This window comes from Bubalus kerabau, chromosome 5 (assembly GCF_029407905.1).
Source record: "Bubalus kerabau isolate K-KA32 ecotype Philippines breed swamp buffalo chromosome 5, PCC_UOA_SB_1v2, whole genome shotgun sequence".
In the NCBI taxonomy this organism is placed as follows: domain Eukaryota; kingdom Metazoa; phylum Chordata; class Mammalia; order Artiodactyla; family Bovidae; genus Bubalus; species Bubalus kerabau.
In genome coordinates this window covers 7,737,139-7,801,905 of record NC_073628.1, presented here as the reverse complement: position 1 = coordinate 7,801,905, position 64,767 = coordinate 7,737,139, and the positions used below count along the sequence as shown (strand labels likewise).

Sequence of the window (64,767 nt, the reverse complement as noted above, 5' to 3'; positions counted from 1 at the left end):
AGTGCCAGAAAACTGGTGCCAGCAGAGACTTGACAGGGAAGACAGAGCTGTTCCAATCAAGTCTGCCTTCTGTGGAGGCGATTACTGAGACAGGGAAGAAAAGTGCAAGAAATTGTCACTGGTGCTACCTGATGGCAGCTTTGACATGGGTTCTTCTTTATTTTTTAAATCTTTGTGATTCTCGGGCTTCCCTTGTGGCTCAGCTGGTAAAGAATCCTCCTGCAATGCGGGAGACCCTGGTTCGATTCCTGGGTTGGGAAGATCTGCTGGAGAAGGGATAGGCTACCCACTCCAGTGTTCTGGCCTGGAGCAGTCCATGGACTGTATAGTCCATGGGGGAGAAAAGAGTGATTCACTTGTGATTCTCACCTACCCTAATCCAATCTTTATAAAAGAGGCAGTCTAGAGGAAAAAAAAAAAATGTATGCATATGCACATAAGATGTTATGGAAAAACCCAAAAGAAGTTTTTGGCCAATCCTATTTAACTGAATTATTTTGCTATACAAGCAGAAATCTGGAGGAGGAAATGGCAACCCACTCAAGTATTCTTGCTTATAAAATCCCATGGACAGAGGAGCCTGGTGGGCTACAGTCCATAGGGTTGCAAACATTCAGACATGACTGAGTGACTGAGCATGCAGGCACAGCAGATATTAACACAACATCAGAAAACAACTATACTTCAATAAAATAAAAATTTAAAAACCTGCCACCTATCAAACGAGACCATGCAATATCTTGGAGATAGAAGTGGTTAAACTGATTTAATCATTTAGCTGATCTATCCTCTTCATTATCATTATGGTATGACTCCCTTCAGGAAAAGAACTCAGCTGTACCCCTGGGTCACTGGTTGGCTAAGGGAAGAGGGTGGAGTCTTGGGAGTGGAGGGCAGGTAAATCAGAGCCCAGCTCAGGTTCAGTTCAGTTCAGTCGCTCAGTCGTGTCCGACTCTTTGCAACCCCATGAATCGCAGCACGCCAGGCCTCCCTGTCCATCACGAACTCCCAGAGTTCACTCAAACTCACGTCCATTGAGTCGGTGATGCCATCCAGCCATCTCATCCTGTCGTCCCCTTCTCCTCCTGCCCCCAATCCCTCCCAGCATCAGAGTCTTTTCCAATGAGTCAACTCTTCACATGAGGTGGCCAAAGTACTGGAGTTTCAGCTTTAGCATCATTCCTTCCAAAGAAATCTCAGGGCTAATCTCCTTCAGAAAGGACTGGTTGGATCTCCTTGCAGTCCAAGGGACTCTCAAGAGTCTTCTCCAACACCACAGTTCAAAAGCATCAATTCTTCAGTGCTCAGCTTTCTTCACAGTCCAACTCTCACATCCATATATGACCACAGGAAAAACCATAGCCTTGACTAGACAGACCTTCATTGGCAAAGTAATGTCTCTGCTTTTCAATATGCTATCTAGGTTGGTCATAAATTTTCTTCCAAGGAGTAAGCGTCTTTTAACTTCATGGCTGCAATCACCATCTGCAGTGATTTTGGAGCCCCCCAAAAATAAAGTCTGACACTGTTTCCACTGTTTCCCCATCTATTTGCCATGAAGTAATGAGACCAGATGCCATGATCTTCGTTTTCTGAATGTTGAGCTTTAAGCCAACTTTTTCACTCTCCACTTTCACTTTCATCAAGAGGCTTTTTAGTTCCTCTTCACTTTCTGCCATAAGGGTGGTGTCATCTGCATATCTGAGGTTATTGATATTTCTCCCAGCAATCTGGATTCCAGCTTGTGCTTCTTCCAGTCCAGCATTTCTCATGATGTACTCTGCATAGAAGTTAAATAAGCAGGGTGACAATATACAGCCTTGACGTACTCCTTTTCCTGTTTGGAACCAGTCTGTCGTTCCATGTCCAGTTCTAACTGTTGCTTATTGACCTGCATATAGGTTTCACTGGTTAAGAATCTGACCAATGCAGGAGACACAAAAGACTCAGATTCAATCCCTGGAGTAGGAAATGGCAACCCACTCCAGTACTCTTGCCTGGAAAATTCCATGGACAGAGAAGTCTGGCAGGCTACAGTCCATGGGGTTGCAGAGTCAGACACAACTGAGCACGCACACACACACACACAGCTCGGTCTAAAGCTGTGACCAAATCAAACCTTCACTGGTCCAGTGAATCATCAGGTTTTGGCCTGGGCAGGATCCCACGGGTCTGGTATAAGTCAAACTGGGTCTGACAAGGGGCCCAACCTGGACTTCCATGCCCCCAGCTAGTGTCCCCTGCAGTGGGTATATGAAGGCAGAGAGATGGTCATGGTTCTTTCCATGCCACACTAGAGGATTCTGCCCAGTAAACAATGCCACCCTTAGGGTTATGGGGCTTTGCCAAAAGCTGTCCTATAGCATGCTGACCAATTTTGTATCTCATTTAGCAATCTAGTTTCAGGATTCCTCCTCTTTTTCTCCCTTGAACATATATGTGTCTTGCTTTCTTGTATCCTCCTTTGAACAGGCTTTGTCATCTTGCTGGCTCTGTCATCTCCTTCGTTAGGGAGTTAAAAAAAAATATCTAAAGCACTTTATTTGTTTAGTGGTATGGGAAAAATTTCTAAGTTTTTGAATACTCTACCTATACATTCTCTGTGCATCTGTCTCTTGTCTTCTGTCTCTCATTACATTAGTAATCAGGGTATGCCTAAGAAGGCTCCCAGGGCTGGGCCAAGTCTGAGGACAATGAAGATGTGGGGTACAAGCCCTGAGGGCCTTTCGGTGGCCGGAGCACAGGGACTACAGCTGGACATTCGGGTCCATGGATGAGGTAGGGGTGGAATCTATGACTCAGGACAGGAAGACCATCATTGGTGAAGGGGAGCAGGTCTCAGGGCGGGGCCCCAGGAGACCCTGGTTGGAGGTGGGAGTGGGAATTCAAATTCCAGCAGCATTTCCAGGCCTGAAGTATGTGGGTTTGGGGCCCCTTTGGGGCTCTCACTCCCCCCTCCCCCATGACTTGACTGACAAAAAAGAAGAGACTCATCCAAGGCCACAGGGTGGAAAGTGGCTCTTCCTGCCCCTCCCTAATCTGCCCTTTGGAGTTAGACCTGGGGCTTCCAGCCTCCCAAGGAGAGGGTGCGGCCCCCTTCCAGTCCCACCCCAGCGCTTATCACAGGATTGCTGACCTTGAGGATGATAACAGCCAGATCTGGAGCCTCCTCTGGGGTGGGGGCAGCTCAGGACCCAGGGAGGTGGAGGATGTTGGAGGATGGCCTACTTGGAGCTGGTGGGCTCCGATTCCCAGGGCCCACATACAGGCAGGGGGAGCCATGGCTCAGATTTGGTAAAGTTTACTTCGGGGAGCTGGAGAGGAACAGCCGGGGGGCTCCCCAAGGAGATGTGCTGTCTCCAGCCTTGGCTCAGCTAGGGCCTAGGGCTGACATGTGTTTCTGCTGTTGAGGGCAGGGTCAGGCTGCAGGATGACCAGTCCTGCCATCTGGGAGCTGGGTTGCTGCAGACAGGGGGGAACCGGTTGAGTGGCGCTAGGCAAACTGGTCGTCTCACCCCACCCAGAGCTGGGTGGAGTTCCTGGTACCTGGAACAGCGCCCCCTCCTGGACGGCCTGGGCTCCTTCCTGGATGGCCTTACCCTCCTCCTGAAAGGCCTTACCCTCCTCCTGGATGGCCTTCTCTCCCTCCAGGATGGCCCTTGCTTCCTCTTTCAGGCTTTTATACAAGGAGTCAGGCTGGAACAAAGGGTTGCAGGGGCCAGAGGTGGGTAGACGACGCCAGGCAGGACAGCCTGCCAGGGGCCTGCCTAGGAGCAGGGCTGAGAGGTGGGGAGGGGGCACCACAAAGGAGGCGGGTCCTGGGTTGAGGTCTCACCAGGTCTCGAAGCTTCTCCCCGAGAGCCAGATTGTCGGCTTGGATAGTGCTGAGCGACTCCCGAAGCCTAGGGTTGAAAGGGAGACCTGCCCCCTCAGCCCCCAGACTTGTCCTAGGCAGCCCCCCATGAGCTCCTGATCTGGAATAGCCACAAGCCCAGGGATTCACCAGGAGCCCGGTCTGGTTCTGGCAAAGCCATAGGCAGGGAGGGAATTCATTTCCCCCTTGTGACTGGCAGCAGGGGACCTAGAGGCAGATGAATCCTGCTTCTCTTCTTTAGCAAGGGGAGATCCAGCTGCTGCCTTGCATGTACTGGCCCGGGAACCCTCTAAAGGAGCCTTGGGCTAGCCGCCCACCCCTCTGGTCTGCAGTGGGGGCTGTGGCAGGGTTCTGTGTGGTTTCTGTGTGGAATTAGCCTGGCCCGAGCTCCTTGGCCAGCTGTAGATGAATACGTGTTGACCACTCAGATCCATGGCTGTGGGAATCTCCTGCAGCCTTGGGGAATGACTGTCACACTCCTCCCACCCCAAGACCTCTGTCTCCAGGTGGAGTTTGGACCCTGGCATCGCCACTGATAGACAAGCGGCCATGGGACTGTGCAGACCTAAGCTCCAGAGCCTGACATCCAGAGAACTGACCACCCCCATCCCCTTTCTCCACAGACCAAAATACCTCTCAAGTTCTTGGACATTTAAAGATGGCGGCCCCTTGCAGGCAACGTCATAGACTGCCCGCTAATCGGGCACATGGGCACATTGATGGGAAAGGGCTGTGGCCCCCACTCCTCTGGGACAGGACATACAAGCCACTGATGCTTGAGAGGGAAGGGACCTACTGGCTAGTAAGGAGGTCACCCAGAGCAGAACAGAGAGCAGGAAAGGGAAGGAGGGAAGGAAGAGGGCCCAGTGAAGGCACCAACTTACATCAAGCCCCAGGCCCTGCACTCCATTCTGGGAAACCCTGTCCCCCTCCCTGTCCCCACCTGGCCCTGTCCGGCTCACCTCAGGCAAACATTTTGCAAATGGCTCATTTCCTTTGAGGTCTGCTGAGGGCCCCAGTCTTCCTTATCCAGGAACTGGGACTCCTGGAGGTCCAAGTCCCTGGGTGGGTGCACAGTGAGGACTGGACCTGAGGCTGGAGGCTGGGGAGGGTGGGGTGAGCAGAGGGGAAACCCAGCCCAAGGCCCAGGCTTCTTCAGTCCTGCCTGGGCCACCCCCACACACACGCCCCAAGGCTGAGTCCTGGCCCAGGTCTGAATGTTGATGGCGGAGAGGCACCCTCAGCCCCCTCCTCTCTCACCCGGCTCACGTGGCCTTACTCTGCAGGGTCGCTGGCGGGCTCGATTGCGGTCAGGAGGGTAAACAGGAATGGGGCGCTGGCTTCCTGCTCCTGGCCCAGCTGCTGCTCTGAAGAATCTGAAAAAGATGGCTTTGGCAGAGAGGGTGCCCTGGTGACTGAGGCGGCATGAGGCTGGCTGGCCGCCTGAGAACTGGGGTCTTCCCACACCCGACAGTCAGAGGATGAGCGCAGTGGCGAGGGGTTCAGGCCTCCCTCCAGGAAGAAGAATTTCTCCAGCCCCCCCACCCCCGCTACCCTCGGCCTTGGGAGGTCCGGTCACCTCTGTGTCCGGCTCTCCGGAGATCTGAGTGTCTTCTGACTTCTGCTCCGCAGCAGGTGGCGGCGCTGGCTTCTCCTCGGGCTCCGAGTGGGCTGTTTGTCCATCCCAGGGACACTGAGGGAGATGGTAACTCACTTGGTGAGCCACCCCCACTGTCCCACTGGTCTCCCCTTTCCAGCCTCCCCTGCTTTTCTTGCGGTGGCCTCAGTAGGTAAAATATAGGACACCCAGTGAAATTTGAATTTCAGAATAAATGGTCATTTTTTCAAGCATATCTCAAACATTGCACAAGCCACACTCATACTTTAAAAAGTGTTTGTTTTTCATCTGAAATTCAAATTTCACTGGGGTGTCTTGTGTTTTATCTGGCAACCCTACCAAAGCTATATGGTAATGGTATCTTGTCAACTGAATTCTTGCAAATGCAAGGTGTTCCTGGTAACTTTGTTTGGAAACTTTGCTTTAGAAACATCTCCAAAAGAAATAAAAATAATTCACACAGAGGTCCACAGTAGCCGACTGACAGCCAGAAGAAAAACTGAAACCTGCCTAAAGGGCCCAAATACAAGGAGAGGGAAGTAAACAATGACTTATGATTGTGATAGAATGCAATCCACTCTGAAGTTAATGGTCTCCAGTAAACACTGGTCCACCAAACTCTGTCCTTGAGCCAAGCATTATGCTGGATACTGAGACCACACAGACAGATGATTGTGACCAAGTTCTGCCCAGAAGCCCCCAGAGATGGGGGCAGGGGTGGCCGAGGCTCTCAGATGCCCACTGTGTAGGGACATGTGCCATCCAGAAGCCTGTAAAGAAAGCCTTGACTGAGAGGGCCACTTGGCTTAGGAAATCCAGAAAGACTCCACCAGCGGGTGCTGCTTGATCTACGAGTGGAGTGTCTTGGCCAAAGAAGGAAGAAGGGCAATCCAAAAGAGGAAGTGGCTTGGGCAGGATGATGCCAACGGACATTACACATTCAGACGTGGGGTGCTCCCACTGAGAGCCAGGGTGAGCAGGCCTGGGCTGTGGCCCCCAGGGGACAAGGAAGAGTTGAAGTAGGAGATAGATGGGCCCCTGGGCCAGAGACCTGGTGTTTGTTAAGTGGAATAAAATTGAAGCTTTGTCCTCAGCCAGGTGAGAACCATGCCCCATTTCCTTCCTCCATTGATATGGAGGGAATGAAGTAATGGTGGGGAATTTGTTGCAGCAAAGATAGAAATGAGACTTTCCTGATAACTAAGAAAAATAAGGAAACAATGAACAGGCTGGGGAAACAGCACAAATAGGCCTGAAATAGTTAGGCAATCTTGGGTATTCTTTACTGTTACAAAAGCTAACAAACAGCTTGTAGCTGGACTTGTCCTTCACAAAGCCAAACAGAGCAAATCACTCTCTGACTCCACATGAATCACACTATGCACCCAGCACTCTTCTCCCCCACACTCTTTCGTAGCATTCTTCATTTCAGAAAGACGGTCACGGGCCGATAACCAGAAAAGACCAACCCCAGTTACCATCTGCCTGATGCCAGCTGTGGCTGATTTGAAATTTTTAAAAAAATATCTATTTCTCTTTTAAAATTTTACGTTTTTATTTTGGCTGTGCTGGGTCTTCATTGCTGCACGCAGGCTTTCTCTAGTTGTGGCTGCCAGGAGCTTGTTTTGCTGCAGTACTTAGGGCTTCTCATTGTGGTGGCTTCTCTTGTTGCAGAGCACAGGCTCTAGGAACACAGGCTTAGTTGCTCCATGGCATGTGGGATCTTCCCGGACCAGGGATCAAACTTGAGTTCACTGCATTGGCGGGTGGATTCTTAACCACTGGACCATCAGGGAAGTCCCTGTTTTGAAATCTTGCAAAAGGGAAAAAAAAAAAAAAAAACCACAAGACTTTCATGAGGATATAAAACCTCTGTCTTTTCTGGGGGCACAGTTCTTGAGGTGCTGGCCTGCAGTTTCCTCTTTGCCTGGCAAAGAATAAAGCTACTCTTCCTTTTTTCCTCCAAACTCTGTCTCTGTATTTCTAGTCAGCATCAGTGAACCGGGAGCCAAGATTTTAGCGTCAGTGTGGGAGATCTTTGGGTGTTTCTGTTGATCGTCTCAGCCGTGGCTGGGCAGATGGACGGGAGGAGGAGACCCTGGGGGCAGAAGCTCAGGGCCTTGAGGGTGAAGGAGAGTGGCATTCACGACTGCTGCCTGTGACAAGTGTCTACTCTGAGTTGTACCGTGGAAGGCGAGCATGAGACGCTGTCAGGCCACAAACGCAGGCCTCACATGGTCTGCATATGCTACGCACCAATGCACCACACAGGGTTGCCCAATAGAATACAGGATGCCTGGTTAAATCTGAGTGCCAGATAAACAATGAGTTTTGTTTTAGTGTGATGATATTCCAAATATTGCAAGGGACATACTTTTCCTGCAAGATTATTATTTATTGAATTTGGGACATGATTACGTTAAGTAGAAAATTCATTGTTTATCTGACATTCAAATTTAACCAGGAATCCTGCATATTTTTGTGGGCAACCCTAACGCCACGCCCACCTATTGGTGCCCATCAGAGGAAACTGGGAGGCACGAACAGCTTTCTGGCTAGAATTAGTAACCAGAAAGTATTGGAGAAGATGATTGGAGATATAGGAGAGTATCTGAACAATAAGAAATATGGAAAGTTGTAACACGATAGGGAGTCCAGGGTCACTAGTTCTTTGACTTCCCTTTGTGTCCACATCAGCCTCAGCTTGGCTGTCTAACAGCTGACTGCATGAAAGCTCTCTCCCCCAGGCCACCGAGCACTTTCCCAGAGAATGCCTGGCATTCCCTTGGTGCCCCATCAGGGTTCCACTGGCCAAGCATTAGAGGTGATTAATTCAGATTTAGACAGAAGACAGCTCCAAGCTGAAAATCCATAGACCCATGTTGGAGTCTCGCTCTGCAATTCAAAGATGGGGCAGCCCCAAGCACTCAGGTTCAGTTTCCTAGCCTATAAAATGGATATCAGTTCAGTCGCTCAGTTGTGTCCGACTCTTTGTGACCCCATGGACTGCAGCACACCAGGCTTCCCTGTCCATCACCAACTCCCGGAACCTACTCAAACTCATGTCCATTGCATCGGTGATACTATCCAACCATCTCATCCTCTGTCGTCCCCTTCTCCTCCTGCCTTCAGTCTTTCCCAGCATCAGGGTCTTTTTCAATAAGTCAGTTCTTTGCATCAAGTGGCCAAAGTATTAAGAGTTTCAGCTTCAGCATCAGTCCTTCCAAAGAATATTCAGGACTGATTTTCTTTAGGATGGACTGGTTGGATCTCCTTGCAGTCCAAGGGACTCTCAAGAGTCTTCTCCAACACCACAATTCAAAAGCATCAATTCTTCAGTGCTCAGCTTTCTTTATGGTCCAACTCTCACATCCATACATGACTACTGGAAAAACCATAGCTCTGACTAGACGGACCTCTGTTGACAAAGTAATGTCTCTGCTTTTTAATATGCTGTCTAGCTTGATCATAGTTTTTCTTCCAAGGAGCAAGTGTCTTTTAATTTCATGGCTACAGTCATCATCTGCAGTGATTTTGGAGCCACCCCCCCAATAAAGTCTCTCACTGTTTCCATTGTTTCCCCATCTATTTGCCATGAAGTGATGGGACCAGATGCCATGATCTTCGTTTTCTGAATGTTGAGTTTTAAGCCAACTTTTTCACTCTCCTCTTTCACTTTCATCAAGGGGCTCTTTATTTCTTCCTCACTTTCTCCCATAAAGGTGGTGTCATCTGCATATCTGAAGTTATTGATATTTCTCCCGGCAATCTTGATTCCAGCTTGTGCTTCAGCCAGCCCAGCATTTCACATGATGTACTCTGCATATAAGTTAAATAAGCAGGGTGACAATATACAGCCTTAATGTACTCCTTTCCCAGTTTGGAACCAGTCTGTTGTTCCACATTCGTTCTAACTGTTGCTTCTTGACCTGCATACAGGTTTCTCAGGAGGCAGGTCAGGTGGTCTGGTATTCCCATCTCTTTCATAATTTCCCACATTTTGCTGTGATCCACACAGTCAAAGGCTTTGGCATTGTCAATAAAGCAAAAGTAGATGTTTTTCTGGAACTCTCTTGCTTTTCCGATGAGCCAACAGATGTTGGCAATTTGATCTCTGGTTCCTCTGCCTTTTCTAAATTCAGCTTGAACATCTGGAAGTTCACGGTTCACAAACTGTTGAAGCCTGGCTTGGAGAATTTTGAGCATTACTTTGCTAGCATGTGAGATGAGTACAATTGTGCGGTAGCTTGAGCATTCTTTGGCATTGCCTTTCTTTGGGAATGGAAATAAAACTGACTTTTTCCAGTCCTGTGGCTACTGCTGAGTTTTCCAAATCTGCTGGCATATTGAGTGCAGCATTTTCACAGCATCATCTTTTAGGATTTGAAATAGCTCAACTAAAATTCCACTCCACCAATATTCAGTGAGCCTTGATTTTGTACCGGGCCCTGCCCTGAATGTGGAGAGGATACAAAAAGGAATTCCCTCCTTTGGGGAGTCTGTTATGGACCTCATATAAGGATGCCAGGGGTCAGTTATTAAATATTCTACCAGGAGCTATGCATGTGACCATCAACCTGGACAACCAGTTGACCAGAGCAACTCAGTCATAGAGGTGGAATCAGCTCCACTTTTCATAAGAGAAAAGCGAGACTCGAAGAGGCTAAGTAACTTGGCTGTGGTCTCAGAAGAGACAAAGGTGGGGTTCAGAGCCAGGGCTTTCCGAGTTCCAGTCTGATGGCTGTCAGTTTGGCAACTTGCCAGTCACATGGTGGGAGCACACGGGCTGGTGGTGGGAGTGGGGAAGGCAGCCTTCTCAGGACCATTCAAGCCTTGGGCCAAGGCCTTCAAGCCTCTTCATTCAAGCCTGAAGAGGTGGCAGGTCACAGGGGCTCAGGACTCAGGATGAAGAGGTGGGGGAGGGGTGGGGGCTGGGTAGGGAGCTGTCCTGTGCGAGTGAAGTCTACACCCAGGGCCATGGGGATCAGTGTGAACCCTGTGGTTGGGTCCAGGATTCGTACTGGGGGCGGAGGGGCGGGGGTGCTGAGGTCTCATGCTTGCCTCAGGCCACCCAGGTGCCACTGCTTTTGACTCACCCGGCCCCTCTCTTTCCTCCAGAGTGCTCGAAGCTCTCCAGGAGGCTGTGAGCTGCCATGGGCCAGGCTGGAGGGAAATCATCACGCCTCTTCATCCTTCATGTGTCTGGACGCTGGGAGGAGAGCTAAATATGACTGATTCCGCCTCCACCCTCAGAGCTCAGACTACCGTGTCAATGTTTATGTCCAACAGACAGACTGCGAGCTTAAAGGTGCTGTGAGGGGTCTGCACACGGTCTGGGGAGTTAGAAAAGCGGGCGTGGTCAGGCCTACCTGTAAATACCTATTGTTCACTGAGTACTTATCATGTACTATGCACTTTACTCATATCATTTCCTCTCATTCTCATCAAAACGACATGAGGTGGGGACAGCTATTCCCCACTTATCCAAAGTTCACTTTATGCCACTTGCTTTTACGAAAAGACCTAACACTAGCATCTGTTCTTGCTAACTGAAAGAAATTTTCAGTTTTAGGAAAGTGGAGAAAATTCTCATTTTTAGGAAAAAAGGCAAGAAGCAAAACAGCATTCAGCATTGGTTTTGCAGGGAGCAGTTTTGGAGGCAGCTTGCACTCCAAGCAGCCAGAATAGCCCTGCCAAGCAACTCCACCAGAAACTGCACCCATCGCAGCACCGTGAGCATCTGTGCTCCACCTCGATTTATGCTATGCTTCTGTTAGCAAGCTGTTGTGTCCTAAGGTAACTGCTTCTTCACTTTACACCATTTCGGTTTACAAAAGGTTTCACAGGAATGCTCTATTTTCAGATATCTGGGAAGCCTATAGTTTTTTTTTTTTTTAATGTTTATTTATTTATATTTGGCTGTTTGGGGTCTTTGTTGCTTCATGGGCTATCCTCTAGTCGCAATGAGTGGGGGCTACTCTCCAGTTGCGGTGCACGAGCTTCTCGTTGTGGTAGCTTCTCTCATCGTGGAGCACAGGCTCTAGGGCCCGTGGGCTCAGTGGTTGTGGCCCAGGGGGTTAGTTGCCCGGGGCACCTGGGATCCTCCTGGATCAGGGATTGAAACCTTGGGATAGGCGGGTAGGAAAGACTGAGCAGATGTGACACTTGAGCCAAAGCCACACCTAATCAAGGCGGAACTCAGCAGGTGAGGACCTTGCAGCAGCTCAGGGCCTGCGCTGGGTCTCTGGACCCTACACTGGAGACCTGGCCAGCAGCCTCACCCTGGAGTCCTCGTGAGCGCCAGCAAGCAGTCTGGACCAGCAGGGCTCTGGGTTGCAAATAAGAGAAAACAGCATTGGGTAATTTGAGCAAACAAGGAAGGATACTGGGGAGTCAGGGAACTCTGAGGAAGAAGACTCAAAGGGCCGGAGGTGTGGGATGCTGGCTGCAGAACCACATGAGGACCCCACCACAGTGCTCTGCCATCTCCACACTGGACCACAGAGGTCCAGGGCTGCCACTGGACCTGTGAGGCCTTCACCTCACTGAATCCTCAACAATCCTTCCCTCTCCTCCTGGTCCTCGGTCCAGGTCCTCATGCACAGTCTGACTGTTGACTCAGGTCAGATGCGCATGTTCTGGTCACTGGGATCAGAGCAAGCGTCTGACCCCTTCATGCCCAAGAAGAAAAGCGGGTCTTGCTATTGGGCCATTTGTAGGGGTTGACACTCTCGGCAGCCAAAACCTGATAACATCCATTACACGACTGCATGGACAATGGGAAGTTAACAAAGGGTGTTTTTCTCATGGCTGCTTTTATTTTTGGGGGGGTTGTGCTGGGTCTTTGTTGCTGCACGCAGGCTTTCTCAAGTTGCAGCAAGCTACTCTTCATTGTGGGCTTCTCATCGCAGTGGCTTCTCTTTTGCAGAGCACAGGCTCTAAGCACACGGGCTCAGCAGTTGCACACGGGCTCAGCAGTTGCACACGGGCTCAGCAGTTGCACACGGGCTCAGCAGTTGCACACGGGCTCAGCAGTTGCACACGGGCTCAGCGTAGCTCGTGGGCTCTAGAGCACAGGCTAGGCAGCTGTGACACACTGGCTTAGTTGCTCTGCAGCACATGGGATATTCCTGGACCAAAGATCAAACTTGTGTACTTATACGTACAACAGAATATACAAAAATGTATATATTACATTCTATCCATTCATCCATCGATGGTTATTTGTGCTATTTCCAACTTCTGGCAACTGTGAATAATGTTCCTATGAACATGGGTGCAAATATCTTGAGACCCTGCTTTCATTTCTTTTGGATATTGTACCCAGAAGTGAATTGTATCAATATACATTTTTGTTATATACAATAGGTATGATGGAATATTATCCAGTCTTTAAAAGGAATTGATTCTGACACATGCTGTAACATGGATGAACCTTGAAAACAGGGTAAGTGAAATGAGACATAAAGGAATGTCGCTGGTGATTCAGTGGTTAAGAATCCGCCTTCCAATGCAAGATCCCGTGTGCCACAGGGCACCTAAGCCGGAGTGGCACAATGAAGACCCAGTGCAGCCAAAATAAAAATAAACAAAGTTTTAAAAACTTTTAAGAAAGAAATGAGACACAAAAGGGCAAACATTCTCTGACTCCTTATAGACAGAAAGTAGGCTGGTGGGTGCCAGAAGCTGAGGCAATAGGGAATAGGGAATTACTTGCTGTCTAACAGGGACAGTCTCACTTTGGGAGGATGAAAAGGTCCTAGAGATGAATGATGGTGGTGGCTGCACAGCATTGTGAGTGTTTAATGCTACCAAACTGTACACTCAAGATGCTTAAAATGGTAAATTTTATGTTATGTACTTTGTCACAATAAATTAAAAAAAAAAAAACAAAAAACCACCACTCTGGACTTGCCTGATGGTACAGTGGACAGAAATCCACGTAATACACAGGGCTGTTGTTAAGGATTGAGTCAGATAACATGTGGGATTATTGTATCAAAGGGTTTTAAGCAGGAGAGAAACAGCATCATATTTTGTCTCTTAGAACTCATTCTAAGGAGATCCACTAGGAGGCCAGGGCAAATGTCCAGGGGCCACAGAGGTGGGATGGAGGGGTGTTGAGGAGGTTTTGGCTGATGGGATGGGGTGAAGGAGAAGGTAGACCTACAGATGACCCCAGGTTCCTGGCTGTGTGACTGGGTCAGCAGGTGGTGTTGATAACAAGAGCACAGAAAAAGGCACGTTGGTGGATGAGCTGAATTTGAGATGACTTCTGAGTTGAGATAGTTTTAGAAGACAGTTCTAGATTCCAGTTTGAGCTCAGTAGAGACGTATGGTTTGGAGATAAAGACTAGTAAAATCTTGAGACTTCCCTGGTAGTGGAGTGGTTAAGAATCCACCTTCCAATGCAGGGGATGCAGGTTTGATCCCTAGTCAGGGAACTAAGATCCCACACGCCGCTGGGCAACTAAACCCACACACCACAACTAGAGAGCCTGTGCACCGCAACTAAAGAAGCCTGCACGCTGCAAGGAAGACTCAGTACAGCAAAAAAAACCTAGGAAGTCTTGAGCAAGGAGGTGGCGCATTTATCTAAAAACGAGGAGGCAAGGGCAAGTATAGAAAGGATGAGGAAAGGGAGTGGGTGTGCCACCTGCATAAAGATGCATTTATGTCCCTGGGCCTCCTCTGGCCTGGTGGGAGAATTCCTGGGAATCACAGCTTTGACTAGCTCCCCAGGGCGTTCTGCACCCACTGCTGTCGAGCACCCAGGCTGAGCCAGTGCGGAACTGGCTCCTTCACAGGAATCTGTCAGGGACAGGAAGCAGGGTAAGAGCTGGACTCAGGGAGGGGTGGAGGGTTGGTGCCCAGGTGCTAAGAGTGAAGCTCTTAGCAGCCTCACCCCAGACCGACTTCTTTCCTGCTGGGACATGAGGGTATGGGGCTCCCCTTCTTGGAGGAGTGACTGGACAGAAAACACAGACCTGGGGGTGGGAGTGATCTACCACAGGGCTACTGGAGGCCAGGCTGGCAGTCCCCCTTAAAAACAGACAACCAGCCCAAAGAAAGCATGGTTTCCTGGGTCCCACACCCTCAGCTCTGCCTTTGAGCCAACAAAAGAAAAGAGTCTATGAACAGGCAGAAACTTTTTTTGTTTGTTTTAATTTTGAAAAGAAGTCCCAGTTTTCTCTTCAACTCTATTCTTAGTTTTTCAGGGACAGAGAAAAGTCTGTAGTAACATCAACTGAACATCATCTGGTGACTTCCGGCTTTCAGGACAAAGACATTTCCCAGGAGTTGTCCTGCCAGTCAGCGAGGACAACTCTCCAGGTACAGTCCAGTTCAAGGGCGTCTGGGTTCACCCTGGCAAAGGGGCTTGCGTGACAAAGCATGAAGCACCAGACAGGTAGCCTAGGGCTCCTCAGCCTTGCAGAGCTTAATTGGTACCCACCAGGCCCGCGCCATTTAAGGGACCCTAACCAAGCAAACACTTATCTTCCCTGATGTCCTCTGCTATCCACTAGCCCCTCCGCACTCCTCTTAGCTTCTACTTCCATGAATCCATAATCATCAAAAGGTACAGTGGCCTGGGCTACAGCGGAAGCTGTGGTTGGGCAGCCATTGCAAGCTCACCTTTTACCAACACTGAGAAAAGAGAAACAAGGGAGGGGGCATGAGGCTCACCAGAGACAATGAGATGACCCCTTCCTCCCCCAGCTCAACTCCTAGTACCTACCTCAGGCAGGGTCCTCGTGTGAGAGGACGCTAAGGAAGCTGAAAGTTAAAGCTGCTCTCAACCTGGCCCCTTTCTGGTACGTGAGGAAAGCTTCCTAGAACTTTACAAAACACTAAGGTCGCCAGGACCATACAACCCCAAAGTTTTTCTTCTAGAGCTGAGTAGACTATACACTTTGTAAAAAACAGGTATGAGTAACAAGAGCAGGCGCCTTCAGCCATGGCCCCTTCCCGGGCCACTGCAGGCATCGCCCCAGAATCCCTGAGCCTCAGGTTCTACGTTTTCTCAAGACACCTTCTTCACCTCAAGCAGCCGTTGCTCCATCAGCCTGCATTTAACCCAACATCTCAGCAGCAACACACAGAACTATAAAATACAGCTTCCTTGTCGTAGACATTTACTGTCTGAGACGCAACCAAGGCCTCCCTCTCTCCTACAAAAAAGACTCTATAGGCCCAGGGTCAAGATTCTTCCTCACAGATAGGACTTCTCCAATCCACGGGTTCAGTGCTCCCGGACCATCTACAGAATCTAAGAGGAAACCCAAGCTTCGCTACCTAGATGGGCTCAAGGAGGGGAACCAAGCCCCAGCAGAGGTGACTCAGTAGAGAAAGCCAGAGGCTGGCCATGGCCCCCGCACCCGTCTCCGGTGGGCTGGTGCAGAAGAGCGTCACTTCCCCACAGGAGCAGAGAGGTGCCCTCTCTCCCCCCGACCCCCAGCCCTTTAACCTCCTCTGGCTGGGCCAGTGATGCCTGCTCCCTAGTCTGTGGCCTGACTGGAAAGTGGCTGGGATACTCTGGGAGGTGGGGGGAGAGGATGGTAGGTCACTGACTACAGACGGGACACCAATGCGATGCTGAGCCAGGGAGGTCCCCCTTCAGGAAGCTCAGATGGCTGCTGCCACTGCACCAACCCCCAGAGGACAGGCCCCACGTGCAGCAACAGCACATGCGTGGGGAACAAGACCAGGGCAGGGGACCCCAAGCGTCTTTTCCACAAGGAGAGGGAACTATGTACAACAGGAGGAGGGCAGAGTCTGGCCAGGGACACCCCCACTTCATCTCATTCAACCAGGAGATCAAAGCGCTCAGCGGCTTCAAACTCAGCATTCATGGCCGCGGCCCACTCATCCAGCTCCGATTTCTGGGGGAAGAGAAATGGAGGGCAGGTGAGTGGCAAAGGGGGCACGTCAGCTGTGCATCTCCACCCATACTCTGCAGGCACTGCCCTTCACCACAACAGCCAGGGCTGAGCCCCTGCCCTGCCTGTGTCCTGATGTGTCTCCCCGTGTGTCTGGAGTGGTAGCAGAGGAAGATCCCTGCCCCTCACTCACCAAGATCTCCGGCACCTTTTTCTTCTTTCGTTTCTCTTTCACAACCAGAGGGGAGATTCCAGGGAGAGTTGTGTCTGGGGCCCAGGGCTTCACAGAAACCCTGGGGACCTCAGCTAACTTTGAATCCACCACTGGTGAGACTCCAGCCAAGTCTTCAGCTGCCAGCAGCCCCTCAAAGCCAAAGCAGGACTGGCGGCCTGGGGTGGAGGTGGACGCGGAGCCCAGAGTCTCCAGGCGGCTGTACGAGCGCCTGACCTTCTTTGACATTTCCAAGTCTCTGGCGTCCAAGTCTCCTTTCCAGGAGTTGGACTCAGCATTCACGGGGCATAGCACAGAAGTGGAGGGGGTGGTGACAGGGACACTGCAGGTCTGGAAGAGGTCCTCCTTAGTAAGCTTCTTGCTAGGAGGGTTGTTTTCTTTCTCCAATAAAAAAGCGATCTGTAGCAGGACAGAAGAGAGAATGCCTCCCAGTTATTTAACTGTGTTACTGACTTCAAGAAAGGCCCAAGGATCTAAAATGTCCATCCAGTCACTAAGTCCTTTTTGGTCACCTGCCAGGCACTGGGAAGACAGCAGGGAAGAAAACAAAGAATACACACCTGTTTCCACAGGGCTTCCATTCTAGCGGGAAAAAAGACACAGGGGGAATCGTGTCACATGTTAGAGGTGCTAAGCACCTTGGGAGAAAAACAGAATGGGATGGAGCGTACATGGGGTGCACGGGAATTTTAAATAGGTGTAGGTCAATGTAGGCCTCACCGAGATACAGGTAGCACTTGAAGGAAGCAAAGGAGTCAGTCATCCAGAGAACTGTCCCAGGCAGAGAACAGAAAGTGCAAAGTCCTGAGGTGAAACTGTGCCAGTCAGGGTCAAGGAACAAGAAGGGCAGTGAGGGTGAAGTGAGAGGGAGTGAGCCGAGGAACTGATGGGATTCAAGAGGTAATGCAGGTGTTATAGGGCATGTTTTACAGGCCACTATTCAAGGGGAGGCCCAGGGAGCCACGGCAAGGTTGTGAACAGGAAAATGCTTAATCTGACATGTGTATTAAGATGTTCACACACTGGTTTCTCATAATTCCAGTCTCAGCTCTAGAGCTGCTTCCTCAGAGATGGTCCTTTACCATGGAATGGAGGCCAGCCCCTCCTTACCTCTGCCTGTCACCCCTTTCCTGGCCAGCGAGATCACTACCTGATTTTGACTGTTTGCTGGTTGGCTGAGACCTCAGCTAGAATGTGCATGTCACACGTGAGCAGGTGTCTTCACCTGTCTGGTTGACCTGGCCTACGCCCAGCACCTTCAGCAGAGCCCTGCATGGAGTAGGTGTTCAATACATAAAGACTTAACTGACTTTCACAAAACTTGACACTGAGCTTTCTGATAACTAAGGTGAGAAACAGGACAAATTTAGTGACCCTTGTGGTTTAAAAGAATTACGTTATCATGAGACATTTCCTGGCTATAGGCTCTGGGGAATCTATCCCATCAGTCTTAGTAAAAGGGATGCTAAACAAAATGAGGCTCACCCAGACTACCACTTTGTCAGTCCCTATAGCCATCCAAGTCCTTGCACATTTTTTTGGTCCAATATCTCATGAATCTATCATTCAACCAATAAGAATGGCCACCATCAGGGAGACAGAAGCCTGCCCTCAAGACAAAGTACTCTTGGCTATTCATAAGGCCTATCGGGAAGGCTTCAGGGAGGAGGTATCCTTTGAGCTGAGTCCTGTGTGATGGGGCTCTCCGGCAGTACTCCAGCAATGCTCTGCTTTTACCTTACTTCATGCACCCAATGTCTCACTTTAGGACTCCTTTGATGTCCTCCTACTTGGTCTTGGAGTCCCCAGAAGGCTTTCTCCAACCTATTCTCCAACCAGACCCAAGAAGGATCTTTCTAAAAAACCCAAGGCTGCCTCAGTCACTACCTTGAGACTCTCCAAAGCTGCCCACAGAACGAAGGATGAAGTCCAAGTTCATCAGGATCTGCTCTGGCTCAGCACACTCCCTCTCCTGACAAGGTCTACTGCAGACACACCAAAAGTGCTGTTCCTGAAACTTTGTGCATTTCCTTGTGGACTCCAGGTGTCTACAAACACAGCTTCCTTTGTGTGGAACACTGCTAACTTGTCTTCAAAGACTCAAACACCTCTGTGAAACGTTCCCCGAGCTACCTGGTCTGGGTTAGGTATCTTTACAGCATCTACTACTTTCTTTATTACAGTCCTCAGCATACTATGTTATCACTTGTTTTTCTCCCCAACTGACTACAAGCCTCATGAGCTACTCAAAGGCAGGTAACATTTCTCATTCATTATATCTTCACATGCAGATCTTCTGTTAATGAGACACCTTTAACAATAACTTCAGCTAAAACAGTTCAAGACATTATAAGTTACTGAGAAAAAGAGGCCAAAAGGAAAAAAGAGTAGTAAGACGCAGCTCAACTTTAAAAGGAAAATGGTAGAGAATACCAGAGCATTAAACGCACCAAGTGTGTAAGAAGTAAGCAAGCCTGGCAACATATGCAGGTGTCCAAAGGCAAATTGTTTCAAAATACAGCAAAAACAACTCCCTGGGCAGACATGAGTGAGTGAGTGAAAGTCGCTCAGTTGTGTCCAACTCTTCGCGACTCCATGGACTATACAGTCCATGGAATTCTTCAGGCCAGAATACTGGAGTGGGTAGCCTTTCCCTTCACCAGGGGATCTTCCCAACCCACGAATCGAACCCAGGTCTCCCGCATTGCAGGCGGATTCTTTACCAGCGGAGCCACGAGACATGAGCAGCCATTATATCCCGCCCCAGCTCTAGAGTGTCTGTCCTGCATTCCCCTTAACTAAGAAATGGAAATGAACTTACCCGGGGGCTTCTTCGAGGAGAGTTAATGGATGCGATCTGTGGAGAAGAGTTGATCACACAGTCGACTCCCGATCCTGGCTCTCCACCTACAACTCCTCTGTCAGCCCTCACCTCTACAGTATGGGCCACGATCTTCTTCAAGACGATGGGCTTTCTGGCTGGAGCCTCCTGAGGCGCCTGGAGAAGAGGAGTGAACATGAGGTCTATATTAGCCCAGAGGCTTCCAGAGCAGGAGGAACCTGAGGCTCACCTTAGGCCAGATTTCCGGAAGGGTGTTTGAGAGATCAGAGCCTGATTTCCGCTGGGACTTCCGCAGAGACCGAGTGGGAGTTGGGGCGCTGGGTCCTGCAATCAGAAAAATTTAGGAGGTAGGGGAGGACTCTAGGCCTCAGAGTCTAGACAACAGGTTCTGAAGAAAGAGAGAGAAGGTTCCCAAACAGGCCCTCTGGGGGCGCCTTCCTGGCCAGGAGACGAGAGAGCCTTCGAGGGCGGGGGGTGGGGTGGCGTTCCTCACCGAACTGCGTCCCTCAAACGGCTTAACCCCCTTTCCCGCGCGCCCCCTCCGCTCACCGAGGCACTGGAATGCCCCTCCGGACCGGGTTCGTCTCTCGGACATGTCTAGCTTTGGTCTCTATCCCTTCTGCCGCAGGTGCCGCCACCAGAGCGCGCGCCAACCCGAAAGGTAAACGTTCGAATTACCCGCCTTGCCCGGGAGGAAGCGGAAGTGACGTAAGGGGGAGGGCCGCGAGCTTCGATCACTCCTTTTTCCACCCTCCTCCATGTCTAGCGTCTACAGGGGAGGGCGGGGGGGGGGCGGTCACTGTCTCCCTGACGTCATCAGCGCGCGCCGCACCCGGAAGAGACGTGGCAGCCGAGGGATAATCGGAGCGTTGTGAGCTGAAGAGAGCTGGGCGAGAGCTTGGCTGAACGCGGTCTGACCTTCCGCGCTTCGGACCGGCGCTCGCGCCCGTGAGGACCGGTGCCGCAGCCGATTAGTAACACAGAGAGTGGGGTCTGTGGAGAAGGTGGGGGCGGGGCATGGAGGGGGTGGGGCTCAGGAGGGACCTCTGGGGGCGGGGCCGGTGGTATCGGAGAGACTGATGGAGGGGCCTGCCCAAGGATGGGATGCGGGACGAATGCGGGGGTCTCAGGAGGCGGGATTTATGCAGGGGCCGTGGCCCAGAATGTAGAGGGACGGTGGGCAGGAGTTTGGTGTTGGGGCGGATACGAGCGGTGTCTAGGGAAGTTAATAAGAGTGGAAACAAACTGGGCTGGTAAATGTGTACAGGTCAGCAGAATCTGGCTCCCTGCCAACTGTGCCGCTTTCCTCAGGGTCGACTATGGGACTTTGCAAGTGCCCCAAGAGGAAGGTGACCAACCTATTCTGCTTCGAACACCGGGTCAACGTCTGCGAGCACTGCCTGGTAGCCAATCACGCCAAGGTGGGTGTTCAGGGTAGAGACTGAGCAGGGCGCTAGGTGGGCAGGTCGTACTGACTTTCCTCCAAATTTATGAAAGGTCCGGCCCTAGAATGGAAGCTCCGCAAGGGCAGGGACTTAGTTTATTTTGTTCACTGTTGTATCCCCAATGCTTAAGACAGAGTCTGGCACATATGTGCTCAATGAATGTTAATTGATTGGTCAAACAAAAGAATGAATCTCCTCTGTGATGACAGAAAAAGAGGCACCTGGGCCTTGGGGAGATGGGCTGTGGAGCCCTGGCTCCAGTTGTGACCCCCTTCTCCCACTTCAGTGCATCGTCCAGTCCTACCTGCAGTGGCTCCAAGATAGCGATTACAACCCCAATTGCCGCCTGTGTAACATACCCCTGGCTGCTCGGGAGACAACCCGCCTCATCTGTTATGGTGAGGCCTGGGCACCTTGGGGGTGGGGATCTGGACAAGACCAGTGTGCCTGGTTTCCAGCGGCTCCCCAAGCAGCAGGACAGTGAGACCTTCAAGCTTGGGAGGCTGGAACTCAGATTCTGGTCCCACTAGGTAACTTACCTGCTGTGTGAGCTCAGGCAAGTCACTTTCCCTTTCTAGGCCTTAGTGTTTTTCCCTAAAAACTAAGCTCCTAGCTTCCTCCCTGCCAATCTCTCGGGTGTGGTTGTGGCTGTGAGCAGTAGCTGGCTGTACCTGTAGTGAGCTGAAAGCATGGGGCTCTCAGACGTTCAGGATCCATTTCTAATTCCAGCATTACACAGAGAGGAACTGAATTTCCCACAGTGACGTCAGTTAAAAGAAGTCAGCAGAGGCATGTGTCATGGTCTTGACCCGACTCTGCTGTAAGAGCCTTAGCTCCACTTTTTGAAGGAACTAGTGTAAAAGAGTGAGCTTAACATATGTGTTTCTCACTGTGAGTGTGTGTTTATATGTACATGTGTTAAATGTGCGTTGTGTCTTTACCTGTTAGTGTGTTCGTTGGTATTGTGGGTGAGTGAATGGGTCAGTGTTGTACATGAACATATGAGTGTGTTGTGTGCTTGCAGAATTCCTGGGTGTGAATGCTTGGGTGTTAGCATACTTGAGTATATGTGAGAGTTAATGTGCCCATAAGTGTGGATATAGGGGATGGCACTTGGGTTTGACTACATGTATATAAACGTGTACGTTTGTGCCGATGGATATGTACACGCATACAGGTACCTGTGTATATGTCTAATAACCTTTTGAGCTTTTAGCCCAGTGAGTTTGTGATGAGTGTAGGTCCAGAGAGGACTCATGGAGAGGTTAGGTGGCATATTCTTCCCACCTACCCTGAGCCCCTAGGGGCTGGGCAGCCTGGTAGCATCTGCCTTGTCTTAGTCAGACAGTGGTGGCCAGGAAGACCAAAGTCTTAAGGTACACTGGTATAATCGACCTGGGAAGGAGGGGGCCCTGGGCTTACACATACGTGTGCAGATATCTCTGCAGTGGGCTAGTGGACTAGGGGTCCTAAGAGTCTTCCTCATGTCTCTCCTCCACTACTTCGTGGGCTCTAAGATCTCTTCCACTGGGCCTGCCTCAATGAGCGTGCTGCCCAGCTCCCCCGAAACACAGCACCTGCTGGCTACCAGTGCCCCAGCTGCAGTGGCCCCATCTTCCCTCCAACCAACCTGGCTGGCCCTGTGGCCTCTGCGCTGAGAGAGAAGCTGGCCACGGTCAACTGGGCCCGGGCAGGACTGGGTCTTCCCCTGGTGAGAATCTTTCTGCCCTGGGTCCCACCTGGGCCAGAGGGGTGGGTGGGGACAGCACCGGGCAGACTGGTGACATCAGTTCTTTCCTCCAGATTGACGAGCTGGTGAGCCCAGAGCCTGAACCCCTCAACACGTCTGAGTTCTCTGACTGGTCCAGCTTTAATGGTAAGTGGTAGCCTCCACTGCTGATGGGGTCCTTGCCTCCCCACCCTGCTGACCGCTCTCTTCCTGCCCATAGCCAGCGGTAGCCCCGAACAGGAGGAGACAGCCAGCACTTCTGCTGCCCCAGCCTTCTACAGCCAAGTCCCCCGGCCCCCTGCTTCCCCGAGCCGGCCTGAACAGCACACGGTGATCCACATGGGCAATCCCGAGCCTCTGACTCACGGTGAGCTGGGCAATTGTCCAGGCAAGAGGGGGATAGAATGGGGGGTGGGTATGCGGAGGGACCTCGGCAGTCCACCCACCCAACCACAGAACCCTTCCTGTTCCATCAGACATCACCTCCCCATGATCCCAAGATGCTCTGTCAGGCTGAATAGGGCCAGGGTCTCCTGCCCTCCCCCATCCCTACCCCTCTCTGGCCCAGTTTCCTGAGCCTGTGGATGCCGGTGGCTCTGCCCCTGCAGCCTCAGCCCCAAGGAAGGTGTATGACACGCGGGATGATGAGCGGGCACCAGGCCTCCACCGGGATTGTGACGATGACAAGTACCGGCGCCGGCCAGCCCTGGGGTGGCTGGCCCAGCTGCTCAGGTACATGGGGTCATGTGAGGCAGGATGCTAGGGACGGGGAGTGGGGGAAGTGAGAGCCAGAGGCCCTGGGGGGACGGTTTCATGATAAAGGAGGCCTGTCCTGGGTAATAACAGGACCTGGTGTTGGGGCCTTGCATGGAGGTCTGGGCTGGGGTCTGCCCCTCTCCAGCTCTTTACTCGCCTGCTGCATATGAGGTTCAGACTCAGGTTCTTGAGGCCCTTCCCGCTCTGACACCTCCCTGGTCTTGGTGACTCCCCTTACGCCTGACACATTCTGGCTTCCAGAACACAGCTGTTGCCTCAGCTGCTTTGAGCTGCACAATCATCCTTGTAGCGGGCAGGCTCAGGGATGAGCCGCCCCCTTTGTCCCCACGGCACATCTGAGGAAACAAGGCTCAGGGCTGGTGGCACTGGGGCCAGAAGACAAGGGTCATGGCTGGCACTCCTCTCCCAGCCACAGGGCCACCAGGGTCCTAAGGCCTGACCTGACTTTCCCCTCACCCCCCCAGGAGCCGGGCTGGGTCCCGTAAGCGGCCGCTGACCCTGCTGCAGCGGGCGGGGCTGCTGCTGCTGCTGGGGCTGCTGGGCTTCCTGGCCCTGCTGGCCCTCATGTCTCGCCTGGGCCGGGCTGCTGCTGACAGCGACCCCAACCTGGACCCACTCATGAACCCTCACATCCGTGTGGGTCCCTCCTGAATCCTTGCCTATGGCTGGGCCAGCCTAGGACCTGGGGGCCTGAGGAGGTGGGTAGGGGAGGCCGTCTGGGGGGGCCCTTCTCTGTTCCTCTCTCTCTCAAGCCTGAGACACTAAGATCCCAGACCCAAAGTCAAGTCCACCAGAGTGGTTGCAGGCTAGGCTTGGGGTCCCTGCGGATCAAGCATTTGACCTGCTCCTCCTGGGTCTCCAGCTTACCCCGCTTCCCCATTCTTCCCGCCGACCAAAAGGAGCCAACAGGTGGAAATAAATGATAGACTTTATTAAAACACCCGAAGCAGCCTTTTCCTTCCCCCTTCTCAGCCCGGGTCCCAGGCTTCAGTGGCTCTCTTCCCGGTACTGGATGGCGAGAAACTCCAGGGACAGGCGGTTGAAGAACATGGCCCCATTGAGCACTGGGCAGAGGAGAGAGCCCCCATCAGCCTTGCCTGCCCCCTCCTTGCTGTGTCTCTGCGTTCCAAAGCTCCCCCCTCCCCCTAAGCCCACCTCCCTTCCCTACTCACTCAGGATGGTCAGGGAAAAGCAGCGAAGAAACTTGTCATATGTCATCTCCGCGTAGAGTGACCCCATGGCGGCCCAGCAGATGCTGATTACCTGGGAGAACTGTAGGCCCCATCCCTTGGGAGAGTGGCCCCTGACACAACAGTGGGGTTTCCATCAGCCCCTGGGCCTCCCCGGACCACCTCTCGAGCCCCCGCCCCAGCCTACCATCAGGACAACGGTGTAGCGGAAGCTCATGCGGTCGTAGCGGTAGGTGACCCAGAAATTGTGCACGTCGCTGGCAAAAACAGCCAGGTGTATGAAGAAGAGCATCAGCGCGGCCATGGTGAGAATCATGCCTTGTGGGAAGAAGAGCACAGCCACACGGTCCCGCCAGCGCATCATGGCAGGAGTACAGACTCAAGGCGGGCGGCAGAGCTTGAGCAGCGGACACTGTCCAGGAAAAGCAGCCGACCCCTCTGGTTCTGGAGCGCCCAGTCTGGAATAGCCATGGGATTCTAGAATAAGAAGGACATTGTAGAGAACAAGATTCTAGAACATGGGCTGGTTCCAGCCAGTACAGGGGTGTTTCATGGGTGGCCAGGGCAGCTCTGAATTGGTGGAGGGCGCCGGGCTAAACATACAGAGCGGGGGGCCCTATCGTGCAGAGGAAGGGACAGCGCTCCTCATCCCAGTTTGTGCTCTGGTGTGAGTCTTCTCACTGAGTCCGCAACATGTCCACGCAGGAGGTAGTGTGGTCATGTTCCACAGATGAAGAACTGGGATCCAGAAAAGGGGAGGGGCATGTAGATCCTCAGGGCGTCTTAGGTTTGTGAGAGGTCAGATGTGATCCTATCTAACCAGGTGAGGGCAGGCCTGAGCTGGATCACAAGCTACAAGTATTTGTTCCAACTCCTGATGTAAGGGAAGGGACCTTCCCACAACCTCCCAGGCATGGCCTGGAGAGCAACTGGCTTTTCCATCTTCTCCTAGATGTTCTTCCAACATATGATGCCGACCAGCTCTCCCGTCTGCCACCTTCCCACGCTTAGCATCTTCACACCCATAGCCTCTACTCTGCCAGGAGTCCCAGGAGAAAGCTGGGATTGGTGGCACAAAGCCTATTTTACACACAGACCTGGGGCACAGAGAGGGATTGTCTGCTCAAGTTTTCACAGACAGTAAGGGACTTGGTACTGAGACTAAGATCCAGTTCTACCCAAGGCTGTGGAATGGGCAAGAACAGAAGCCAAGAAAAGAAAATTGTGAGACCTCCAGGACTGTCAACAAAATAAGGCCGAAAACTGGCCCAAGATGGTGTGGAGGGACGTGCAATCTCCCAGGAACTAAAGTAGAAAAAGTTGATTTTGAACTTGGCCAGCCCCATTTCCTCCTGCCTGACTGCCCCAGAAGTCCGGTTCCAGGCCTGGCCAAGATCTGAAATCTCCTGCCTTTGGAAGGAGTAAGGTTAGAACCTGACCCCATCAACCATGGTTGCTGCCCAGTGTCATTAATCACAAAACCCTCAGGCCTCATCTTAACACATTGAAGGGGTGATGCCTGTTCCCCCGCTGTGTTCACACTGTTGAAATACTTGTTCACACTTTAGTTTTCATTTGAATACAGATGAACTTTTTTTTTTTTTGGTTAGGTCTCCTACCTCAATGCCATTTTAAAAAGTTATCCAAGTAGAGTATGTTCTTGAGGAAGATTTGCATGATACACAAGCATACAGAGGAATCTTCCTCCACACCCCTCCCCCCACAGAAGTAACCCCTTCAACAGTTTGGTGAGTGGGCATCTTTGGAGTCCCTTGATGTAACTTCATACACCTGCATGTATGTATCTACATGCATAATTTTAAAAAATCATGCCACACATATTGTTAAAATATAATTTTTTAAAAGTTAACATGGGACTTCCCTGGTGGTCCAGTGACTAAGACTCCGTATTCCCAATGCAGGTGGCCTGGGTTCAGTCCCTGGTCAGGGAACTAGATCCTACATGCCACAGCTAATACCAGGCACAACCAAATAAATATTTTAAAAGTTAAAAATATACTTGAATAAACACAACTAAGATATATTAACTCTTCAGTGAAGGGGTTTCCGCCTCACTCATGTGTAATGCATCATGAAGAGCTAGGTATTGATAGGCATTTAAAGAAGAGTGTTAGGACATGATTACTAGATATAAGATTGGTTGATGTCCTACAGGGCAATAAAAAATTTGAGGTTATTTTTCCACTGGATATTTCCACTGGAGATGTTTCACATCTCTCCAACACTATCTAAATAGCAAGATTAAAAACAAATGTACACTTCTATGGGTAATTAAGGAAATGGCAACCCACTCCAGTATTCTTGCCTGGAAAATCCGATGGATGGTGGAAACTGGTAGGCTACAGTCCATGGGGTCACAAAGAGTCAGACACAACTGAGCAACTTCATATGGGTAATTAAATAGTCCTTGGGTGGGCTTGTGAAACAATGCCCCAGTATGATATTGGAAGGTCATGGTACACTGTCTTTATTCCAACTGTTGGATAATTTTTCATAACAGTATTCTGTGATTTTTTAAGTTTATAGATTTCCTGGAGTAGATCTAAATCTTTATACTTTTGTCTTCATTTTTCTTAAGATTATAGCTTCTTAAGCTGAAATCTTCATATATATATATATATATTTAGACAGTCTCTGAATATCCCATAGATTTAGGGGTCAACAAACTTTCTGTGAAAAACAAGATATTAAATGGTTTAGGTTTTGCCCGCGCCAAAGAATAAATAAAGTTTCCATTCCACCCTGGACCCCCAACCCATAATATGTTTCAAAGACCACACTGACAAAGTCTTTTCTCCTTTTTCATCCATTCAAACTCAGCGTGTCTCAATTTGAACTCCCAAGTCTTTCCTTACCTTCAGCTCTTTACTTCAGTGAACAGCTGCACATTTGTCCCAACCAGAAACCTGAGAATTACCTTCAACACCTCCACCTAACCCCTCAAGGCAGCGCATTTCAACAGTCACTTGAGGAAACAAAGTTAGTCTTTCGGTAGTGCATGCGCTGTAGCCTGGCCAGACTCCTCTGTCCATGGGATTTCCTAGGCAAGAATACTGGAGCGATTTGCCATTCCCTTTTCCAGGGCATCTTCCCAACCCAGGGATGGAACCCAGGTCTCCTGCATTGCAGGCACATTCTTTACCACTGAACCACCAGGGAAGCCTTATCAGTGACTTAAGATCTACCAAGTGTGTCTTCTCAGGGTATAACAGGAGTTCTCAAATTTAAGTGCATCAGAATTACTTAAAGACTTAAAAAAAGAAGCTAGGTCTGAGGGGAGCCCAGAGTCTTTACAACTCGCCACAGGTAATTCTGAAGGCTATTCTGATGCGTCAGAGGACCAGGCCATGAGAGACACTTCCCTTGAGGCACTGTGGTGGTCCTTTAGTCCCTAAGTAGTGTCTTTGAGACGCCATGGACTGTAGCCCGCCAGGCTCCATGGGATTTTTCCAGGCGAGAATATATGCATTTAACCCTCACAGTCCCCTTGTTAAATATGTACCCCGATATTAGGAATGAAGGAAAAAGCTGCTGCCCTCCCCCTCTCCCCTCAACAAGGCAGTGGCAGGATGCCAGGCACACGCTCTCTGGCTCCACTGGCCCACGCTGCCTCCACTGCCTGCATATAGGGACATAGGGTGGAAGCCACGACTCGTCCTCCTTCCGGGAAGACAGCGACCCAACCAGTTTCGCAAAATCTTTCCATCTGAGAAGCTGGAGAAGGGGGTGAGGGGGTGCGGGGATGGGAACCCAGGGCTTTCCCGGAACCTCTGAGCTCGGGGAGAAAACATGCGGGGGGAACTCTAGCCTCGAAGGACTCGAGGCTGCAGGGGGACGTTTCACCTGAAGGACTGCCTCTTTTCAGCAACAACTTTATGGCTCCCGGAAGTGCCGCCTCCCTGTCCCCTGCCCAGCCTCACGCCTGTGGGCTGCACTTGGAGCCATGGCGGCGGCAGCCGCTGCGCCTGGCCCAGGGTCTGGACCTGGGGACTCCCCGGAAGGACCCGAGGCGGAGGGTCCAGATCGTCGGCGGAAGGCGCACGGAATGCTGAAGCTTTACTATGGCCTCTCAGAGGGGGAGGCGGCGGGACGCCCCTCGGGGCCGGACCCCTTGGACCCTACGGATCTCAATGGGGCGCACTTCGACCCGGAAGTATACCTGGATAAGGTGTGTGTAGGGGGAGGGGGAACAGGCCCCCGATATATTACGCCCCAGATCATGCCTCTGACTTTTTGCGGGGGTGTGGGAGGAAGGGTTCATAAAAGCAGGACAGCCCTGGGCGGAGCTGTAGGGGCAGAGCTGGAGGATAAGGGGGCGTGGGCAGACTTGAACTGGCCTGAAGTGGTGTGAAGTCTGAGGTCTCCTGGGCTGATATTCAGATAGACCCGAGATAGAGGGCGTGTCCCAGGCGCTGACTGGCGTAGGAAGGACCAGGACTTGCTAAATCTGAGGTTTTGAAATGCTGACAAACCTCAAGTAGGGTCTAACCTGGTAACTCTTGAGCTATGCCACTTATAGTTTCCTTGTCTGAAATTCTTGACACGGGTGGGATCAGGATTTTCTTGCACCAAAAGCCTACCAGTTGGGGACATGCCCCCTGTCCTGGACACTAACCACCTAATTTCCTCCAGCTGCGTAGAGAGTGCCCACTGGCCCAGCTGATGGACAGTGAGACGGACATGGTGCGGCAGATCCGGGCTCTAGACAGCGACATGCAGACCCTGGTCTATGAGAACTACAACAAGTTCATCTCAGCGACAGGTGATTCCTACTGCGACACAAATCCTCACGTCCCACACCCCCCAGTTCCGCCAGTGTTGGGGAAGCCAGCAGAGGGTTTAGACAGAGCAGACCCAGGTTATGGTCCTGCCCTGACGCGAATCCACTCTCATCTCTCTTAGAGCTTTTGTGGTTTGATAACCATTGAGGTAATAACTGTTCTCAGAGGGTTATTTTGAGGACCAAAGGGGAGAAAAAGACAAAATGAAATTTTAAAAAGAAATGAATTTATCTGAAGCACTTGAGTTTATCTGAAGCACTCTGACACTAAGGATGCCTCAGTAACAGTTTCTTTCATTAGTGGTAGCTTTCTTCTGTTTCAAGTCTGAATCAAGAATGGGTTTATTTCTCTCTTTCCTTTTCTCTCTCTTCTTTCCTTTCTTCCTTCCTCTTTCCCCTTTTCCTCTTCCTTTGTTTTTTTGTAAATGAAGCAAAGAGACAGAAAATGTATGTCATTAAGGGACAAAGATCATGTAAAGACTTCCCCACACCCCTTTCTGTTCCCTTTATTCTCTGTTCAAGACAGTGTTAGGCAGTGTTCATCTTTCATCCATGCTAGCTTCCGTGTTGTGTTGGGGAAATGTACTGCTCAGACTTCTGTAATAATTTTGGACCCACATATACTTAGTCCTAGAGGCAGATCTCTTGGGTCTACCTGCAGTGTATATTATCTTTACTCTGAGTGAGATGAAATGAACAGGAGATGGGGTGACCTGACTTTTGATTTAAAAGGACTCTTCTGTCCCCTGTTGAAAATGGACTATAGGGAGGCAAGGATGGTAGAGACACCCATTAGAAGGCTGTTTTAAAAGTTCAGGCAAGATGCTGGTTGTATGGACCAGGGTGGGTACAGTGGAAAAGTAGAATGGCTCAAGATTCTTAAAAGTTTGTTAGTTGAGGGATCTGGGCTTCAGAGAAGGCTGGAACTTGAGACACAAGTGGAACAAGATGAGATCTAGGGAGGGAGTGTACAGAAAGAAGAGGTCTGAGGACTGAAGCTTGGGGCATCCTAAGATCTGGAAGTCACGAAGAAAAGGAAACTCTCACAAATCTTCTTTTTCAAGGGAGCAAACGTTTGGGAAATTTGAGAACAACCAGGACCCTGGGTGTCTTAGAAGATAAATGAAGAAAAGCATTCTAAGAAATTGATAAGCTTGACCAATATGTTAGCTCATGGAGTGCTCATCAGTGGTGCAAGAGAGGGAGAAACTACAGAAGCAAGTTCCTCAGGAAAGGAGTGGGGTGGAGCAGTGCACAGTGGAGAGGTTCGCCTGAACACAAGGCCAGGAGCCCGCCTACTCTAGCAGGAGCGAAAGCAGACTGTGGCCAGAGCCAGCCAGGTGGATAGGTAGGTAGAGTTCAACTAGAGACCTTCCAGGGCACATTAAGGAATCTAACCTTTATCTAAAGCATACTTAGCTAATCAAGCTGTTATGATTTTTGTTTTGAAAAGATCCCTCTAGCTCCTCCTAACTGCATTGGAAGGAGTAGATTGGAGAGGTGGTTAGAGTGAGGCCATTTCAGTAGTCCAGACCAGAGATTCTGGGAGCTTACTCCAGATGATAATGGTAGAGATGGACAGTGATAAGTAAACTGAGAAGTGTTAGGGGCACCATTGGCAGGACATAGTGTTGAGGAGCTTTGAATAAACAGAATGCCCTAGTTTCAACGTGAACACTGGATGGCGGATGTGGTGAGAAACTGCAAGATCTGGTGTAAGAATGGAAACGTAATGAGCTAGGTTTTTTCTTGTTTTTGTTTTTAAGGGGAGTAAGGCATGACCTGAACCTGGAGGAGCCTGTGGGGCCACATTAGGAGGGCCCTTTATAGACAAGATAAGGATTATGGTCTTGATACAAGAACTCTAGAGATACTTCTCACAAACAGTAACCAGAAGAGAGTTGGGATAGTAGTACCAATTCCGACAAAATAATATGTAAGACAAAAATTGTTACTAAAGAGAAAGAAGGACATTTTATAATAGCTCATTAAGATGTTAACGAATATAAACACATATGGACCTAACAACAGAATCCCAAATACATAAAGCAAAATTGGATAGAATTAAAGACAGAAAAAAGAAAATCAGCAATAATAGTTAGAAATGTTCATATCCCACTTTCAAAAATGGAGCGAACAGTTAGAAAGACAGCAAGAAAATAGAAGGCTTAAACAGCACTTACTCAGGGAGTTTAAACTGGGGCTCTGTGACAACCTAGGGGGTGGGATAGGGTGGGAGGTGGAAGGGAGGTTCAAGAGGGAGGGGACATATGTATACTTATGGCGGGTGCATGTTGACGTATGGCAGAAACGAGCACAAGACTGCAAAGCAATTTACCTTTCAATTAAAAATAAATAAATTTTTAAAAACAAAAAACAACACTTAAACCAAATAGACCTAACAGGCACATACAAAACCCTCTCCTGCAACAACAGCAGAATACATATTCTTCTTAAGTATACATGGAACAGTCTCCAGGATAGACCATATCGTAGGCCATACAAGTCTCAATAAACTTAAGAGGATTGGAATCAAGTGATTAGTGTTCTCTGAACATAGTGGAATTCAATTATAAATCAATAACAGAAAGGAATTTGAGAAATTTGCAAATTTGTCAAAATTAAACAGTATGCTCCAAAGTAACCAATGGGTCAAGGAAAAATCACAAAGAAATCAGAAAATGCTTTGAGATGAATGAGCATGAAAACAACATTCCAAACCCTATGAGATGAAGCAAAAGCAGTGCTCAGAGGGGAATTTATAGCTGTAAATGCTTACATGAAAAAAGAGAGGACTTCCCTGGTGGTCCAGAGGTTAAGAACCTGCCAGCCAATGCAGGGGACATGGGTTCGAGCCCTGGTCCAGCAAGCTTCCACATGCCTTGGGGCAACTAAGCCTGTGCGCCACAACTACTGAAGCCTGTGAGCTCCAGAGCCCAGGCTCCGCAACAAGAGAAGCCTCCTCAATGAGGAGCCCACACGCCGCAACTAGAGAGTAGCCCCTGCTCACGCAACTAAAGAAGGCCTGTGTGCAGCAACGAAGACCCAACGCAGCCAAAAATAAAGTTTTAAAAACAGAGATCTTAAATCAATAACCTACTACCTAAGAAAGTTGAGGAAAAATGTGCAAACTAAACCCAAAGTAAGTAAAAGTCAGGAAATAATAAAGATTAGAATTAAGAGCATAGAAAACAATAGAGAAAATCAATGAAACCAAACGTTGGTTCTTTGAAAAGCTCAACAAAATCGACAAACCTAGCTAGACCAAGAAAAAAATGAGAGTATTCAAATTACTACAACCAGGAATGAGAAAGGGGATGTTACCACCTGTACAAGTTTAAGACTTGTACATTGAAAACTAAAACAGTTTGAAAGAAATTAAAGGATCCCTAAATAAATAAAAAGATGTCCCATATTCATAGACTGGAAAACTTATTATTTTATATTTAAGGTGGCAATACTTCCAAACTGATCTACAGATTCAGTGCTGCTGCTACTGCTAAGTCGCTTCAGTTGTGTCCAACTCTGTGCGACCCCATAGACAGCGGCCCACCAGGCTCCCACGTCTCTGGGATTCTCCAGGCAAGAACACTGGAGTGGGTTGCCATTTCCTTCAGTGCAGTTCTTAACAAAATTCCAAATGCCTTTTTTTTTTTTTTTTTTGCATAATTGACAAGCTGATCCTAAAATTTATAAGGAAATGCAAGAGATCCAGAATAGCCAAAAAATCTTGAAAAAGAACAAAGTTGGAGGACTCAGATTTCTTGGTTTCAGAATTTACTACAAATCTACAAAATCAAGACAGTATAATACTGGTATAGGGTAAGCTTTCAGATTAATTGAATAGAATTTTTTTGGTAATAACTAGTTTATTAGTAATTATAAATAATAGCAACTTTGGCTAATACTAGACAATATTTATTGAGTGTTTAATATAAAACCACTGATTGGGGTGCTTAACATATATTAATTAAATTCTTACACATATATGAAGTAGTTTACTATATATCCATTTTACAAATGGGGAAACAGGTAATGAGATGCTAAATAACTCAGTCAAAATTTTATAGGTAAAACACAATGTTTAATGCCTTGTTTCAAACACAAAGCAAATCTAAAAATAACTTAAAAAAAATCAGGTTTTTTCTCCTAGTACCTGTAGTAGCTTTTGAAAGAGCTACATATCTATAAAAGATAAACATTATCATGCATAATAAATACATTCCTAAATGGATCATTTTTATGTTTGAATATTATTTAACAAGTGAAAAATAAAACCATGACAATTAGAAAGTAGACAAATAGATTTAAAAAAATATTGCCATAAAGGAGAAGTAATAATTCAAGAAAGTGTAGCAGGCCTTCCCTGGTGGCTCAGTGGTCAAGAATGCATCTGCCAGTGCAGGACACATGGGTTCTATCCCTGGTCCAGGAGGACCCTACACGCCGCGGAGGAGCTAAGACCATGTGCCACAGCGGCTGAGCCAGTGCTCTAGAGCCTGGGAACCACGACCGCTGAGCCCTCGTGCCGCAGCTACTGGAAGCCTGCACACCCTCGAGCCCGTGCTCTGCAACAAGAGGAGCCCCTGCAATGAGAAGCCCAAGCACCGCAAGAAAGAGTAGCCCCCACTTTCCACAACTAGAGAAAAGCCCGAGCACAGCAACGAAGACCCAGCTTCCTTTGTTTGGATTTCCATTTTTGATCCAATAGTTGACAAGAATGAGGATTTTCTCTAAATAATGGGATCTTTTTATTTTTTAGTTTTGTTATTAATCTCTAATTTCATTGCATTGTGATCAGAGAATGCTTTTTGTATCTTTTCAGTTTCTTCTGTAAATGTATTGAGATTTCCTTTATGACCTGATACATGGTAAGGTTTTGGTGTATTATGGAATCTTGAATATAAATCAAGTAGGTCTTCCATATTGTGTTATTGAGGTCTTCTGTAGCTTCATTTGGCTTTTGTCTTTTTGATCTGTCATGGATTGACAGAAGTGGGTTAAAGTCTCCTATAATAGATATGTTTCAGTTTCATCCTCATTGCTCTCTGTTACGCATATTGATGATGAGTTCCAGAGTGGAGTTAGGAAAGTCAGTTGGGAAATACTAGAAGTATTTAGATAAAAAATGATAGTGGCTTGGAAAGAACATGTTGGAGGTAAACTTTACACAACTTGCTGATGGACTGAATGTAGGGTAAAGGAGAGAGAACAATCAAAGACGACTCTTAAGAAATGGCAAGGAGCCAGAATGGAAAAGATTAGTGGAGGAACAGGTTTGGGGAGAGTCAGGAATTCTGTTTTGGACCTGTCATATTTGAGGTGCCCGTTTGCCATCTGCATCATGGTGTTAAGTAAGTTGTTAGCAGGGCTCTGGTCAGGCCCGGAGGCAGAAATGTCTGAGTCATCACAGCCATGGGACTGGAGGAGACCCCACAGGGGTCTATTCACTCTGCAGATTTGGAAGGAGTTGATGTTTACTTGTATTTTCTCTGTGAAGTGTGAATCAGGGTCACCATTTGAGTTGGGGGAATGTATTGGAGTTTTGAGGACTGAGGAGGAAATGTTAGTTTGGAAAATGGGAACACAGATTCATCTGAAGGATGGCTGACCAATACGTAGTGCTGCTTTGGGACCTAAGTCCTATTCAGTAACATTAGGGGGAGGCCAGTTGGTGTGATTTTGTGGCCCATTTTCAACTGTTCCTTCTTAGGTGGTGGGTTGCAAATTGGGCTTAACCTGTGGTAAGGTCTTGCTGATAAATAATGGGAGTCAGGGTCAAGAGAGGCAAGGGGGCTTGCAAATGGGTGACAATGCTGGTGGGGGCCCACTGATTCTAAGAAGAGTGAGCAGGGCAGTGCAGCCATGAGAGGCATTACAAACAGTGACCAGTGGTTGGGCCAATGGGTCTGGAGTTCCTGAAAAAGCCAAAGGAATTTTAGAGTGTGGTCCACAGGATGAGTGGTTGGAATTACAGAAGGCAGTGAGACTTGAAGCTGAAGTTTGATTTTATTTTTTTAATGTTTTTAAATTAAAAAATATATTTATTTTTGGCTGCTCTGGGTCTTTGTTGCCATGCAAGAGCTTCGTCTAGCTGTGGCCAGCAGGGACTACTATCCATTTCAGTGCACAGACTTTTCATTGAGGCGGTTTCTCTTGTTGGGGAGCACCAGCTCTAGGGCACACAGGCTTCTGTACTGGCGGCTCGTGCACTCAGAAGTTGTAGCACTCCAGCTTAGTTGCTCCTCAGGATGTGAGATCTTCCCAGACCAGGGATTGAACCTGTGTCCCTTGCATTGGCAGGCAAATTCTTAACCACTGGACCACCAGGGAAGCTTTGAGGTTTTAGAGGAGGCAGTTCTTAGTGAGGGCAAGGAGAGGGTGGCATGGATGAGACAGAGGCAGGAATTGATGGATTAAGGAGGTCAGCAAACAATCAGGAATGTCCTAAGCTTCATCCTTGTGGATGCTCAAGGTGAGTGATCCCCAACTGAGAGGCATGGCAAAGAGGACAGTGGGATGGCAACAAGAAGGGGTGTGGTTTGATGCCATGGTCTTCAAAGGTAGGAGAAGAAGAAGCTGTGTAGGAGCTTTAAGGGGCCAAGCCCTGAGGCACCTGGATGGAAAGGAAGAACAGCCTCTTTAGGTAGGTTTCTGTCAGGACTGAAGAGGAAGGGCCCTTCAGAAATGGTCACCCATGTTCCAAAAGGCCAACGGCTTGGAAGGCCAGGAAAAAGATAAGGGTGTACAAGTATTTACTGTCTGCCCTGTGCCAGGCAGGGTGCTAGGCATAGAGGATGCCCCTGGGACCCAGCGGACAGGTCCTTGTACCCTCCTTTGAATCTGGGCATCTTCTGAGAGCAAAGACTGCGGCTTCATGGGCCATCTTCTCTCTGCATCCAAGCTTGGGGCACACAGGGGGTGCCCAAAAAACCTTAGGGGCACTGACATGACACCTCACCCTGGCTCCTAGTGACCAAGCACCACTGCCGCCCATTTCAAGCACCAAGTCATCCATGTGACCCTCCAGAAGTGAGCTCAGGCGTGTCTGGGGAGGGGGTGAGTGTGTGAGGGCACCCGGGCCGCGTGTCAAGCTGAGAATCCCGCCTGCGCCCCTAGTCATCCGCCTTTCCCTCCTGCGCCCCTGTCCTCCCAGACACCATCCGGAAGATGAAGAACGACTTCCGGAAGATGGAGGACGAGATGGACCGGTTGGCCACCAACATGGCGGTGATCACGGACTTCAGCGCGCGCATCAGCGCCACACTGCAGGACCGCCACGAGCGCATCACCAAGCTGGCAGGTGGGCCGCGCCCCAGAGCCGGTGTTAAAGTGGGCCACCCTTGAGTCTGACACCACCTCGCCTGTCCCCCAGGGGTCCACGCGCTGCTGCGGAAGCTGCAGTTCCTCTTCGAGCTGCCCTCACGTCTCACCAAGTGCGTGGAGCTGGGCGCCTACGGGCAGGCCGTGCGATACCAGGGCCGCGCGCAGGCCGTGCTGCAGCAGTACCAGCACCTGCCCTCCTTCCGCGCCATCCAGGACGACTGCCAGGTCATTACGGCTCGCCTGGCCCAGCAGCTACGGCAGCGCTTCAGGTGTGGGTCCTGGGCCACCATGCCGCTGCCGCTGGGCTCCCGGGTCTGCTCCTCCCCTACCCCCCGAATTCTGTCTTCCTGCCCTTCACCTCCGTTTCCCTTCCTGCAGGGAGGGCGGCTCTGGCGCCCCTGAGCAAGCTGAGTGCGTGGAGCTCCTGCTGGCCCTCGGCGAGCCTGCGGAGGAGCTGTGCGAAGAGTTCCTGGCGCACGCCCGAGGGCGGCTGGAGGAGGAGCTGAGAAGCCTGGAGGCTGAGCTGGGGCCCTCCCCTCCAGCTCCCGACGTGTTAGAGTTCACTGACCACGGCGGCAGCGGCTTCGTCGGTGGCCTCTGCCAAGTGGCAGCGGCCTACCAGGAGCTGTTTGCCGCCCAGGGCCCGGCGGGCGCCGAAAAGCTAGCAGCCTTTGCCCGGGAGCTGGGCAGCCGCTACTTCGCGCTGGTGGAGCGGCGGCTGGCGCAGGAGCAGGGCAGCGGAGACAACTCCCTGCTGGTGCGGGCGCTGGACCGCTTCCACCGGCGCCTGCGCGCACCCGGGGCCCTGCTGGCTGCTGCCGGGCTGGCGGAGGCTGCCACCGAGATCGTGGAACGCGTGGCCCGCGAGCGCCTGGGCCACCATCTGCAGGGCCTGCAGGCGGCCTTCCTGGGCAGCCTGACGGATGTGCGGCAGGCGCTGGCCGCCCCTCGAATTGCTGGGAAGGAAGGCCCCGGCCTGGCAGAGCTGTTGGCCAATGTGGCCAGTTCCATCCTGAGCCACATTAAGGCCTCGCTGGCTTCTGTGCACCTCTTCACCGCCAAGGAGGTGTCTTTCTCCAACAAGCCCTACTTCCGGGTACGGCCTGTCCCTGGGCATCCTTTTTTTTTTTTTTTTTTTCCTTTTTATGGCATTCTTTTGTTCATCCTGCACGTGACTTGACAGCTCCAGGGCCCTCAGTCTTTGCCTCACGCCGACTGGATGTGGTTTCAGATTGTCTTGAAGACTGCCACAGCCTGGAGGGGTGGGACAGGCTCTGAGGGCATTTGCAAGCAGGGTCCCCAGTGCAGGTTTTGCCCCCTTACAGTCCCTTCTCCAAGCAGGGGATCTGTTCTCGGGTACTGGAAACAGGATGAGAGAGGCCAGGGCACTTGGGGTCCCAGTAGAACATCACTGGCAGCCTCTGCCTGGAAGAGGGGACCTGCTGTGTATCTAGGCCCCTCCTCCTCACAGGGCGAGTTCTGCAGCCAGGGTGTCCGTGAGAGCCTCATCGTGGGCTTCATCCGCTCCATGTGCCAGACGGCTCAGAGCTTCTGCGACAGCCCCGGGGAGAAGGGGGGTGCCACGCCACCTGCCCTGCTCCTGCTGCTCTCCCGCCTCTGCTTGGACTACGAGACGGCCACCATCTCCTACATCCTCACCCTCACCGATGAACAGTTTCTGGTGCAGGTGAACTGCTACCCATAGCAAGGTGGGGGTGGCGATGCTAGGAACACGGGAGACTGGCCAGTGCCCTCACAGTTAGGGCTGCCTGGGCCCAACTCAGCCTCCCCCTTGCCAAGCCTGTGCGGAGCTCCTCGTGGGCACTGGCTGCAGAGCTGCCCCCAGGACCCACTGACTGCCTGTTCTCTGCATCCGTGGCTCAGGACCAGTCTCCAGTGACGCCCGTGAGCACACTGTGTGCGGAGGCCAGGGAGACAGCACGACGACTGCTGACCCACTATGTGAAGGTGCAGGGCCTGGTCATATCGCAGATGCTGCGCAAGAGTGTGGAGACACGGGACTGGCTCAGTACCCTGGAGCCTCGGAACGTGCGTGCTGTCATGAAGCGGGTGGTGGAGGACACGACAGCCATCGATGTGCAGGTGCTGCCCCAGGCTGGCCGGCGGTGCTGGGGGAACAGCCCTCTAAGGATCAAGACAGCTGGGGTCAGGCAGTGCCTGCATCTGGCCTCCTTCCCCTCAGCCATGGTGGCATCATCACCCCCATTTCACCTCAGAGGAGGAAGCTGAGGCCCAGAGTCACCGGGGAAATCAGGGCAGGGTTGACACTGAAGATTGGGCCTCAGTACCAACTCACGTTCCACCTTTGCTGCACTCCACTGGTTCTATAAATAATGATTGGGTACCAGCGAGGTATACAGCCCCTGGCTGCCCCTCCACACCCCAACCACCCTGTGTTTATTTTATAACATGTGATTCTTGTAACATGAGTGTAACTTAGGGCATCCTTGATGGGCTGGAAGTTGCCCATGCTCGGGCCTCCTTGCAGTTTCTCCTTCTGCCACCAGGTGGGGCTCCTGTATGAGGAGGGCGTTCGGAAGGCCCAGAGCAGCGACTCCAGCAAGAGGACCTTCTCGGTTTACAGCAGCTCCCGGCAGCAGGGCCGCTACGCACCCAGCTATACACCCAGGTCTGAGTGGTCAGAGTAGCCCCGGGGGCGGTGGGGGCGGAAGAAGGAAGACTGGGGTGCAGGGGTGGGCTCTGACTTCTTGTCTCTCCCCATCCAGTGCCCCAATGGACACCAACCTCTTGAGCAACATTCAGAAACTGTTCTCTGAGCGTATTGATGTGTTCAGCCCTGTGGAGTTCAATAAGGTTCGAATTCCCCAGTGACCCTGCCTTCCCTGGGCCCCTTGGGAAGGTCAGCTGAAGCAGCCCCACACTGGTCCCAGGAAGCCCTGGGACTCAGTCCCCTTGTCTCTGTTCCTGGGAAATGTGTCTAGGAGCAAGTGCTCACCCAGCGCCCCACCACGACCATCTCATCGCTCTCGGCCTTGCCCTGGGTGTGCTCTAAGCCTGCGTCTGAGGGGTCACCTAGTCTGCTTCTTTGGCCTTTGTTCTTACGCCCTCCATAGTCGTGGCTCTTCCCTGGGGATTGCTGTTCACCCCATGATCTCTGCCCTCACCCAGCCCGTGCTCAGGGACCTGGTGCTCTCCCTCCAACGTAGTAAGCCTTTCCCTCCCTATGTCCATGCTGACCCCATCTCTGCCTCAGATCGCTGGGCCCTCTTTGTCTGCTCCCCCCCAGGTGATGAGGCCGACACCCTATTTCCCTCTTACCTGGGTTCTGGGACTTTCTACCCCATCACAGCTGCTGGCATTTTACTGGCTCCCTGGCCCCTGCACGGAACGCAGGTGCCTTCAGGGATCTAGTACCCCTCCCCAGCACCTGCTGTAGCGGCTCTGCATCCCCGTGTCCCTGTCCACAGGTGTCGGTGCTGACCGGCATCATCAAGATCAGCCTGAAGACGCTGCTGGAGTGCGTGCGGCTGCGCACCTTCGGGCGCTTCGGGCTGCAGCAGGTGCAGGTGGACTGCCACTTCCTGCAGCTCTACCTGTGGCGCTTCGTGGCTGATGAGGAGCTTGTGCACCTGCTGCTGGACGAAGTGGTGGCTTCAGCTGCCCTGCGCTGCCCGGACCCAGTGCCCATGGAACCCAGTGTCGTTGAGGTCATCTGTGAGCGCGGCTAGGCTCCGTCACGGCCATGCACAGGCTTGCCCAGTCGCCTCAATCCGCCCATCCCCTGGTCTCCTGCCCCGGCGGCCCTTCCCGTCAAGCTCTGCCTACTGCCTAATAAAGTCGTGCTGCCTCCTCCTCTCTGTCGCTTGCGGGGAGGCGGGGCGGGACTTGGAGGACTGGGGTGGAGCTGTGAGCCTGCCTGAGACTGCAGAGGCGGCTTTGGAGGTGCTCACGTTGGTCTCGCCCCCGAGAGCCGATTGGCTGACCCGCTGGGCCCAGCATGGGCCGGGGGTGGGTCCATTTAAAGACCTCGGGACAAAAGCGGTCGCTGTCTGCTGCCCAGACAGGTGCAAGCCCAGCTGGGCTCGGTCCTCCTCGGCAGTGAGCCCATCTCCTGGGGGATGGGGTGGGCTGTTTCCTTGACAGACGTTTGAGAGGTTCCAGCCCCCAGCACAGCGGAGACCATGGCCCCTCCTCAGGGCTCTCGGGCCCCGCTGGAATTCGGAGGACCCTTGGGTAATGGGGGGCAGAGAGGGGGTACTTAAGGCCTGAGACTTAGAGGGAGAACTGGAGGGTTGAGCTGTGAACAGGGATCTGAGGGTGAAAGACTTTGCGGGGTATCGGGGAGCAGTGGGATCTACGGGTTTGCAGGGGAGTGTTGGGAGAAGGGGCTGCAGAGCTGGGGATTTGTGCAGTGGAGGACTGGGAGGACCAGGGGAAATAGGAGCGGAGTCCTCGAGGGGAGCAAGATAGAAGTCCGAGAACGGGACCAAGGGCTGAGAACCGGATATGGAAGAGGGCAATGGGAATGCCAAGGGAGCCCTGGATACGAAAGGGTGCCTGTGGGGGTCAGCGAGAGCCGGAGAGCGGACCCCCGGACGCGATCGCCCCCTTTCCCAGGCGCCGCGGCGCTGATGCTGCTGCTCCCGGTCACTATGTTCCACCTGCTACTGGTGGCCCGCTCGGGCCCGGCGCGCCTCCTGGGCCCACCCCCCTACCTGCCGGGACTGGAGGAGCTGTGGAGCCCGTGGGCGCTGTTGCTCTGTCTCACCTGGCTCGGCCTGCAGGCGGCGCTCTACCTCTTGCCGGCGCGCAAGGTGTGGCCTCTGCTCGCGAACGCGCGGGGGAGGCGGCGGAGGGCGGGGGCTCGGCGAGAAGGAAGGCCCCCCTCAACGCTTATCAGAACCTCTTTGTGCCCGCAGGTGGCTGAGGGGCAGGAATTGAAGGACAAGAGTCGACTGCGCTACCCCATTAACGGTGCCTGGGGGCTAGGTCCTTGAGTGGAGCTGCGGGTTTGGGGGGTGGAGCCCCAGGCCCAATGGAAAGGTCATGGAGATGCGCCCGCGACCCCAAACTCTTATTTTGCTCCTCTTTTACACCCAGGACAGACATAGGGGGTTTCATTGGTTCTCTCCACACGCCTCCTTCCTCCATTCCTAGCACTCAGAGAAGTGGCTGGGGTGAGCCTCCAAGAGCCAAAGTGTCAGATTACTGGTTAGGTCTGCAACCTCCCTGGGCTTTAGGGTGTGTGTGTGTGTGTGTGTGTGTGTGTGGCAACCTCCCTGGGCTTTAGGGTGTGTGTGTGTGTGTGTGTGTGTGTGTGTGTTTAGGGGTGGGGGCGGCGGAGGTGGAGGGTCTCAATCCCAGGACTCACCATGTGCTGCGGTTCAGGCTTCCAGGCCCTGGTGCTGACCGCGCTCTTGGTGGGCCTGGGGGTGTCAGCCGGGCTGCCCCTGAGCGCGCTCCCGGAAATGCTCTTGCCCTTGGCATTTGCGGCCACCCTCACCGCCTTCATCTTCAGCCTCCTTCTGTATCTGAAGGCTCTGCTAGCACCTGCCTCGGCCCTGGCACCTGGAGGGAACTCAGGTGAGAGGACACCCAGTCGGGTAAGGATAGAGGCAGATGCGGGTGCTGGCTTGCACCTTCACCCTCGATTATTCTCCAGGCAATCTCATTTACGACTTTTTCCTGGGACGGGAGCTCAACCCACGCATCTGTTCCTTTGACTTCAAATATTTCTGCGAACTTCGGCCTGGCCTCATCGGCTGGGTATGCTGGGCATGGCTAAGTGGACCTCCAACCAGGGGGAGGGGTGGGATGGGTGAGCAGTGCCTGGGCAGGGCAGGGCCAAAATTGTGCTGACATGTCGTTAATCATTCCACAAATATTTGTTGAGTTCATCATGTGCTCTAAGCACTGCTCCAGGTACTGGGAGACAAAAGAGAAAGATAGTTACAGGGAAGAAAGAAAAAAAGTCTGTCTTCATGAAGCCTACATTCTAATAGGAATAAAATATGTCACATGTCAGGGGATGCTACAAGGAAAAAGCACGGAGGGAATTAGGAGAGACAATTTTAAATAAAGCTGTCAAGTGCAAAATCTATTTTGAAGAGATGATTCTGTGCTGCTAGAGGTCAGAACGGTGCAGAACTTCAAACTCATCAGTGGACTTAGGAACCTATCCATTGTTGGTGGCCTTGACAACAGCCAACTGTGTTTTTTGTTTATAATCACTGCATACTGGTCTGTGGTCACGATTTCCTGAAGCGTGTCTTGGGCAAGGTCCCCGTCACCCTGGAAACTATTTCATCCAGAGGCGGGAGGAATGCTGAGTGCCCATCAGGGGCCTGGATCCTGGCCTTCGAGGCTATTTCTTCATGTGTGAAATGGAGTAAGAGCTTCCTCCCAAGATTATGGTGAGGATTAGAATTGGTAGCCTGACTGACAGCACCAAGCCCAGTGCTACCTGAATGGGGACGCTCAGTACAGATTCGATGCCAGCTAGTCATTACTGCGGAGAAGGCAATGGCACCCCACTCCAGCACTCTTGCCTGGAAAATCCCATGGATGGAGGAGCCTGGTAGGCTGCAGTCCATGGGGTCGCTAAGAGTCGGACACGACTGAGCGACTTCACTTTCCCTTTTCACTTTCATGCATTGGAGAAGGAAATGGCAACCCACTCCAGTATTCTTGCCTGGAGAATCCTAGGGATGGGGGAGCCTGGTGGGCTGCCGTCTGTGGGGTCGCACAGAGTCGGACACGACTGAAGCGACTTAGCAGCAGCAGCAGCAGCAGTCATTACTGAGCACTTCCTATGGCCAAACACACGTGCTGAGCACTGCACACACATTAAGTCCATGATTATCTCCATTTTCTACGTGGAGGTGGGAAAGGAGGGTGAGCTTTAGAGAGGGTGAGCAGTTTGCCCAGGAGGCAAAGCTGAGATTCAAAACCAGGTCTGATTTAACTCTCAAGCCTGCAGTGTCCAGTTGCTCCCTATGCTGCTCTCCCAAAGGGAACACTGAAAACAGGTCAGGAGGCAGACAAATGCAGTCTCTCTGTCCCTGGGGACATGGCTGGAGCCACTCAACACAGGCCTGGAGAGTTAGCGACGGAGAGCTGAGACAGGGGACAGGCTGGTCACTGCCTTTCCAGGCACTGTCACCTTTGCAGAAGTGGACTGGGGACAGACTGCCCTGTCTCACCCTCCGCCTAACCCCCAGGTCCTCATCAACCTGGCGTTGCTGATGCAGGAAGCAGAACTTCGGGGGAGTCCCTCGCTGGCCATGTGGCTGGTCAATGGCTTCCAGCTACTGTATGTGGGTGATGCCCTTTGGTACGAGGTGAGGCAGGACGAGGCAGAGGAGGCAGGGGAGGGTGCCTGAGGACTTTGCGGGGACTAAGCCAGTGTGTCTGGATCCTGTCCCTGCAGGAGGCAGTCCTGACCACCATGGACATCATCCATGACGGGTTTGGCTTCATGCTGGCCTTTGGGGACCTCGCCTGGGTACCCTTCACCTACAGCCTGCAGGCCCAGTTCCTGCTGTATCACCCACAGCCTCTGGAGTGGCCCCTGGCCTCATTCATCTGCCTCATCAATGGTCAGTGGGGAAGGAGCATTCCCTTCCCCTTTCATTATTTATTGAGCACCCCCTGGGTAGGTGCTAAGCCTCACATGCTTCTTTAAAGCTAAGGGCTGGGTCCTCGGTCTCCTGGCAGGCTGAGTCTAGGCTGTGGGTAGTTGGTCAGGGTCAGATGGAAGGCCCCTGACCGCCTGCTCATGCTTTCCCCCAGCTGTTGGTTACTACATCTTCCGTGGAGCCAATTCTCAGAAAAACACCTTCCGAAAGAATCCTTCTGATCCCAGAGTGGCTGGTGAGCTGGGTTTCTTGGGTGCCATGAGTGAGATGGGGCAGCTGGATTTCCAAGGGTCCCCCCATCCCGCTATGTGTCTTTCTCCAGACCTTGAGACCATCTCTACAGCCACAGGGCGACGGCTGCTGGTGTCCGGGTGGTGGGGTATGGTCCGCCATCCCAACTACCTTGGAGACCTCATCATGGCTCTGGCCTGGTCCTTGCCTTGTGGTGAGTGATTTGAGAGGGGCTACAGGTGTGTGTGTGGGGGGCCAAGGTAGAGGATGCCCAGTCTGGGTGCGGAATGGAGAACAGGGCTGCACCCCAGTGGAGGGGGTAATCAGGAAGCTGGGGATGCACTCAGGCTGTGGTGGGCAGACCTCTGAACAGCCTAGCATGCCAGCTCTCCCTGCACACTTTGGCCCTTTCAGCATTGAGCCGATGCCCCCGTGAGCCATTAGCGGTGGAAACGTTTGTGAACTGGTAGGCTGGTTGAGTGGTCAGAAAAACCCCCTTCCCCACAGGGGTGTTCCACCTGTTGCCCTACTTCTACTTCATCTACTTCACCGCGCTGCTGGTGCACCGTGAGGACCGGGATGAGAGGCAGTGTCGGCAGAAGTACGGCCTGGCCTGGCACGAGTACTGCCGGCGTGTGCCCTACCGAATCGTGCCCTACGTCTACTGAAGCAGCGCCAGACACCCCAGGCTGCCGGCACACTGGGCACCAGGAGCCTGGACGCACCCTGGACACAAGGGCCTGTACCCTACCCTGCCCTGAGCTCCAAAACACTGGGATGAACAGCCTGATAGGTGGCTGGAGCAAGGGGGAAATGAAGCCAGTGCTCCAAAATGGAGTGCCTGTGTAGGCGGGTGTGTGTTGCTCTTCCTCCTTAGATAAACAGCTGGAATCCTTGGTGCTGCTTCTCTCCCTTTCTGGGGCCAGGCTGTTTAAAGACTGGTTGGGTCAGCCCCAGTCAAGGAGAAGCTGATAGGTAGTTTGTGGGCCCAAGAGTCTGGGGGACGGTGGGACAAGAACCACCACTCAGAAATGGGCACTGGCGACAGGGCAGAGCGGTCACAGCCTTTTATTAATGACAAAGGGTTCAGCCGGGGAGCTCCTCAATGAGAGTCCTCCGGGCAGGTGGCAGGGGGCCTCCCCAAAGCTGCTCCAGCTCCCCCGTGAGGGCTGCCACCTCCTCGGCCGCCACAGTGTGAGCTCGGTGGGCCGTGGCACAGTCTAAAGCCAGGGGTGTGAGGGCGTCCTCATTTTCGTTGGTCCAAGACAGAAGGAACTGGCATTTCTTTCGGGCTCGGTAGAGGCGATCTCGTTCTTCGGGGGCCACAGCTTGTTTCCGGGCCCGGCCCAGGGTCTGTGCCAGGTCCCCCAGCGCTGCCAGCGTGTAGCTTTTCTGGTTGGCCGGGCCCTCACCCAGCAGGATGCGGGCGGCCTCGCGCATGGCACCCCGTGTGCCCAGAGGTCCGGGGGGATGCTCGCCTGCTTCCAGCACATGGGCTGCGGCCTGCAGGGCTTCCTCGGCAGAGGCGAAGACCTGCTGGGCGCCCAGGGCTCCGGAAACGCCGAGCAGTGTGGCACAGAAGTCCGAGAGCAGCGCCTCGTCGCCGCCGTGATACAAGGCCAGAGTGTGTGCGTAGGCAAACAGCACGTTGGGTAGCTGGAAGCGCACGAGCGGCGACGTCCGGCCCCTGCTCAGGCTGGCCAGCGCGGGGATCCGGGTGGGCACGGCGGGAGGGCAGGCCCCGGGGAGGTCTCCAAGAACCGGCCCGACGGCCGCGGGCTCATCCCTCACGGGTTCCGGCGGCATCATCGCGGGGGAGGGCTCCAGTTCCTCGGCATCACCGCTTGGGGTATCACCCAGCTCCTCCAGAAGCCGCAGCCCGGCCCCGCGACCCCACCACCATGGCCGCCACGGAGGCAGCAGCCGCCCGGCCTCGCCTCGGCTCAGCAGCCGCTCGAAGGCCACCTTCTCGGCCGGGGCCAGCCGCTCCCAGAGTCCTGAGAGGCCGCCGGGAGCCGGGCCAGGCCTGAGGCCTGCGTCCCCGGGCTCATCCTCGGTCTCACGTTGCTGACGCAGCCGGCGCAGGTAGGTGGCCAGGCGGCTGGGCGAGGCGCTACGACCGCGCAGTTCTCCCAGCACCTGGTCACGGTAGAATTCTTCGGCGCAGCTGCCATGCGCCCGGTAGCAGCGCAGCGAGCAGTAGGGCACGTTACAGCGAGGGCAGGTGTAGCGAGCCGGCTGGGCCTCCCCAGTGGGGCAGAAACCACACGGCCCGGCCGGCTCCATGGCAACTGGCGCAACACACCACCAAGGAACACACACGCGCCGCAGGTCGGATGTTTCCGGCGCTTCTCGGCTACTTCCGCCTCTTTGCGGGGCCGACGGAGCGCTTCGTCAAAGCCGTTCTCTGCAGTTTCCGCCCGCATTCGGAGGTCAAGCCACGCCCCCCACATGACCCGAGATACGGCACAGGAGCCGTCGGTGAGGTAGCCCCGCCCTGAGCGGTGGGAGCTCGGTCGGTACCAGCCCGCCCCCTAGTGGTTGCTTTTAGCATCATAAAGCACTTTGGCAAAACCCAATCTTGACTAAACTTGAAGCCTCGCGTACTGCTGTCCATGGGGTCGCAGAGTCGGACACGACTGAGCGACTGAATTGAACTGAACTGACCTACTCTAGGCCACTAACTGTGCCAAGTCGATGGGACATGAGGCGTCTCTGCGCTGGAGGGGCAACCATTCTACTAGGGAAGAATGGAAGGAGAGTGAAAGGAAGACCAAGGAGGGGTACTTAGCCTAGACAGGGTGTGTTGGGGGCATTTCCCCTCTTGAGGAAGCAACATTAAAATTTTTGAGCTCCTCCCTGACTTCCAAAGAAAATACACCGAAGAGCAAAATGAGATGGGGTACCTGTCCTAATGGAACTGAGTTTGTGGTAGACTGGGGATGATGACTCACCAACTGTGCCCAAAGCCATTAAGCCTCGATTTATGGCACCCATGAAAGCTCTGGTTCTTTGGTGCCTGCCTCAACTAAAACTCATATCCAGTCCCACAACTAGTCAGTTCTACCTTTAAAATACCTTGTTTTTCTCTCAATATGGATCATCTATTTCCCTACCAAGATCTGGAAGGATTTGAAGAGTCTGTTCATTTTTGCATCCCCCCGTCCCAGGTGTCGCTGAGATTTTTCAGGCAAGAGTACTGGAGTGGGTTGCCATTTCTTTCTCCAGGGGATCTTCCCGACCCAGGGATTGAACCCAGGTCTCCCACATTCCAGGCAGACGCTTTACCATCTGAGCCACCAGGGAAGTGGGTTCCCAGGTGTTGCTAGTGGTAACGAATCTGCCTGCCAATGCAGGAGACGCAAGAGACAGGGCTTCAATCCTTGGGTCAGGAAGATCCCCTGGAGGAGGAAATAACCCACTCCAGTATTCTTGCCTGGAAAACTCTTATGGACAGAGGAGTCTGGCAGGCTACAGTCCATGGGGTTGCAGTCGGACATAACTGAGCAACAGTGTACATACACCCACACTACCCCTGGTGGTCTAAGCTTCTTGTTCTTCAATTAGATGACACCAGCCTAACCAGTTTCCTTTTGCCAGCCCTCCAGAAAAGTCAGCCAGAGAAAGTGGATCACAAGTCATATCCCAGCAGGCCCTTACTTTAAAACCCTGGTCTGCACTTGGACTGAAACCACACTCCTCTCCACATCTGACAAGACCCTGCAGGATCTGCTCCACACCCCCAGAGTTCTCCTGGCTGCAAAATTCACGTCACCACTTAATCATTTCCTGTTTAAGGTCTCACATATCCCATCCTCAGAGACCTTCCTAGGGTAGTTGTCTGTCCACCACTCACTTCCTCTTTCATTACAGCACCCTGCTTACTTTCTTGTAACTAGTAACACTTTTAACTAGTTTTCTTGCTTTCCTCATAAGAAACTAAACTCCTAAAAGAGATGGGGCCAGTGTCTTTCTAGAAAGCTCACTATAAAAGACAAAAATAGCCAGTACATTTGTGTACTTTTCTAGATGGCAGGAGCTGATATAAACACTTTATATCCTTTAATCCTCAAAAGCAACTCTCAAGAGAAGATGGCAAGGACTTCCCTGGTGGTCCAGTGGTTAAGACTCAACACTCCCAATGCAGGGGGCTCAGGTTCAATCCTTGGTCAGGGAACTAGATCCCTGATGGTGCAACCAAAGTTCCCCATGGAGCTACACAGATCTGGGAGATGATGGCAGTGGACTTCTCTGGCAGTCCAGTGGTTAGGACTCAGTGCTTTCACTGCCAGGCCTGGATTCGAGCCCTGGTTGTGAAACCAGAATCCTGTAAGCTGCATAACACAGTTAAAAAAAAAAAAAGCCAATGAATAAATGGAACAAGGATACAGACTCAAGACAGTCCTAAGTCTAGAGCCCAAGGTCTTTACCCCATAGTATGCTGTAGCCCAAGAACCATGAGGTTCAAAAACCTTAGCAGAATCAATGAATGCGTATACATGTGTTTCTAGGAAACCTTAATCAGCTCCAGATAACTCCACTTCTGGGAGCACTAAGCCCATCAACCAAGCAACCTCACCTGTGACGTCTATGATTAGGTTAGCAAGGCCAGTCAGGAAATCACAACAAATGATCACTGCAGTGCCAATGTGATCAGGCAAGACTTTCTAAAGCTAGGGTAGACCAGATTCCTGACCTGAACTCCAGGAAGGCCACACCTATTCCCAGTTCAGAGAAACACTAGACTGATATTCCCCCAAGGGCTGGTCTCTGTGGTTACCAATTTTCACAGGAAGTTTTTTAAAAACATGTTTACCATTCTTCCACTCCCGTCCAGTCACTGAGTCCATAATGCCAGGAAACCAAAGTGAGGCCTGTTCATACCACTAGCCCTAGAAACCACATCATTCCCTCAGGCCCTGGAAATGAAGATGAAACAATGGTATGACTGGGTTAAGTGGCTTTATTAGAGAAAGCCAAGATTACAGAGGACTTAGGAGTTAGCATTAGGGCCCTTCTTCTTGCCAAAGGTGGGCACAACATTGACAAAGCGCCGGTTGTACTGCATACGCCTCTTGGCCCTGCCCGTCTTCTTCTTCTTCTTCTCTTGCTTGGCCACCTGGGAAAAGGGAGGGATGATCAGACCTGGGTTGCCTCTTCTAGGCCTTCCCTCTGGCTCATTGCCAATAACAAAGAAACCGAACAGGGCAAGAGCCCAGGGTTTTGGCTTAGCTGTGCCAGAAAAAACAAAATCCAAACACCACCACCAATACTCTCACTTACCTTGGGAGTCTGACCTCTCACTTTCCCAGCACGGGCCAGGGAACCATGGACTTTACCTGTAGTGGGAAAGGAGGACAGCAAGCAGTTAGAACAAGAAGGCACCACTGAGCAAAATCCTTTCTCCCTCAACTTAAGGTTTTAAAGGCAAGATGGGCCCAAGAGGAAATGAAAACAAAGTCATAGAGATTTGAACTTTGACCAAGAACGTCTAGTCTGGTACATTCTGGGGTGTCACTTCAGAATTTTCTAGCTCCTGACTTTAAACAAGACCTAAGGAAGCTTCGGGAGATAGTGAAGGATGGGGAAGCCTAGTGTGCTACAGTTCATGGGGTCGCAAAAAGAAGAACACATTTAGCAACTGAATGACAAAGAGCCCTTTGGTGATCTGGTCTGACGACCCAGTTTTAGCGAGCAAACTAGGACACAGACAAGAGTCTATCTAGTAAGTGACTGAAACAGAACTACACTCTGGCTCAGTCTCCTGTGGACCGCTCAAAAGTTCCTTCTGAGGGAGGTAAACAGGAAGAACCACCTTGGATTGAGGACACACTCTACACCCATAAGATTACAAGCGGTTCAAAATACAGTCCTCCCCAACTCACCTCCAAGCATGCGGCCGGCTACTTCCAGAGTGCTCAGAGCCTCCACCCCACACTGGCCCAGAGTAGCCTCATCCTCTAGGGGCGTGCCAGCCAGGAGCAGGACTTGATCTTCTGGAGCGATGCCCTCCAACGAAGCTACATGAGCCTACGGACAAAAACAAGGTTCAGCGTTCCCGCAAGGAGCGAGGATGAAGAACACACACACACACACAAAAACCAGACGGCACCAGGGAGTCTTACCTTGATTTGGGCGACCGTCTCCTGGCCGGTCACCTCGAGAGTGTGTAGCTCCTGGGCGCGGACAAAAAGCTGCATGTTGGCGACTGAAAAAAATACAGGGAGGGTGGTTTCTAAGAGAATAAATACTCTGGGAGAGACGAGGATCGGTAAATGGGTGGGCGGCTGGGGACGACTGCGCAGGGAAGTAGGTGGTCTCGGGGTCTCACGTGGGTAAGGCCCGAATTGCCAGGGAGGATCGACGGGAATCAACCCCAAGAACAGTCCCTCGTTCCCTGTTTTTTCCGCGTCTTCTAACCTCGAGGCCAATATGCTATTAAGTCCTTCCGATCCACCCGTAGCCGAACTCTTACCTAGATCGCAGACACCGCTGCCGCTACCGCGAAGATGGAGTCGAGAAAGAGGAAGGAGCGAGGAAGCGTACGTCCTCTCCGCCTGCTGCGTGCGACGTCACTGAGGAGCGACCGCCAAGGCCTCTGATATTTGTACCGCCCGAAGCCGTTCTGGCTCCGCCTCTTTGTGATTGCGCAGGCGCCTTCTCGGTCCCGGGCGGGGCGAACAGGAAGGGGCGGGACCAGGCTGATTGCGCGCGCAGAAAGCTAGTTAGGGGACAGTTCAAGATGGCGGTGGCTACGTTTCGGTTTGTGCTGCGGGGCTGGAGAACCGGTGTCCCGCCGGGCTGCGGATTACGGCGACTGGTGAGAGAGCTGATCCTGGAGCTGGGGGCAGAGGGCTAGGTGTGAGGCTCACTGTGTGCCTTATAATCTAAAAACTGCGCCCTCCCTAGGGGGCACTTTTCTGGAGCTCAGATACAAGATTGACAGAGAAGGTTGCATGGCCTGGAGCGCGTTTCCGAACGTGGGGCTTGAAATATGATTGGAGGACAACTTGAGTTAATTAAATTAACAGGATTGAAATATGATTGGAGGACAACTTGAGTTAATTAAATTAACAGGTGAAATATGATTGGAGGACAACTTGAGTTAATTAAATTAACAGGATTGAAATATGATTGGAGGACAACTTGAGTTAATTAACAGGACAACTTGAGTTAATCAGCACATCCGACTCTCGCTCTCTAGTTTTTTCTTTTTTTGGCTGCCTCCTTTTTTTTTTTTTGAAGAAGCCGTTCCAAAGGTTGAGGATTGGCCCCAGATCATTGGCGACGCTTTTGGGAACCTAGGACTCAAGATATATAGGCCGCTTCATCTTTTCATTTTCATTGTAACCCTGGGAACCCGGGCTTTCTGTTGGGAGAAGTATGGAAGAACAGACTGTAATGTGACCTTAGGTATATTGTTTGCTAATGTCTTTATCTGTCTTGGACGTACGAAGGAGGTAGTAAAACCCCTAACATGTCGAATTAAAAGAATTAAGTGGAAACAGTACCCGTAAGCACTTAGTGCCTGGTTATGTCCATAACAATTTGAGCGTGAAATGTTCCAGGTGAGGGAAGGTCACGTCAGATGAGTGTGAGTGGAAAATTATCACGATTGCTAAAAGTCCCTAACCCAGAGGTAGAATATTTCAGTAGAATCTTCAGAGGAAGCTAAAATATTGAAAAATGCCGGATTGGTCAGACCTAGGGTTACTCGTCTTTCCAGAGGTATACACACATTTCTCATTTGAGTCCCACAAAAATCCTGAGAGGCAGGCCCTTCTGAGTTCCTGACTTGTACCCTTTGTTGTTCAGTCACTAAGTCGTGTCCCCCATGGACTGCAGCACACACCAGTCTTTGCTGTGCCTGTCCTTCACTATCTCCCAGAGTTTGTCTATTGAGTCCGTGGCGCTAACCATCATATCCTCAGCCTTGTACCCTGAGGGTAACCCTGTACCCTCAGACTTGTACCCTGCAGCCTGGCAAACTCAAGTCTGGTGCTTTCCTACTTCCTGACCCCAGGAAAGGGGTGGCAGTGCAGTGAGCGGCCTTTTTTTTTATACTAGTTAAACTCCAGCCTTTTATTTATGCTCTTCTTTTTGCCTGTAATGTTTCCTTTTTCTACTTAACTGAAGTTCTGCCAGCTGATGGAGAGGTTTTTTTTTTTTTGTCTCAGAGCCAGACCCAGGGGACTCCTGATTACCCCCGCTTCCTGGAGTCTGTGGATGAATACCGTTTTGTGGAGCGCCTGTTACCCCCTACCAGCATCCCAAAGCCCCCAGAGCACGAACATTATCCCACTCCTTGTGGTTGGCAGCCCCCTAGAGGTGAGCTGGGTGATGGGGATAACTTGAAGGCTGCAGGGAAACATCCCCCTCCCTAGTGGTCTGTCTGCCCTGGCCCAGGCTCTCAACTCCCCAGAGGGTTATATTGAAATCACTTAGAGCTAGCATCTTAGGTTCAACAAAGGGCCGGGGATTGCATACCTGTTTTAGTAGGACCCATCCATTCACACTGTTGGGGTGAGGTGTTCTCATGTGGGAAAAGTGAAGCATAGAGAGATGATCCAAAAACTTCCACCCTGGCCATAATTGAGACATGGCTTGGGAGTTGGGCAGTTCTGTGTCCAGGTTTGGTTTTGCCATGCATTTCCAGTGTGATCTAGTTGCTTAGCTTCTCCCAGCCTTAGTTTCAGCAAAATAGAGATCATCTGCTTAGCACATTAAAGTGGATTGTGCAGAGCTCGGTCTGTGCTAGGTATTCGGTTCTTGTAAATCGCCATCCCTTTGTGCCAGATTGAATTTAGCCTCCCTGACCTAGTGGAGAAGGGCAACGATTGGCTCCAGAGGGGGATCCAAAGATCCAGGGAGGCAGAGCCCCGACTTCACTTCTTAAGCACCTGCTGGTGCCGGGCCCGTGCTGGGCCCTGAGGTACCAGTGTGAACAAGCTGGTCCTGGCACTCAGCTTACGGAAAGCGCGGGTCTTCTGATCTGAAGTCTGGAGGTGGCTTTGCCCTTGTGTTCACTGACCCTCTACACATCGGGGAGAAAGGCAAGGTGAGAGGAAGTCTGAGGACATTTGACTTATCCCTGTCCCTCTCTGTCACAGACCCCCCACCCAACCTGCCCTACTTCGTGCGGCGCTCTCGGATGCACAACATTCCAGTCTACAAGGACATCACGCATGGAAACCGTCAGATGACTGTGATCCGGAAGGTGGAGGGGGACATTTGGGTAAGTAGGTGGGTAGGTCAGGGTCCAATTCTGACTTCAGGGCTGAAGGGACAGGAGCCTCTGGAGAGAAGGGTCTCCTGACCAGGCCTGATCCGTCATCTTCCCCCAGGCCCTGCAGAAGGATGTGGAAGATTTTCTGAGCCCACTGCTGGGGAAGACACCTATCACCCAGGTCAATGAGGTGACCGGTACCCTTCGGATCAAGGGCTACTTTGATCAGCAGCTCAAAGCCTGGCTCCTGGAGAAGGGCTTCTGATGCCCAGCTGAGCAGCCTCCGTGACAGCATGCCCCTCAGACTGCAGTCCCGGGGATCCCAGGAGGAGGGAGGAGGCTGTTGGAGCAACAAGGAAAGAGGGGGTACAGAGACCAGGGCTTAGGGCTTTTGGAGCAGGCATTGCATGCATAAAGGAGGAAATGGGACTCGGTATGGGTGCCAGCACTGGGGGAGGGCTGTCTGACATTGGAGACACACCAGAAACAGCCAAGCTTGAGGGGAGTGTTAATTGCCTCGCGGCCCCACTTTGGCGTGATCCTGCTCTCCCTTCATTGGAGCTCCTTGACTTGAGCTACTCAAGCTTTAGAGGTTAACTGCCTCTCTCTCGAAAGCAATAGCCCAGCCTGGTTTACCGGAGGGTAGCCCAGGGCAGACCCATTGGGCACATTTCTTCCTTGGGCCACAGACCTTCACTGCTGCAAAAAATCCTTGAGCCCTTCTAGGTCAGACCTGGCTTGGTAGAGACTACAGAGAAACCAGGATGACTCAGACACAGATCCTGGAGGTCTTCATTTCCAAGTGCCATGCACGTCAGACCCTGGGCTCATTCCTTTTACCCATGGAGAGGTAAAAAGTGGCCTCCATCTCCTTCTGTATTAGAGTTGGACCTGACTGGGTTTCTAGCTCCAGGAAGCTAAGTGATTAGCTGGCCTGCAGGGCTCCTTGAGAGTTCCTGGCGCAGCCCATGGCCATCCTTTCCAGGTTACTGACCTGGTATCAAGGCTGGACAACGTACTTGAGGCAGGAAGATACTGACCTTTTGTCCCTATCGTCCTATCCTGCCCCAGCCAAGGAACCTTCACACTTGCCTCACCTTGGGAGTCCTAAAGGCCCGAGACCTGAGATCCAACCCCACCCCCACCTCAGCATCAGGCTGCCTCAAGACAGGGTTCAAAGCATGGCTCCCCTACTTGCTCTGACCTCAGGCAAGGTAGTTACCTTCTCTGGGGTTCAGTAAGACCTTAATAATTCAACACTGCCCAGGGACAGTACTGCTTTGTATAAATAAACCCGCAGATTCCAGGCCACTCTCAAGTCTACAACCTGAGTTTAGAAAAAGGGAGTGTGGCACACCAATCCTATCACACCAGTTCCACCAGTCATTAATGCAAGTTTTTATTTGGCTGTATATACAATTTAAGCTATTAAAATTTATACAATATTTACAAATTAAATAATCATCTGAAACTGTCTCTAGCAACTCTTGTAACATAAAACCAAGGGGAAAAAGACGGCAGGCAAGGCCTTGGCTCCTGTGGGCCCTACCTGGCCCAGAGCCTTTTCTAAACTGGAAAGATGAGGAAGTCAGCACTCCTGCTTCCCTTTCCTGGGGGTCAGGCATTCCAATTCAAAATTTAAGCCAGAAGACAGCAAGGAAGTAACTCCCATTCTTCTAAACTCAAGAAAAATTCTGCAAGTTAAGAAGTGGCCTTTCCGTAGGTTCTGAGGCTTGCAGTGGTTCAGAATCAGACACACGAGCTCTCAGCCTAGAGTGAGGCTGCCCGGTGCCTGCTGGGTGAGACCAGAGTCTCACCTTAAACTACAGGGAGAAAAGGGCCCGGGGGGGAGGGGCACAGCAGGGCCCCTCGGTGCTGTCGCCTGCCCCTCCACCCCCAGATACTCCTTTCCCTGAGTTGTGTGGTTGCCAGTAAGACATGGAAGTGCCACAGGGCACAAAGGGCACAGCAGACCACCGCAAAGAACTTCCGGAGAGTTTAGGTAGGAAAAGAGGTTAGGTACCAGTCTTGGTGGACGGGCCAGGAGCAAGTTCCTGGCCTGCCTCCAGCCCCTTGAGTCCACACTCGGGAACGGGAGCTAATACTGTTCGGCACTGCAGCGTGACTCCACACACAAGCGGGGCTCAGAGGGGCTGCCCCTTCTCCCAGAAGGGCACTGGGGGGTCAGAGGGCGTCTCAGATGCTGCACCTTTCTGCCTTCACGGGCCCAGCAGAATACAGGGCTGAAAGGTTGGAGAAGAAGCCTGGAAGTGACCCCAAATCCCCATGGCTGCCAGGGGACTGCAAGGGCTGGGGTCAGCTGGGGCCTCCAGCCTCTTCGCACTTGGTCTAGGGTGCCACCTCCTCTGCCTCAGAGCTGGGGCTTACTGCTCCCTGGTGCAGGGAGGGAGGGAGCTGGCACTTGGTGGCAGGATGTGTCCCAGCGAGGGCTGCTCGAGAGGGGGCAGGTCAAGACTGAGGCGTTGTCAGTGGGCAACAGGGGACTCCAGCTTTTGTAGGCGGCGGCGGCGCAGCTCCGCTGCATCAGGCTCCCCATCTTCAGGCAGCTCCTCAGTGCCCGCTGACTCAGGAGCTGGGGACAGAGAGGTCCAGGAGTGGAACCCAGACAAGGCCCCTGGCCCACTCCCTGGGGGCTGACCGCAACTACCTGAAGGCTTCTCGGGTTCAGGGGCTGGTGGGGAGGCTCCTGGGGATGGGGTGGTGGCCTCAGAGCTGGGGATGCTGGTGGAAGAGGTGGCAGCGACAGCGCTAGGGGCAGTCTCCTCAGTGGGCTGAGCTGCGGTGGCGGGCCGGGGGGGCCTAGGAAGAGAAGGGATGAGAGGAGGGCGTGGCATCCTGGCCTGACTGGACAGACTGCACTCGGCGCGCCTGGCAGGGTGAAGTCCAGCACCGACGTGGTCACCAGCGGACGCCAGTGAACACGTGTTGCGTGACTCCTTGAAATTCTGTACCACAGACTGTAAACCACGAACAGGCAGGGACTGCGGGCCGCATTCACTGTTACACTGCCGAGTCCCCCCAACTAAGACAGTCCACGGAGTAACCCACAAAGCACACGAGTCTCAGACTCAGGCTCCCCTCCAAGTCTGTACTGACATTGCTGGGTACCAAGCACTTTGTACACGTTCCCTGCGAATAGGAATTAGAACACCTCTATTCAAACAAGGTAACGAAGGTCACAAAGTGAGTGAGTGATAGGATCAGGACTTGAACTTGGGCCAGGCTAGCTCCAGGTGACTTCATCTGCTGTCTCAGATCAAGGGCCGTGATTCCCAAAGTGTCACCCTGTGTCAAGAGGGTGTACATGATAAAACTGAAGTACCAGGAATTATGAGTAATTTGACTTTAGGAAAGTATAAAGGAACAAGATTCAGGTCAGCTCTTTGATAAACCCCACTCCTCCGTAGATCCAGACAGGCCTTGTGCAGGGGCAGGATAAAAAGACACCGAGAACCCTGACACCTTGGGTGTGCCTACAGGTAGAATGCCCGAATCAACGGGTGGCAGGAGAAAAGGGCCGAAAACCACCGCTGGGGGCCTGCTCTCGGCAGCTCCACACCCCCGCCGCCCACCCTGGCCCCAGGTGTAGACGTACCCCAGGGAGGCGAGCACGGTGAGGTACTGGTTGATCTGTAGCATGGCGGCGTCCAGCAGCGTGTGGATGTTGCGCAGGCTCTGTAGCCGGGCCTCCAGGTGCTGTCGCTCATGGCCTTCCAGAGCCCGCAGCTCCTCTGGGGTCAGCCCAGCAAAGCCTGCAGGAGGCACAGGCATGGGGGGGAAGGCTGAAGGGAGAGAGAGAGGCTCAGCCTGGGCCTGACACCCCCCCACCTCCCCAAACCACCCCTGGAGAGGCCCCACTTACCAAAGGGCGGAGGCAGCGGCATGCCCATCCAGGGAGGGGGGAAGGGGAAGCCGGGGGCAGGGCTGGCCTCCGGGGAGGAGGCAGGACCAGGTGCTGAGGCAGAGGCGGCAGCAGCGGCTGTGGTTGTGGCTGCTCCATTGGGCCGAGAAAGGGCAGCTGAAGAGCAAGAACAGGAAGTCAGCAAGTGTTGACGGGCCTCTGCTTCCCTTGCTTCCATCCCCTGGCTGATGTGGTTCCAAAGGGCTCACCTGCACTGGTGGACGGAGGGGCCGCAGCCTCTCCTGAGCCCGGGGGAGGTGGGACAGGCGGGAAGGGGCCCATGGGGGGCCACAGCGGGAACATGCCTGGAGGGAAGGGAGGCAGGAGGCCCTGGGGGACTGCAGAGAGAAGACCGGTGGTGAGAAAAGGTCCAAACTGAGACAGATCCAGGATGCAGGCAGGGGGAGGGGGTCTGGACGTCCTCTGTCCTCTGTCCCCACAGGCCCTCTCTGAGCTCAGCACAGATCACTTGTGACCGCAGTCATCTATGTCTCTTCCTGTGACCAGCCCTTGTGGCCCCCCCCACCCCGTCTAGAGGGCAGGGACTCTTTCACCTCAAGATTTCCCATTCCCAGTTCAGGGCAAGTACCCAACAGTGTTGGACGGCCAGATGAAGGGGCCACTCACAGTTGGGGGGCTGGGGCAGGAGTGGTGGGGCGTGGGGGGCAGGTGGTGGCCCCTGATCTGCAGGCTCAGGGGGCGGCGGTGACTGGGTCGGCAGCGATGCCCGAAGGACGTCCATACGGCAGGTGGGGCAGGTCTGCTGCCGCTGGAACCAGGAGCGCAGGCAGCTGGGGATCAAGACCAGGCAGTGGTTGGCAGGTCCCTGGGGTTCTGCCTCCCAGAGCCACCCCTGATGCCCAGGCTCCTCTGGGCCTCTCCCACCTGGTATGGAAAATGTGGTTGCAGGGCAGTCTCTTGGCACCAGTCACCATCTCTTCTCGGCAGATAATGCAGACATTGTCCATCGCCTGCAGTTCCTCTGGAGTGGCGTCTGGATACCTGGTCAGAACAGGCCAAGGGCACGTCAAGACCAGAGCTGGAGGCGGGGCACCTGGGGCAGAGCTTGGGCAAGCAGCTGGGACAGGCCCACTTACAGTGTGTTCATGTTGCGGATAGCTCGGCGAGACATGATGGCGTCAGTCACAGCTTTCTTGAACTGCCTGAAAGGACAGTTTCAGTAGAGGAGGGAGACAGGGGGAGGGGTTCAAGGTGTGGCAGGGCCGGCTAGACTCACCTCATGGCCAGGTACATCGGCCGGATGGCGAAGAGAGGGAACGTATGCACCTTGATCATGATGGTCATGAAAGCCATGTACAGCAGGACCTTGATGAAGCCTGGGCGTCAGGGGGACAGAGAGTGGCAGGTCACAGGACTTGGTAGGCAGGGCTGGGGACGCTGGTACAGGTTGGGGAGGTCCAGGCTCCTCACCTGTGAACAGCTCGGTGTAGAGCATGTACACAGCCTTGTTGTCCCAGGGATTTTCGCTCTGGAGGTCCACGGAGTGTAGCACATACTTGATGAAGATGGTGAGCACCATGGTCATCAGGATGGCGTACTGGGGGGCAGGGCGGCAGGGAATTTAAGAATGCAGCCCCCTTGCTCCAGCCCAACTCTGCTATCCCCAGGCCTGTGCACAGCAGAGTGCCACGGTACAAGCACAGGCTTGGATGCCACCAGGGTCCTCCTCACTTCTCCACTCACTAGCTGATGTGACTTTCAGCAACTCACTAGACCACTCTGAACTTCAGTTTGCATGTCTGTCAATGACAGAATTAACTGCTCCTGTGTAACAGTGTTGCTTTGCTGATTAAAACAGACGCAGGTCATGCTCAGCACAGGGCCCGGCATACAGAAAGCACTCAACAAAGATGAACCATCACCACCAGACACGCCTCCCCAGCTGTCCATCCAGCTAATTCCTTCTGTCCATTAACAGCCAGCTCCTCTGGCATCAACTTCCAGGACGCCTTCCCTGAGCAACAGGTCAGGGCTCCTCCACACGTGCCTTTCTAGGCTTTGCCCACTCTTCCAGGAGTGTGTAGTGGGCAGGGCTGGGACTGACTGACAGCTGCTCCTTGGTGGCCACACGGGCTGGCCACAGAGCAGGTGCTCAGTAAAGGTTTGTGAAGTGATTCAAGGCACGTGCAGTGCCACCTCAGGCTTGTCCTCCCAACCTCCCAAGCCAGTTTTACCTCAAAGCCAAACACCAGCTGCACAGAGGCCCCTCGGGTCAGGATGCTGTGATAGGCATGGCTGACGAAGAGGAAGTCCAGGATACCCAGGAGGAACATAAGGGCTGTGGGGACCCCCCAAATGGGAGGTTGGTGGGGTCAGCCCAGGGCCTGACAGCCACTTCCTGCTCCAAGACAGCTCCCACCCTCAAGCCCACCATGGCCCCAGCCATCTAGTCAGGTGGGCACACTCCACCAAACCCAGCCCCCTGGGATCTCTGGTTCTGCCTAAGGGTGGCCCAAGCTCCAGGTGAGGAGGCAAAGAGCTAATAAGGGGCCAGGCAGTTGAGAAGCCCTGGAGTGGAACAGGGCAGAGATGATGCAAATTAACTTCCTAAATTATCTTTCCTGTACAGCTGTGGGTGGAGCGGGCAGCCTATGCTCTACAGCATGCTCCATGGTTAATGACTTTTCATGTTCCAGTCCTTCATGGCGCCTCTTCTCCCTCCAGCTCCCTCCTCTCCACTCCCGTGGGTCTCACTCACAGACAATGCGGCAGTGAAAGAGCCAGGAGATATTGGGGCTGCGTTCCATCTGAGGCAGAGCAGAGAGGGGGCCTGTCAGGAAGTCTGGGGCTCACCCCACACCCCCAACCCAGCCCTCACTCCATGAGTCTGCCCTCCAGCCATTCTGCTCCAGAGAATCCCCTGACCCAACTCACAAAGTCCACACGGTCCTCAGCCAGCCAGTGAAAACACTTGAGGAAGAGGAGGAGAGTAAAGAGAGCAACAAAGCGGGGGCTGAAGTCGTCCCGAAAGACGGTGAAGGCCAGACAAGTCTCAGTGACAGCATACCAGGAACGTTCCAGAAGGTGCTGGAGGTTGAACAAGGAAGGATATGGAACTCAGACATTCTGTTTGCCCAGCTCCCTGCCCCTCACCTTCGGAGCCATGAACATCTTACCTCCATCTCTGCTGCCCTCAGCTGTCCGAAAAACACCTTGCCCATCACCTTGCCCAAGAGGAAGACAAGGACAAAGGCCTGGATATACAGGACCTAGGAGTGAAGAGAGGCTATGTTTCGAGGTCACTTTCTGCCTTGTTCTGTCCGGGGCTCATCATTCAAGAACCTCTCCACATCCCCATCACAACTGGTTCCAAATTAGGTCTGGCAGCTACTTCACTTTTGTCCTACCTATCTGACCTTTAGCCCCACCCCTGTCTGAAGCAGACTCCTCCTTGCCTCCCAGGGAGTTCCTCCCTCCCTGAGCCCTGAACTCACTGCCATGCTGGGGCTGGACTTGGTCAGGTACACCACCGTGGGGTAGAACTGGTGCTTGAGGTAGTAGGCATGAGCCACCACGGCCCCGGTCAGCGCCAGGCTGGCCGCCATCATCACGGCAGTTCGGAACATTGCCCTGGCCTGAGGACCTGCAAGGGGAAAAGAAAGAACTGTTGATGCCCATACCGTGCAAGCTTAGCACCGTGCCTGAGACGCAGCGTTAACAAACAGGAGAAAGGAAAGAAAACCTCACTTCGTCCTCACCATCATCGCGTCAAGAATAACATATGCTTCCCTATCTTACAAATTAGAAGGATAAGACTCAAAGGGGTTAAGTGGTCACACTGACGCAAGGCCTGGAGCCTGGGTTAGTCCCGTTTCAAATCTAGGGCTCTTTCCACGCTGCCTGCCAGACCGCCGCCTCTAGGGAAGAATGAGGAAAGGCGGCAAAGTCGGAGGAGGGAGCTGCTCCCTTTGCCCCTAAAAGTGACTTTGATGGGGTGGGATACAAAAGCAGAAACCTCCAGAAGCGGGAACAGGCCGCCTGGTCTGGGAGAAGGCAAGGCGCTGGGGGCGCAGACGGGCAGGGGCAGCGCCAGTGACAGCTCGGTCAGGGTGGGCAGCTCTGACGCGCGCCCCGCAGGAGCGGGGCGGGGTACGTCAACCTGGAACCCTGGCGCCCCCCACCCCCCGGGGCAGTGTCAACTCGGGGCACCGGAGAAACGGCCGACCGTCAGGATGCAGGAGTGGGACGGATAGGGAGCCGGGTCGCCCCCACCGCCGCGCACCTGTAAGCGCCGGGAGCTGCGAGCGTCGCAGGCGGGGCCGGGCCTCCTGGAGAGCGGCCGCGCGGGCGCCCGTCTACCGCCAGCTGACAGGCCGACAGCGGGCGGCGGGGCTGAGGGGGCGCGTCAACCCCGGAGGCCTCGAAGGGGAACGCCCAGGTCCCGACTCCAACCACAACCCCGGCCCGACCCCGGCCCACTCACCAGGAGCCCAGCACCGCGAGCCCGCTCAATGCCCGCGACTGCGGAGGCGGCCCCGGTTAACAACACTCCCCACCCCCTGCGAGCCGGAACTTGGAGGGTGAGACACCTCACTTCCGGCGGGGCGGGGCGGGGCGTGGGTCGTACCACGCGCCCCGTTTCCATGCCCGCGCTGCCAGTGGCACCGGGAGCGGCAGTGCCACCACCCGTGTGGGGTTCGCGCCTACTGTTCGCGCAACAGATGAGAGAGGCGAGAAGTGGTCTGAGCGGCAGAGGGGCACCCGAAGATTAGAGTCTCCCCATTTACTAAGCACAGATGGTAGCGTCTCCGCAGCTGAGTGGACTTAACTTAGCCGAGGACTCGGGCTCTCAAAGCTGCCAGCGGGCGAGGAGGGCGGGAGGGGAGTCGTGCGGGCCGTACCATTCGGAGGGGCTGCGTAGGCAAGGGAAAGACATTACGGGCCTAAGAGAAATAAACAGAATGTCTTAGAGACTCATTCCAAGGGGACCCATAACGGTTTGATAAGTTAGGCGCTTTCTCAGAGAACTGGATGCAGGAAATAAAAACGTGTTCCCTCCTAGATCACCCCCAGAATGGGTGGGAGTGTGTTAGATCCCCGTGGCTGCTACTGATTGCTCAAAATAGAGTTACGCGGACCAATCAGAAAAAGAAACGAAAACTGCTGGCCTATAGGAAGAGGAAAGCAGTTGAGCCGTTGCTAGGGGCGGAAGGTAGCGTTGCCTAGGGCTAGCTCCAAACCCAGAAGGGTAGCGAGTAGAGAGGGCGCAATCCATGGGCGGGTGTTCTGAGTGTACCCCAGGGGAACGTTTGCTGCGCCGCGAAAGGGAGGTGTACCTGGGACTGAGTAGAAGATAGACCTTTCATTCCGGTTCACCTTGCGATGGGAGTGTTCTATGCAAAGGGAGTGACTTCACCGTAGCATGCTTTCACCCCTCCCCAAGCCTACGGCGTTGCTGTTCTTAGATCGTTCTGTCGGGCCGCCGTAGCCACAGTTCGCCAGATCTTGGCTGTCGTCAGCCAACCTCGTCTGCTCATTGACAGAATAGAGTTAATGCGCCCACCGTGCGTTGCGTGTTTCTCCGTCATAGCATTTAATCATCAGCCACTAAAGATGATAAGCTAGTGGTGCTAGTCTCGTTTTGTACCGTGTGCTCAGTTGCTTCAGTTGTGTCCGACTCTTTGCGACCTATGGGCTGTAGCCCGCCAGGCTCCTCTATCCAGGAGATTCTCCAGGCAAGAATACTGGAGTGGGTTGCCAAGCCCTTTTCCAGGGGATCTTCCCGATCCAGGGTTCTAACCGCGTCTCCTATGTCTCCTGCATTCCATTTTATGTGTTCTTATTTTATACATTCTCATTTTATATGTTGAAAATTGAGGTATAGAGATTTAGCAAGTCCTGGGATGGACACCGGATCTGTCAAACTCAATTCCCATACTGTTAGTCTCAGTCACCTTTATCACCACTTGTTAACCTGAGTTGGCCTGACCAGTTTAACTTGTAGCCTGTCACTGAGCTGGCTCCCCTATAAGACCATCTATGACTTTCTAATGACTATATCCAGTGGGCAGCTTTCAGTTCTTTCGTGACTCAACCGCGCTCTCCTTCCTTCCTTCTGCACCGATTAGCATGAGGGATTTCTGATCCTCCAGGGATGGGATCCGTGCACCCTGCAGTAGAAGTATCCAGTCTTAATCACTGGACCGCCAGGGACATCCCCATCTCTCTGATTCTTAAAAGTCTTCTCCTTGAGCTTCTGTGACCCCACATGCCTCTGTGTTCCCCCCAGTTATGTATCTGCCCTCTTCCTCTTTCCTTCATTTAAATGTTGTCCACAAAGTCCTTTCCTTCTCCAAGGAATGTCTTTCTCCTCAGTTATCAACACAGTAAACATTGCTTAACTCCTTGAGTTGGATGGGGGCCCCTTCTGTGTGTTCCCATGATGTCTTGTGCTTCCAGTATAGTGGCATTCAGCACCCTGGGCTGACATTGGCAATGAACTTGACTCTCATTTTTAGAGGCGCTGAGCTTAAGGATGGAGGCCTGAGTCTTTTTGCCCCACACTGAACAGAAGTAGATTTCCAAGCAAATAGTATCACGACTGATGAGACTTCCCTGGTTGAACTGCTGAGAGAAATAGGCAAATCCATAATAATGGTCAAAGGGTTTAATAATCTTCTCTCATTCATTGACTGAACAATAAGTAGGCAGAAAATCAGCAAGGACATAGTAGACTTGAGCAATAATATCAATAACTTGTCCTGATTAACATTTACAAAACACTTTATATATGTTCTGTTAAAGCATACATGTTTTTCTTAAATGAAAACAGAACATTTACCTAGACTGATAGTGTGTGTATGCTAAGTTGCTCGTTCGTGTTAGTCTTTGTCCCTGTGGACTGTAGCCTGCCAGGCTCCTCTGTCCATGGGATTTTCCAAGCAAGGATACTGGAGTGGGTTGCCACTTTCTGCTCTAGGGAGATGGATTTATTGTGGGACAGTAAACAAGACTCAATAAATTTAAAAGAATTCAAGTCATATAAAGTATTTCTACGACCACAATAGAATTAAATTTCAATCAAGAGAAATCCT

At 52.5% G+C, this 64,767-nt stretch overlaps 9 protein-coding genes across 22 annotated transcripts; 4 read left to right on the top strand and 5 right to left on the bottom strand.

Moving 5' to 3' along the window:
* Positions 1–12,290: 12,290 nt before the first annotated feature.
* Positions 12,291–20,161, bottom strand: CDCA5 (cell division cycle associated 5). 2 transcript variants are annotated; one of them, XM_055580858.1, is made up of 5 exons: positions 19,996–20,161; positions 19,676–19,770; positions 19,426–19,602; positions 16,566–17,003; positions 12,291–12,622 (listed from the first exon to the last, which is right to left on the bottom strand). In XM_055580858.1, exons 1-5 carry the CDS (start codon positions 20,039–20,041, stop codon positions 12,521–12,523), a joined length of 858 nt encoding a protein of 285 aa, XP_055436833.1. In that variant the 5' UTR covers positions 20,042–20,161; the 3' UTR covers positions 12,291–12,520. The 2 variants fall into 2 exon arrangements, with proteins under 2 accessions (XP_055436833.1, XP_055436834.1); XM_055580859.1 differs by having other exon boundaries at positions 12,291–16,375; positions 19,996–20,160.
* Positions 20,162–20,233: 72 nt separating this feature from the next.
* On the top strand, positions 20,234–24,335 carry ZFPL1 (zinc finger protein like 1). Of its 4 annotated transcripts, none has more exons than XM_055580847.1 (8): positions 20,234–20,437; positions 20,758–20,867; positions 21,178–21,289; positions 22,409–22,602; positions 22,695–22,767; positions 22,841–22,987; positions 23,229–23,352; positions 23,862–24,335. In XM_055580847.1, exons 2-8 carry the CDS (start codon positions 20,766–20,768, stop codon positions 24,046–24,048), a joined length of 939 nt encoding a protein of 312 aa, XP_055436822.1. In that variant the 5' UTR covers positions 20,234–20,437; positions 20,758–20,765; the 3' UTR covers positions 24,049–24,335. The 4 variants fall into 4 exon arrangements, with proteins under 4 accessions (XP_055436822.1, XP_055436823.1, XP_055436824.1 ...); XM_055580848.1 differs by having other exon boundaries at positions 20,234–20,450; XM_055580849.1 differs by having other exon boundaries at positions 20,238–20,394.
* TMEM262 (transmembrane protein 262) lies at positions 24,323–42,190 on the bottom strand. Of its 6 annotated transcripts, none has more exons than XM_055580855.1 (4): positions 42,068–42,190; positions 24,775–25,064; positions 24,570–24,669; positions 24,323–24,461 (listed from the first exon to the last, which is right to left on the bottom strand). In XM_055580855.1, the coding sequence occupies exons 2-4, from the start codon at positions 24,949–24,951 to the stop codon at positions 24,385–24,387; spliced, it is 354 nt and encodes a 117-aa protein (XP_055436830.1). In that variant the 5' UTR covers positions 24,952–25,064; positions 42,068–42,190; the 3' UTR covers positions 24,323–24,384. The 6 variants fall into 6 exon arrangements, with proteins under 6 accessions (XP_055436830.1, XP_055436827.1, XP_055436828.1 ...); XM_055580852.1 differs by lacking the exon at positions 42,068–42,190 and adding an exon at positions 28,452–28,609; XM_055580853.1 differs by lacking the exon at positions 42,068–42,190 and adding an exon at positions 28,452–28,608 and having other exon boundaries at positions 24,775–25,045.
* Positions 28,449–40,548, top strand: VPS51 (VPS51 subunit of GARP complex). The gene is made up of 10 exons (XM_055580836.1): positions 28,449–28,776; positions 29,241–29,370; positions 36,545–36,691; positions 36,764–36,983; positions 37,093–37,810; positions 38,186–38,401; positions 38,599–38,817; positions 39,243–39,364; positions 39,462–39,549; positions 40,164–40,548. The coding sequence occupies exons 1-10, from the start codon at positions 28,552–28,554 to the stop codon at positions 40,422–40,424; spliced, it is 2,346 nt and encodes a 781-aa protein (XP_055436811.1). The 5' UTR covers positions 28,449–28,551; the 3' UTR covers positions 40,425–40,548.
* Positions 40,676–45,460, top strand: TM7SF2 (transmembrane 7 superfamily member 2). Of its 2 annotated transcripts, XM_055580843.1 has the most exons (10): positions 40,676–40,929; positions 41,314–41,510; positions 41,616–41,670; positions 42,085–42,279; positions 42,359–42,462; positions 43,917–44,036; positions 44,126–44,294; positions 44,488–44,568; positions 44,656–44,778; positions 45,072–45,460. In XM_055580843.1, exons 1-10 carry the CDS (start codon positions 40,878–40,880, stop codon positions 45,230–45,232), a joined length of 1,257 nt encoding a protein of 418 aa, XP_055436818.1. In that variant the 5' UTR covers positions 40,676–40,877; the 3' UTR covers positions 45,233–45,460. The 2 variants fall into 2 exon arrangements, with proteins under 2 accessions (XP_055436818.1, XP_055436817.1); XM_055580842.1 differs by having other exon boundaries at positions 44,488–44,778.
* Positions 45,461–45,607: 147 nt separating this feature from the next.
* ZNHIT2 (zinc finger HIT-type containing 2) lies at positions 45,608–47,022 on the bottom strand. The gene has a single exon (XM_055580844.1). The coding sequence runs from the start codon at positions 46,848–46,850 to the stop codon at positions 45,651–45,653; it is 1,200 nt and encodes a 399-aa protein (XP_055436819.1). The 5' UTR covers positions 46,851–47,022; the 3' UTR covers positions 45,608–45,650.
* Positions 47,023–49,509: 2,487 nt separating this feature from the next.
* FAU (FAU ubiquitin like and ribosomal protein S30 fusion) lies at positions 49,510–51,180 on the bottom strand. The gene is made up of 5 exons (XM_055580851.1): positions 51,040–51,180; positions 50,690–50,772; positions 50,450–50,594; positions 49,848–49,903; positions 49,510–49,683 (listed from the first exon to the last, which is right to left on the bottom strand). The coding sequence occupies exons 2-5, from the start codon at positions 50,762–50,764 to the stop codon at positions 49,558–49,560; spliced, it is 402 nt and encodes a 133-aa protein (XP_055436826.1). The 5' UTR covers positions 50,765–50,772; positions 51,040–51,180; the 3' UTR covers positions 49,510–49,557.
* Positions 51,181–51,250: 70 nt separating this feature from the next.
* On the top strand, positions 51,251–55,251 carry MRPL49 (mitochondrial ribosomal protein L49). The gene is made up of 4 exons (XM_055580850.1): positions 51,251–51,384; positions 52,742–52,892; positions 53,675–53,799; positions 53,909–55,251. Exons 1-4 carry the CDS (start codon positions 51,307–51,309, stop codon positions 54,053–54,055), a joined length of 501 nt encoding a protein of 166 aa, XP_055436825.1. The 5' UTR covers positions 51,251–51,306; the 3' UTR covers positions 54,056–55,251.
* SYVN1 (synoviolin 1) lies at positions 55,169–62,766 on the bottom strand. 4 transcript variants are annotated; one of them, XM_055580838.1, is made up of 16 exons: positions 62,157–62,766; positions 61,168–61,316; positions 60,850–60,942; positions 60,608–60,760; positions 60,432–60,480; positions 59,908–60,011; positions 59,144–59,270; positions 58,950–59,049; positions 58,810–58,875; positions 58,598–58,714; positions 58,340–58,503; positions 57,922–58,050; positions 57,674–57,829; positions 57,407–57,593; positions 56,459–56,610; positions 55,169–56,383 (listed from the first exon to the last, which is right to left on the bottom strand). In XM_055580838.1, the coding sequence occupies exons 2-16, from the start codon at positions 61,297–61,299 to the stop codon at positions 56,277–56,279; spliced, it is 1,836 nt and encodes a 611-aa protein (XP_055436813.1). In that variant the 5' UTR covers positions 61,300–61,316; positions 62,157–62,766; the 3' UTR covers positions 55,169–56,276. The 4 variants fall into 4 exon arrangements, with proteins under 4 accessions (XP_055436813.1, XP_055436815.1, XP_055436814.1 ...); XM_055580840.1 differs by having other exon boundaries at positions 57,407–57,563; XM_055580839.1 differs by lacking the exon at positions 62,157–62,766 and adding an exon at positions 61,956–62,143.
* Between the last annotated feature and the right edge of the window lie 2,001 nt (positions 62,767–64,767).

What these genes read in the sequence shown, in the direction of transcription:
- VPS51 (XM_055580836.1), top strand. Translation starts at nt 28,552, where the DNA reads ATGGCGGCGGCAGCCGCTGCGCCTGGCCCAGGGTCTGGACCTGGGGAC. An exon ending in CAAGTTCATCTCAGCGACAG is followed by an intron (nt 29,371 to 36,544) that starts GTGATTCCTACT and finishes CTGTCCTCCCAG; the next exon opens with ACACCATCCGGAAGATGAAG. An exon ending in CAGCTACGGCAGCGCTTCAG is followed by an intron (nt 36,984 to 37,092) that starts GTGTGGGTCCTG and finishes CCCTTCCTGCAG; the next exon opens with GGAGGGCGGCTCTGGCGCCC.
- TMEM262 (XM_055580855.1), bottom strand. Translation starts at nt 24,951, where the DNA reads ATGATGCGCTGGCGGGACCGTGTGGCTGTGCTCTTCTTCCCACAAGGC. An exon ending in GCTACACCGTTGTCCTGATG is followed by an intron (nt 24,670 to 24,774) that starts GTAGGCTGGGGC and finishes TGGGGCCTACAG; the next exon opens with TTCTCCCAGGTAATCAGCAT. An exon ending in CTTTTCCCTGACCATCCTGA is followed by an intron (nt 24,462 to 24,569) that starts GTGAGTAGGGAA and finishes TCCTCTGCCCAG; the next exon opens with TGCTCAATGGGGCCATGTTC.
- MRPL49 (XM_055580850.1), top strand. Translation starts at nt 51,307, where the DNA reads ATGGCGGTGGCTACGTTTCGGTTTGTGCTGCGGGGCTGGAGAACCGGT. An exon ending in TGGTTGGCAGCCCCCTAGAG is followed by an intron (nt 52,893 to 53,674) that starts GTGAGCTGGGTG and finishes TCTCTGTCACAG; the next exon opens with ACCCCCCACCCAACCTGCCC. An exon ending in AGGTGGAGGGGGACATTTGG is followed by an intron (nt 53,800 to 53,908) that starts GTAAGTAGGTGG and finishes ATCTTCCCCCAG; the next exon opens with GCCCTGCAGAAGGATGTGGA.
- CDCA5 (XM_055580858.1), bottom strand. Translation starts at nt 20,041, where the DNA reads ATGTCCGAGAGACGAACCCGGTCCGGAGGGGCATTCCAGTGCCTCG. An exon ending in CTCCTCGAAGAAGCCCCCGG is followed by an intron (nt 17,004 to 19,425) that starts GTAAGTTCATTT and finishes GTCCTGCTACAG; the next exon opens with ATCGCTTTTTTATTGGAGAA. An exon ending in AAAAGGTGCCGGAGATCTTG is followed by an intron (nt 12,623 to 16,565) that starts GTGAGTGAGGGG and finishes TCTTTGGTCCAG; the next exon opens with GAATATCCCATGTGCTGCAG.
- ZNHIT2 (XM_055580844.1), bottom strand. Translation starts at nt 46,850, where the DNA reads ATGGAGCCGGCCGGGCCGTGTGGTTTCTGCCCCACTGGGGAGGCCCAG.
- SYVN1 (XM_055580838.1), bottom strand. Translation starts at nt 61,299, where the DNA reads ATGTTCCGAACTGCCGTGATGATGGCGGCCAGCCTGGCGCTGACCGGG. An exon ending in AGTCCAGCCCCAGCATGGCA is followed by an intron (nt 60,943 to 61,167) that starts GTGAGTTCAGGG and finishes CTTCACTCCTAG; the next exon opens with GTCCTGTATATCCAGGCCTT. An exon ending in ACCGTGCTCGCCTCCCTGGG is followed by an intron (nt 56,611 to 57,406) that starts GTACGTCTACAC and finishes TTCTCTTCCTAG; the next exon opens with GCCCCCCCGGCCCGCCACCG.
- ZFPL1 (XM_055580845.1), top strand. Translation starts at nt 20,546, where the DNA reads ATGGGATGCGGGACGAATGCGGGGGTCTCAGGAGGCGGGATTTATGCA. An exon ending in CAGGACTGGGTCTTCCCCTG is followed by an intron (nt 22,603 to 22,694) that starts GTGAGAATCTTT and finishes TCTTTCCTCCAG; the next exon opens with ATTGACGAGCTGGTGAGCCC. An exon ending in TCCCGAGCCTCTGACTCACG is followed by an intron (nt 22,988 to 23,228) that starts GTGAGCTGGGCA and finishes CTGCCCCTGCAG; the next exon opens with CCTCAGCCCCAAGGAAGGTG.
- FAU (XM_055580851.1), bottom strand. Translation starts at nt 50,764, where the DNA reads ATGCAGCTTTTTGTCCGCGCCCAGGAGCTACACACTCTCGAGGTGACC. An exon ending in AGACGGTCGCCCAAATCAAG is followed by an intron (nt 50,595 to 50,689) that starts GTAAGACTCCCT and finishes TTTTGTCCGTAG; the next exon opens with GCTCATGTAGCTTCGTTGGA. An exon ending in AGCCGGCCGCATGCTTGGAG is followed by an intron (nt 49,904 to 50,449) that starts GTGAGTTGGGGA and finishes TTCCCACTACAG; the next exon opens with GTAAAGTCCATGGTTCCCTG.
- TM7SF2 (XM_055580842.1), top strand. Translation starts at nt 40,878, where the DNA reads ATGGCCCCTCCTCAGGGCTCTCGGGCCCCGCTGGAATTCGGAGGACCC. An exon ending in ACTGCGCTACCCCATTAACG is followed by an intron (nt 41,671 to 42,084) that starts GTGCCTGGGGGC and finishes GCTGCGGTTCAG; the next exon opens with GCTTCCAGGCCCTGGTGCTG. An exon ending in GTGATGCCCTTTGGTACGAG is followed by an intron (nt 44,037 to 44,125) that starts GTGAGGCAGGAC and finishes CTGTCCCTGCAG; the next exon opens with GAGGCAGTCCTGACCACCAT.